General features: G+C 44.1%; 1 protein-coding gene across 1 annotated transcript; it reads right to left on the reverse strand.

The window, feature by feature from the left end:
* Positions 1-652: 652 nt before the first annotated feature.
* On the reverse strand, positions 653-55,315 carry LOC129708591 (protein Wnt-2b-A). Its single transcript, XM_055654419.1, has 5 exons — positions 54,662-55,315; positions 47,173-47,393; positions 31,766-32,043; positions 19,800-20,064; positions 653-4,818 (listed from the first exon to the last, which is right to left on the reverse strand). Exons 1-5 carry the CDS (start codon positions 54,847-54,849, stop codon positions 4,589-4,591), a joined length of 1,182 nt encoding a protein of 393 aa, XP_055510394.1. The 5' UTR covers positions 54,850-55,315; the 3' UTR covers positions 653-4,588.
* Between the last annotated feature and the right edge of the window lie 16,774 nt (positions 55,316-72,089).

Genomic DNA, 72,089 nt, shown 5'->3' on the forward strand with positions numbered 1-72,089 from the left:
GTGTGACAATGCATCAATGCTGAAGGCAGTGGAGAGTAAACTATGTGTGGGGAAGAACTGTGTGGAGGAATCATGTCTAATATCATATAGGAATAATATAGACATGGGTGAGAGCCATCAGCAGTTGAGTTGAAGCAAGAATTGAGTTGGGTTTTGGTATTGAGATGAAATCTCCCACCCCTCAGTGACGTTGATGGGGTGGGAGATTGCAACCTTCGTGTGGTCCACCTTGTTTCAACTAATGTAATCAACCTGGCGTGCAGAATCAAATAAGATCAAATAGAACAAGTTGTCCTACAACTTTAGGCTGTGCACACCATACGCAAGAAGAAGTAGAAGTGACGTTGATATGTGGCCAGAAGGACACCTTGGGGTCAAAGTACTTCACTAATATGCTGAAAGGTTTGCTCAGCCTCCAATAAAAGTGAGAGAGATGGATGGAGCAAGAGGAAAGCTAATGGAGGTGCAAGCAGCAGCCAAAACAATGGCTTTGGTCTTCCCAATGCATTTTGTTAGAGGAAGTTTCTGCTCATCTAGATCTTTATATTAGACAACTAGACTGACAATTTCACACTGTTATTTCCTTTGCCTGCCCTGTGATCAGCTGAGAGAAGGTCCCAATTGTCCTAAATATCAGTGAAACCATGAAACATTGGAAAAAAACATAGCTTTTTAACAGATATAATTACAAATTGGAAAACGAGTAAGTAAGCACAAAAACATTTTTGTCTACTTTCTTTACTATAATTCTGTACTTAATTGGGACTTTTGTTTTCCCCCTACAGAAATATTCAAAATGAATTAGGTATGTCAAAGAATTAAGTCATTGGCAGAACTCTACATGCCTGTGTTGTTATGATGTAGCATCATCAATCAAATGTGGACTAATCCAGATAACATGAATTCAAATCCTTAAATTTTTTGTGCCAGAGACATTATCTGCTTCTCTTTCCACAGATCACTGAACGACCTCCTGAGTGGTTCCAGAATTTTTTGGTTCTAATTCAAATCCTCAGATGTTACAGAAATGTGTTTGAAATCTTAAATGCCTTGCTGATTTCTTAACCTGTAGCTCCACACACTATATGTGGCTCCAGTTCCTCAATAGTGCCCCTGACCCCTAACTGCCCTCTGTGATGGCATTGCCTACCACCACCTCTCAAGGCGGCACCTTTGACGGGCAACATATGTTCGTGCCTCACCAGTGGTGTCCGCATCACCACAATACCCCAATAAACCTATAACCTGGCAAAGACGAACGTGTGTACTGTGGCCAGTGGAAATAGCAATTCAAAGCTTAGGAAATTATGATGAAACAAATAAGGAAATTAAAAAGATTCAAATCTCGTAATTAACCTTTAGAGACCTAAACCTGTAGATCATTATAGTTGGTAAATTATCCTCTCTCATGGTTCCTTCAGTGACTATGGGGAATTTAGTCACATTAGGTTTTCAAGGCCAAAGCTTAGAAAGCCCAATATCTGCTAGCGATACTTTTACTAAGAACACAGTGTCAACAGCCAAACTCAATAAAGATATCATTGATCAGCTGTGATCATATTCGATGGCGGTGCTGGCTCGCAGGGCTGAATGGCCTACTCCTGCACCTACTTTCTATGTTTCTATGTTTCTATAAGTGAAGGACAATCCTGTAGCTAAGCCAGGGATTGTGGATTTGGGTTTGGGGCAGTGGAGGTGGGGTGATTAGTAGTGGTGTTAGGAGGATATGAGGGGAGACAGGAGAGCTGTTTGAGGTTGGGAACTACTGACTGTGAGGAAGACAACCTTTCATCCACCACAATCCCCTTCATCTCTCAGAGGCTAGTGGACGTTGGAATTTTCCCCTGGGGCAGCACAGAATGGAAGGTGTAATATACACTGGGTGGTCTGAAACAATGCACCGTGACCCCATCACCAACAGGCAATCAATCCCACCGTCGTGCATGAGAAGGCTCACGGGCGTCTTCATCTCTAACTGGCTCCAGCAACACAACCAGCTATTGCTGCGTCTGCAGTCCAGGCCACACTTTAAACCTGTGTGGGATACAGTCACAAATAAACCATTATCTATTTATCACTTGATCAGTCATGCCCTGCACTTTATCACAGATCTCTCCTTTTGTTCTTCCCTTTTTTCTCATCCTGACATCCCGGGCTCTGCGTTTAATTAAAACTATTAAATCTCGAGCTTTCCAATCTAATGAATGATCATTGACCTAAAATGTTGACTTTCTCATGTCTTCACAGATTCTACTTGATATGCAGATTGTTTCCAGAATTTTGTTTATATTATGGACAGAACAGGACATTTTGTCCAAGTGTTCTCGACCAGTGTTTATACTCCATGAGTTGCTTCCCATTCTAGTTCCGACTTCACATCCTGTCTTTCCCTTCATTATTCCCTCATGCCTACATCAAGTTTCCCCGCCACAGTGTCGTTCATCTCCACTTCAATCATCTCTACATTAATTGCCTTCATTTGTCAATGATCACTGAAATAATTTCTGCTGGACCAGTTTTCCCCTTATCCATTGAAACAAAGCCTGTTATTTTAATGATCCCTGTCAGTGCCTCTCTAAGTTCTCTCTCTTCCAGAGACAAGCTTCATCCACTTACCCAACCCTTCCTGACAAATGTACCCAGTCATTTACTTGTCACCTTATGGTCACACTGCCTCCAGTAACCCACTATCATTTTCATGTAGCATATTGACAGTGTTTAGTCTAGTTATTATCGGACGGGATGACTAAAGTGTGTCTCGTGTCAGCAAACACCATTGCCATTCTGTAGATAGACACATTCAGTGGCGATGTCCTCTGAATGTGTTAATGGCACATACACTGGGATTACATTCTGTTAAAACTAAGGAGCATGGAGAGCCGTAACTGGGGCACTCACCCAACACCACTAAAGATGAGTGTCACCCTGTGTAGGAAGGACTGAGAGATGCGGGTTTATGTTGAAGAGAGACACAAGATGCTGGAGTAACTCAGCGGGACAGGCAGCATCTCTGGATGGAAGGAATGGGTGACGTTTCGGGTCGAGACCCTTCTAATTTGTAATCCTTCAGATAAATCATTTCCCCTTGAACAGTGGTACCCAAATACAGAATTCAGTATATGAGCAGTTCCCTCTTTATACAGTATCTATGCCAATGTATAACAAAGCAACGAAGAAAAGCACCAAACTCCAAGTTTACACAGAAATGCAAGAAACAAACAAACAACAGCAAATAGATCTTGATGCAAGTTAATGGTACTTGCTGGGTGGGCTCTTTACGATAACTTAGATTTGCCACTATATCTTTAGATTGAAATGTTATGCATTGGATCATAAATAGCATCATGGGTCTGTTACAGTTTTAGGATGCTTCGTGCTCAGGTCAAGGTCGTGTGTCTGTACATATCCTTCACTCCAGCCAAACCGCACCATTGGGGCTAGATGTTCCCGATTCTCAATAGCCCTTCTGTGAAAATGTGCTTCGTAATGTCACTCAGGCGCTGGGCTCTCAGTCTAAGATTACTTTCTTGAGTGATCTCTATCAGGAGGCAGAACTTTAAATATTCAGGGCATGGAGTCCATCCCGTTTTTTTTTCTCTCACTTTAATTAGAAAAAAAAGTTTCTCTGTGAAATTACAAACAAGATACTTATGTGGGATGTCTTAAAACTACAGTACAGTGTATAATGCAACTGTTTGCATCAACCTAGACTGCAGGAATAGCACTTGGAGTCTGGCAAATATTAACGTACTGGTAGCAGTGTAAGAATTATTACAATATTTAAAAAAAATTAGACCATAAAAAAGTACAGGCGAGTTGCACTATTGAAATCAGCAGCAGCAAACCAGAGCTTAACCTTACTCCCAATGTCGTTACAGACATCCCTTTACAGTTTGAAGGCTGTAGCTCCTGATATGTTCAAATCAACAGATAGTCATATCCCAATAGGTTTCTTTCCTTCACACTCTCGCTCTCTCTCGCTCCCTCTCACACACACACACACACACACACTCTGCTATCCTTTCATAGCTAATGTCCATAGTGCAGGTTGTCTAGTTAATGCAGTTACACAATTGCCTTTAGAAAGTGCAAGCCCTTGTTTTCTGGTACAGTATGCAGCTTCACATCCCTCCGAATGATCGCAAGGAGCAGTCAGCAGCTTTTCCACTTATTAATAAGGCATTGACATACCAATAAAAAAAATAAGAATTACCAGGCTGGAGATACTAGTTGCATGTGGCTGATGCTACGGGGAGATCCTCATTACTTGACAGCTATAGGAGCCACGTCCTTCATTTTATAATGTCTCTTTTCAATGGGCAATTGCACAGTTCCATTTAAAATAAAACATTGCAAATTGTAATGTTCAGGATTTATGCTTAGATTGCTATTCCCCCATTGAAAAGGAATATGCGGTAATTTACTGAACATGTCCAATGGTTCAAAATGGTCCCCTGGGAGGTGTAGTCCACCTTAGTGCTTTGCAGAGTGTTAACTAAAATGAAAAGCCATGCAGCTAAACTACAGCTCCCAAAATGCCACGCGCTTCCACGCATATCCCATATTAAGACAGCGCTGCTCATTGTAATCAAGTCTGATCCAGCCACTCTGCACGTTTCGGTGCTTTGCAGGTGTGGAAGTCGACTGTCTCCTGGCATTCCTTGCACTTGACGGCACAGCACCAGTGGAACTTGCACTCGCACTTGGTGACGCGTGCAACCCGCGTTGTGTCATAGCCCCGGCCGCAGCACATCACTTCACACCCATCCATGCCCCTGGAGAACTTGTTGCAAACTCTCCCGGCTGTGCCCAAGGACCCTGCAAAAAGACAGTGAAGAGGAGATCGTTAACGATGGGTGGGTCTGGTTTGACATACAAAGCATTCCGCTGGTAACAGAGTCACAGAGAGTCACAGACCACTCTTATCCCAGGAAAAAAATTTACACATTTTCTGTATAAACAGAAGAATTGGGGAAATTTGGGGGGGGGGGGGGGGGGGGGGGGAATTGATTCCTATACTTCTTTCATGACCTTCGGAGAAAGACAAACACTTAAGACCCAGTGAACTTCCCTTGAATTGAGTCATCGTCTTTAAGTAAGAAATGCGATGACTAATTTGGCTTTGTAAGATCCCAGAAGCAGCTATTTGATACTGACCAGATAATTCTTTGTAACTATACTCTGAGACAATTTACTTTCTATTTACTAGAAAAAAAAATCCTCTGGCACTGCTATTGGTTTAGATCTACCTTCAGATTTCTGGAGTGGAAACAGGAATCTCCATAATTCCAAGCAAGAGTCCTATTTACTGATCCACAGCCAACCAGAGAACATTAAGGTTAATATACTGTGGTGTAGATGCATGCTTCATAAACCATTCAGTATTGGTATAACCTAGCATTGATATGGACGGCAAACTTTCTGTTAAACATCAATCCATAGGAACATCAGTGGCAATTAGTCAAGGCTGAGTCGTGCTCAGTAAAGCAATTCCCTTGTATTTAAATGGAATCATAACATGAAATCTTAAGACATTGGAGGATTTGAAAAAGCTATTTGTTCCAGGCCAATCCCCCTCATTCTCCCATAGTCTGATTATAGCATGGTCAGCCTCGATTGAAAATATCCTTCTGCCTTACCGAATCTGTTTATTATCGTCAACATTTTGAAAATAAAGTTCCTCCTAGTCATCTCTTCCAAATGTATTAATTACTATTATATGCATGTCTCCAGTCGTCGCAGTTTTAACTAATGGAGCTTAAGGGTGATTAGAAATTAGGCAAGAAACAAAAAATGATCATTGAAACATAGAAACATAGAAATTAGGTGCAGGAGTAGGCCATTCGGCCCTTCGAGCCTGCACCGCCATTCAATATGATCATGGCTGATCATCCAACTCAGTATCCCGTACCTGCCTTCTCTCCATACCCCCTGATCCCCTTAGCCACAAGGGCCACATCTAACTCCCTCTTAAATATAGCCAATGAACTGGCCTCAACTACCCTCTGTGGCAGAGAGTTCCAGAGATTCACCACTCTCTGCGTGAAAAAAGTTCTTCTCATCTCGGTTTTAAAGGATTTCCCCTTTATCCTTAAGCTGTGACCCCTTGTCCTGGACTTCCCTAACATCGGGAACAATCTTCCTGCATCTAGCCTGTCCAACCCCTTAAGAATTTTGTAAGTTTCTATAAGATCCCCTCTCAATCTTCTAAATTCTAGAGAGTATAAACCAAGTCTATCCAGTCTTTCTTCATAAGACAGTCCTGACATCCCAGGAATCAGTCTGGTGAACCGTCTCTGCACTCCCTCTATGGCAATAATGTCCTTCCTCAGATTTGGAGACCAAAACTGTACGCAATACTCCAGGTGTGGTCTCACCAAGATCCTGTACAACTGCAGTAGAACCTCTCTGCTCCTATACTCAAATCCTTTTGCAATGAAAGCTAACATACCATTCGCTTTCTTTACTGCCTGCTGCACCTGCATGCCTACCTTCAATGACTGGTGTACCATGACACCCAGGTCTCGCTGCATCTCCCCCTTTCCCAATCGGCCACCAGTTGAAGTTAGTGTTGGAATATTTTCCATAGGAAATTGAATTGGTAGAAATATATCCTTTGGACAACTGTGTAAACCTTGCGGGGATTTCAACAGAATGATACAAAGTGTAAATTGAGGATCAATTATTGAGTTCAGAAGATTGAAAGGTGATGTAATCGGGATATTTCAAACTGGATGTGATATAGATGATAGGAAGAAATTATTTCTCTTAGTAGGCAGTTGAAGAAAAAGGTGAATGGCATAATCCGAACCGAAAACCAGTTATTCAGGAATGAAATCAGAAATCACATCTTCACATAAAGGCTGAAATACTTTTCCTCAAAAGTGCGTGGGCTCTGGTGGGATTTTTCATGAATCAGACCAAAATGTTAATTTCAGTTAATGCCATTGGTCAAAGATGCATAAATGATCCATGACCTGATTCAAGAGCAAGATTGGGTGCTCTATCGATTCCATGTGATATATTGCAAATTTACACCCAGCAATATTGTACCATAAATGGTGAGGAAGAAGGGGGAACATAGAGAAAACAGACTGAGTAGCTAAACATCCATTGTTGGGAAAATACCAACGTCTATTGTAAAGGCTGTCTGAACAGGATTCCTGGAAAATATCAACAGGATTTGACAACGTGGACATGGATTTATGAACGACGACCTGCTGATGTTTGTTGAGAATATAGCTAGACGTATAGATATGGAATAGATAGCCGTGAGTCAACTGCCAGCCCACCAGCCATGAGTGAGTGAGCTGCCAGCACAACAGGCTTGAGTGACTGAGCCGCCAGCCCAAGAATCCATTTGGCCCGCAATGTCCATTCTAGCCCTCTGGAAACTAGTCCCTTCAGCCCACAACACCCATACTAGTGCTTCAGAAAGCCCCCCCCCCCCCCCCCCCCCCCCACCTCACTGACCACCAATATTGGAATTGGTGGAGAGGTGGAATATTGCTTTGGGAGACCAGCCCTCCCGTGTGATGCTGAGACCCAACGGGTCCCACTTAGTAAGATCATAAAATCATACATCATAAGAGATAGGTAGAATTAGGCCATTCAGCCCATCTACTCTGCCATTCTCTCCCTCCTAACCCCATTTTCCTGCCTTTTCCCATAACCCCTGACACCAGTACTAATCAAGAATCTATCTATCTCTGCCTTAAAAATATCTATTGACTTGGCCACCAAAGCCTTCTGTGGCAAATAATCCACAGATTCACCACCCTCTGACTAAAGAAATTCCTCCTCATCTCCTTCTTAAAGGACCGTCCTTTAATTCTGAGGCTATGACCTCTAGTCCTAGACTCTCCCACTGGTGGAAATGTGCTCTCCCCATCCACTCTGTCCAAGCCTTTCACTATTCTGTATGTTTCAATGAGGTCCCCCCTCATTCTTCTAAACTGCTGCAAATAAAGGCCCAGTGCCGTCAAACGGCCCAGTGCCTGACAAGTGGACAAAGAACCAATACGTGCACAAGATAAGAACTATTCCACTGCTAGTCACTTCTGGATTCATGAATAGATTCCAAAGCAGAGCCTCATTCAGTTTGATCAACCTCATGTTCTCCCTTTCATCTTTATCTGGTTGTCACTTGAATGCAGAATTGGAGAACTCAAGATCGGAACTACTGTAAGAAACCTGAAAGGAAAGTAAAAGTAGAATTTGTTCAACTCTACACAGATGATGATAGTCAATGCTGTGTTGAGCTGAATAAATTACTGGAATGGGATAGAGACTGCAGTGTTCTGAGTAGACACAAAGGATCTTCCATATTGTGGAAGTTATCGAGAATGTTGTTCATGTAAACGAATTGAGATGGCGAGATTGGATAAATATTCGACAAGAGCAACTTGTCATTGTGTTTAATAGTGTGGAAAGAAAATCAAGGTAGGATACAAATTACACTGCTTGCTGGCTATCGGCCACTGGAGCCTCCCGACCACAACCAGAGTCATTAACGTGCCTGAGTTGAGTCGTGGATGGAGGGGCTGGTCAGAAGAGCAGGTATGCTGGGAATTGAGGCTGTTGTTCCAAATGTGCTTTGTTCTTCCTAATGTTCTCATTAGGCATTTCTGGATTATCGCACACAGTTCCCACTTTACCAAGCTCGTTTTCCAAATTGAAGCAATATGTGTGTGTTAAATTTAAACATTAGAAAGTCAACATCTGGAGCTGAGTGCATTTTTTTGTCAGATGTGAAATCTTTGATCTAACACTTGAATTGATCAGTTGCCACTATGTAGGCTTCTCTTTAGAAGGTGCATTACATTCAAAGCCTGCAAGGCCCGATGGAATTGTTTGATATGCCAAACCTTCCCCAAGGTGGTCCTGTGAACGTAATGACTCCAATTCTTGCACTTGTGCCAATTTATCATAAGAACCAGCAAATTACAAAGGTTACAATACACGCCAGATGCATTGCACTGAAATGATCAACTAGATAGAAGTGTAGGTCTCAGTCCAGCAGAAATTCTTCTGTACCCCAGTAATGGCCCTGTCCCACTTTCCCAAGTTACTCACGAACTCTCCCGAGTTTTCCCCTTGATTCGAACTCGGGGAATGTCGGGTAATATCGGTAGTGAGCTCGTAGGAGCCCGTAGGAGTCCGTAGATGTTTCGTAGGGGCTCGTAATGCCAGCCGTAGGAAGTCGGGGCATCAGGTAAAGGGCCTGTCCCACGAGCATGCGACCTGCATGCGACCTGCATGAGGAAAGCGTGACCAAACCGGAAGCGGGGGCCGCACGGATGTCGAGTGATCCCCGTACAGGGCCGGTCCCACCAGCATGCGCCTGCTTGCGGCGAGCGCGACCAAACCGAAAGCGGGGGCCGCGCGGAGGTCGAGTGAGTGACGTGAAGTTCGAGCGAAGTCCGCGGGAAGTTTGCGCGTGATGTACGGCGTAGAGACGCCCTTACGCCGGTTGCAAGCGCGACCTAACGTGGTCGCTTGGGCCGTACAGCTTCGTGGGGCCAGTCCCACTTTGATCGCCGGAGCCGTATGAAGTTGTGCGGAGCTGGTCCCGACATCGCGCGGGGCGCCGAAAAACTGACCGTGTTCAAAAATTCCGCGCGGCAACGGCGTAAGGGCGTCTCTACGCCGTACATCACGCGCAAACTTCCCGCGGACTTCGCTCGAACTTCACGTCACTCACTCGACCTCCGCGCGGCCCCTGCTTCCGGTTTGGTCACGCTTGCCGCATGCAGGTCGCATGCAGGTCGCATGCTCGTGGGACAGGCCCTTAAGTCGGGACGTTTTTTCAACATGTTGAAAAATGTCCACGAGTTAAAAAAATAGCCCCGAGTACCTACGAACGGCTATTACCGAGTTCTCCGAGTTCGAATCAAGGGGAAAAGTCGGGGGAGTTCGTGAGTAACTCGGGAAAGTGGGACAGGGGCTTAATTCATAGCTGGTGCTCTGGTCTAGGCATACAGATAAGAACATAAGAAACTAGCAGGAGTAGGCCAATTAGCCCTTTTAGTTTGCTCGGCCATTCAACAAGATGGAGGGTAATCCCTCGCTCCTCCCTTGTAACTTAATTGTCTGCCAGCTTTAACTCTAAATATATTCAACAACTCCCCCTCTTCTGTTCTGTGAGGTGCAGACCTCCAAAGGTTGGATCCATTATTGGAGGTGTGTCGGACTAGGAGACACAATTTCAGAATTAGGGGATGTCCATCCTGGTGAAAGTAAAACATGTAACTTACCGCAATCTTAACTGGGCAACCACTTATTCTAAAATGAAGCCTAGTTATCCTGTCCTAGATATCCTGTTAAAGGGAATCTGTTCAGAATTAATTCTGTCAATTTGGGCGGCACGGTGGCGCAGCGGTAAAACTGCTGCCTTACAGTGCCAGAGACCCGGATTCGATCTTGACCAGGGGTTGCTGTCTGTGTGGAGTTTGTATGTTCTCATTGTGACTGCTTGGGATTTCCCCGGGTTTTCCTATTTCTTCCCACATTCCAAAGACATGCAGGTTTCTAGGTTAATTGGCTTCGATAAAAAATATTAAAAATTGTCCCTAGTGTGTAAGATATGTGTAAGTATGTGTGTATGGGGTGATCGCTGGTCGGCACAGACTTGATGAGCCGAAGGGCCTGGTTCTGTGTTGTATCTCAAAAGTTTAAAAAATTCCCCTTAGAATTTCATATGCTTATAAATTGTAATGCTTTAATTTATAGGACAGACGTGCTACTTAAGAGGGACGGGTGCTCTGATTTTGAGGAATGAATGCTATGAACTTGGGGTGCAGATGCTCCATGCAGAAGCAAATGTTCTCATCCGGGGGGGGGGGGGGGGGGGGCGGCTCTGTTTGTTCTTGGTGTACAGAAGCACAGAGCAAGCATGAACTAATGTTAAGGAGCACTGACTGTGGTGTAGGTCACTGATGTTCTGATCTAAGGTGCAGGAGCTTGGTTTATGGAGCAAATGCTCTAACTTGTGCAGGTGATGTGATATTGGATGCCAGTTGCTCCAATGTAAAAATGCAGATCCTCAGATGTCTGGGTGAAGGTGTTGCATTTTTAGCGACAAACCAGGGCATGACCTTTATAGGCCTGTCCCACTTAGGCGATTTTTTCGGCATTTGCCGGCGACTGTCATAGTCGTAGAAGGTCGCATAAAAACCGGCGACTTGCGACAATGTCTACGACAATCTATGACAACCTACCACCTGGTCAACGTCAAGTTACGGGAAGCTACCGACAACTGGCGACCCATTAGTACGTCCACCTACGACAACCTACGTCCATCTGCGACAAGCTACGACAAGGTACGAAACATGTCCGCGCAACTGAAGACAACTTAAGACGATTCAGTTGCCGGTACCTGTCACTGGTTGACGTAGGTAGTCACCAATGGAATTCACCAAAATCAGCCTACGCCATCCTGGCGACAAACTACGACAGCACCTATGCCGGGAGGAGTCAAGTTACACTCATTGGCGTCAAGCCCACTATTGCTGACTGTCGGCGAAAGGTTTTGAACTTGTCAAAATCCTGCAATGGCCTGAAAAACACTACAATCAAATTCCACCGAACTAGGGAAATACATGTTGTGATCTGGGGCTACAGATGTTAGAATCAGAGTCATAGAGAAATGCAGCAGGAGCTTAGTGGCCTTACCAACCAACTGTGGGCTGTGGGAGGAAACTGGAACACCTGGAAGAAACCTACACAGTCACAGGGAGAATGTACAAGATCCACACAGACAGCACCTGAGGTCAGAATTGAACCAGGATCTCTGGCACTGCAATGGTTTTCTGATTCACTGGTGGAAATGCTCTGACTTGGGAGGAGGGAGTGGCTCTCTGTTGGGGTGATGAAGAGGCACAAATCCCCTTATCTATCTGGGGGTAGGCAAAGATGGTCTCCTCTCAGGAAACAGATGATGTGATCTCGGAGAGAAAATTCTCTGAACTAGAGTTTGGTCTTCTCTGAATTACAGATGCAGGTGGACTAATATAGATGCAGAGGTAGATGCGCTGGCATTCTGAGGAAATGCTGAGAACCTGGGGTATGGTTGTGGTGACATAGTGCTCTTGTCTAGAGAATGAGAAGCTCTAAGCTTGAGGTTCAGATAGTCTGATGTAAGGGCTCAGGTGCCCTGATGTAGAGGTGCTGGTGGTCTGGGAATCCCGGATGCTCTTATCTACTGGTGTAGATGCACTGAACAAGGTGCAGTTACTCTGATCCTCTTACATGGATCTTTAGATGCTCTGTGGAGTGAATGCAGTTATCTTCAGGCAGAGTGTCACAAATGTTTGAAAGCAAAGTTGATGTCTATAAAATATAATAAAAAATGTTAGTTGACATTCACTATTTAATACCAAGAGCTGCTAATCAGTTTGTTTCTTTGGGTCCACAATGACTATTCCTGGTATCAGACTTTCAGACTAATGTGTGATGGTATGCCTGTGTTTCCCAGAACCTAACCATCTGATCTCCACGTGCAGATTATAAAAACACTGCACAATTATGATCTTAGTTCTAAGATATGCACAAAATGCTGGAGTAATTGTGTGGGACAGGCAGCATCTCTGGAGGGAAAGAACGGGTGACGTTTCGGGTCGAGACCCAAGGGTCCTGGCCCGAAACATCACCCATTCCTTCTCTCCAGTGATGCTGCCTGTCCCGCTGAGTTAATCCAGCATTTGGTGTCTATCTTTGGTTTAAACCAGCATCTGCAGATCCTTCCAGCACATAATATTATTTCCATCTTTTGTGTCACACTTTTACAAGAGGACTAGGAAAGACAATATCAGTGATGAGTTGATGATGTAGTTGTAACAACTGGAAAATTAAACTATATAGAAACAAATTGTACCAAATTTACTGATGCAATATAACTTGCTTTTGCATGACGATTAAAAGTATTAAATGACCTCTTCACTTGTTTTATAAAATCTCATGCTAAAAATGGCCATAGTTTTCCATAGTAAGTTTTCATTTTAAAATGATGCTGACTCTAACTTTATGACTTTGCTTATGATTATATTTCTTTATGTCTCTCAATAGACAATAGACAATAGGCGCACGAGTAGGCCATTCGGCCCTTCGAGCCAACACCGCCATTCAATGTGATCATGGCTGATCATCCCCTATCAGCCATAATCACTGATCCTGCCTTTTCCCCATATCCCCTGACTCCGCTATCTTTAAGAGCCCTATCTAGCTCTCTCTATCTCCATATTCATAACCAGAAATACCAGGATCTTACAGCACAGTGGGAGCGAGAAGTTTAACAAATGCTCAGACAAGGTTCACAAATAGCTTGTTATTATTTAGTCAATAACATAAAAAGCACCAAAGCTTTATCCTGAGCCATCTAACTTTGTATTGTCTTTATTTATCATATGTACGCACTATCGTGTCAAAACCCCAACAAAGATGACTTTTCCTCCACATTATTCCTGTGTACAAAGTTAGACTGGAAATGCAAAGGGCAAATTTTAAGATTTATTAAAGTGCTTGAGAGAATACATTTATTTTGTCATACAGCATAAAAGAAGACTGTTTGATTCATCATGCCTGTGGTGACTCACTGAAAGAACGACCTTATAGTCCCACTTTCAAAGTCCTGGAAAAGTCCCCCTTTTACAAACGCACCTTTTAAAGTTACGCCTGCCTCCATTATCTTTAAGGCAGAGCAGGCCAGATCATTGCACAATGCATTAACATTACACTGAAATAATTCTCCTCAATTCCCCTTGGTTTCTTTTGGAGATGATCTTTAATTTGTGTCGTCTAGTTACAGACCGTGGGCCACTAGGAACAGTTTCTTTAGTAAGCCCCACTTAAAAATCCATTCCATTCGATGTATAAACTATGTTAGCATGATAATGATATGATGATTTACTCTGGTTCACAAAAGTAACAAAGGGACACCAATGCAGGATTAGTGGGGAAAACACAAAGGACGAGTTTCTGCAGTATTGAACTTTCTATCACTAAGAAGCTTGAAAACCAATCATGGCTTTAGTACACATGACCTATAACCATATAACACCATATAACAATTTCAGCACGGAAACAGGCCATCTCGACCCTTCTAGTCCGTGCCGAACACATAATCTCCCCTAGTCTCATATACCTGCGCTCAGACCATAACCCTCCATTCCCTTCCCATCCATATAACTATCCAATTTTTTTTTTAAATGATAAAAATGAACCTGCCTCCACCACCTTCACTGGAAGCTCATTCCACACAGCTACCACTCTCTGAGTAAAGAAGTTCCCCCTCATGTTACCCCTAAACTTCAGTCCCTTAATTCTCAAGTCATGTCCCCTTGTTTGAATCTTCCCTACTCTCAGTGGGAAAAGCTTTTCCACGTCAACTCTGTCTATCCCTCTCATCGTTTTAAAAACCTCTATCAAGTCCCCCCTTAACCTTCTGCGCTCCAAAGAATAAAGCCCTAACTTGTTCAACCTTTCTCTGTAACTTAGTTGCTGAAACCCAGGCAACATTCTAGTAAATGTCCTCTGTACTCCCTCTATTTTGTTGACCTGTTCAAATAAGGGCTGAATCTGGCTGAGATCCATGGACTATGCAATTACCTGTCATTCTACTACATCTCCATGGCACAATGCCCACTAACATTCATAACAATTCCTTCTTCCCCAGCACTGTTCTCCAAACACTGTGTAAAGAAATACAGCCTGGATCGCTCACAACTTTGATTCCCTTCAGTTACTTTGCATCTCCCTCACCATATCACAACATTGCAGCCGGAAATTTTACTGACACCACCAAATTAGGAGGCTGGGGAAAAGGAATAGGTGACATTTCGGGTCGAGATCCTTCTTCAGACTGAGAGCCATGGGAAATGGAAAACATGTAGATTGGCTCCGTCCGGAGTGGAGTAGTCGTGTCAGTTCCATTTGTCTACTCTTTCCTTCTTGCCCTAAATATTAGGTTTAAAGAAAGATCCCTGACTCGAAACGACATCTGTCCATTACCCTCCACAGATGCTGCCCGACCAGTAGGACATTTATTAGCCCTGAAGATCTGTGCCAATTCAATCCCCCTTTTTAATTTAGTTTATTGTCTCATGTACTGAGACTCAGTGAAAAGCTTTTTTGAAAAAGTTCTGAATTGAGGTAGTGAGAGAGCGCTTTATATTCAACATATGTTGTTTAACCTTCCCTTTAAACATATGTGCCTGCTGCATCAACATTGGCAAATAGGAACAACTTTACTATATTTTCATAATCTTAACCCAGCTTATTCAGTGAGGTCTGGAAGCATGAAGATCGACACAAAATGCTGGAGTAACTCAGCAGGACAGGCAGGCAGCATCTCCGAATAGAAGGAATGGGTGACTTTTCGGGTCGAGACCTTTCTGTGATGAAGCATTTCAAAAAACACATCTCAATGAAATTGAAAATGTCAGGAGAAATATTTTCCAATTGGAGACGCAAAGGTTAAAATAACTTGGTTTCTCTCGTTTTGATGTTTCCTGTTCATGTAGATGCTAAGTTCTCTAATACTTCAAATAATTTCACTGTTCCAGGTTGAAACTGTCTCCTTCGCTGAGTTTTACCAGCATTTTTGTCTTCCTTCTCTAGATTATCCCTTTGTAGAATCACAAAACTATCGACCACATTCATTGTACATCCTCCAGGCTGCAGAGCTAGAAAAAATGAACTTGCATTTGTAGAGCAGCTTTCTTAAAACTCGATAAAAACCATGCATCTTCAGACTCAATGAAGCATCATTACTATTGAAGGAATTGTAGAAGGCAGAAAGATTTTGATTGTTTGAAAATCTATTTTTGATTGCAAGAATTGGGGGATTAAAGTTCAGGGAGCTGAGAGAATTTCAATGTACATCTTTCAAATAATGTAGTGGATTGCCTTTCCATTCACCTGTTAATCGCTGAAACAGTACTAGCGCGTTTAAACTTGGCACGAACCAGTTGATAATTCTGAGCTCCCTCAACTTTTAGTCTTGCCAACTGTGCAGTTTAAGCCTTGGCACTTTGAAGTATTATTTAATTTAATTTAATTCTATTAATCCACTGGTTTAGAAGGAAAACGCAAAGTGATACGCAAGATTATTTTGTTACAAGTTCTGTTTGTCCCTTGGAGATGTTGAGTTGAAGTTGACAGAGTCCAGCAATGGGATCTGACATTCGCTGTTGCTATGGCATGTTGCTAGGATTTTTTTAAGGTCCTGGAGATGTATCACAGCAGCTGCAAGGTCATTGTCATTGTGTAACAAGTCCAATCTTGCCGCAGAAACATAATCATGCTTCATGCGTTGGGAAATTCAGCGAATCTTGCTTTTCGAAAGAGAGGGAAAAGAATTTCAGGCAGTATTTCCAAATCATATTTAATGTTTCTCTCTATTTTTAACTTTCAAGGATATCCAAAATTTGAAAGCTGTAGAATTTCATTCAGCATTTTGCATTTATACTGAATCAAAGGCTGCTAAAGCAGATGTCCTAATTAGATGTCACTGTTCAGTTTCACCCCTGATCCAGCCTGCCCCTGATCTGATTGCACTCTGTCCATTTAGAATACTTTCTATCAAAGAAACCGTCAGTAAGAACAGTTTTTAGCTGCTATATTCTGTGGGGGATTTTACACATGAGATCATGGGCTCCGATCATAAACCACACTCCTCCTCTATATATCTGTGATTCTGTATTCTGTGATTCAGATATTCTGCACCATTTACTTATTTGTTTTATCACCATCCACTTTTGTTTTGGATCATCATCCCATTCTTTAAATGTAGACATCTCCATCTTCCCACGGGCTTTTTGCTACCCCGCCTACCCTCTTCCCTGATTTTATCCTTGCTTAAAGTTAATTAAGTCTCTGAATGATGGAGGATCATTGATATGAAGCATTAACTTTATTTCTCTCTCCACAGATGCTGCCTGACCTGTCAAGCGTTTCTCAGCATTTTCAATTTTTATTCTGGATTCGTCCAGTTGTTATAGAGACAGACCCATTGTTCAACATGTCTCTCAGCTCTCAACAGAAGTAGTAGCCTCTGTACTGAAAACTAAAGCCCCTGTCCCACTTACGTGTCCTTGGCACGCTAATTATTTGACCTCGTGGTCGCGTTGAGGCGAGACCGTCCCGCGAGAGTCGGGCGCGACTTCATGCGTCCGCACAGCCGTCTGGAGCACGTGACGTTATTTGAAGATAGACACAAAATGCAGGAGTAACTCAGCGGGAGCGGCAGCATCTCTGCAGAGAAGCAATGGATGATGTTTCGGGTCGAGACTCTTCTTCAGTCCATTGCATCTCTCCAGAGATGCTGCCGGTCCCGCTGATTTACTCCTGCATTTTGTGTCTATCTTCAATTGTCTTGGCCCCACTCAGGGAGTAGGAGTGGGGGTGGATCCAGACCGCAACAGCCGTGAGCCCCAGGCCGAGTTCGGCGATCGTTTGCCTGCTTCTGCTGCTGTTGAAGGTGAGACGTTGCCTCGCACCACGGTCTTGGGCCTGTCCCACTTTGGCCGTAAGTTACGTGACAGGCCGGTGGCGCGCAAAGATTTCGTTTGCTACAAAATTTTGGAGCACCGCACAACTCCATCCCCCTCCACGCTACTCAGTGGGACCAACCCCACGCGGCTACACGATGCCCTTGCGCCTCAACGCGACTAACGAGGTTGCGTAATTTGCGTAATTGGCCTTAATGTTTGCTATTCTGAGCCCTCCAACAATATATAAGAGCCAAGATCGTCCAGTCAACGGAAGGAACGAGGCCCTCGACCCCGTGAGGACAAAGAAGGGAAAAGATTGAACTTTTTTTTCGCCTTCCAATACAGAGGAATGTGGAGGAGTCACTGTGGTGGATGTTTAGGCGAACATTTATTTTGTGCGTTTTGTTGCTTTTTATTGGTATGGCAAATCAAATTCCTTGTATGTTGCAAAACATGCTTGGCTAATAAAGTATGATTTTGATTATGATTATGATCATGTTACTAATGTCCCCAATAATACTATATTAATTTGAATGGTGTTTTTGACTTGCTCATTTTGTTGGGTTTAATATAGAGATGAAAACTATAAGAGAAGAAAAAGATACAAGTGTGGAAAATACTTTCCTTTTATCCCAAATGGTAAAGGAAATGTGGGCAAAATTAAAAATAAATTTACAGACAAAAATGTTCTTCCTATGTTGCAAATTTCAATGGTGACAGAATGTGCGACTAATTATGACAATTGATCTCTAACAGTCAGCTTATGATGAAAATAGAGTGGGCAATTCACACAATATTGAGAAATAACCATGCTTGAAATTGGGTGCCCACTTGTAGCAGGCAATTTCTGTGATTTTCTGGTTTTGGGCAGCATTTATCACTAGGTGAATTAAACATTGCATGTGCGATCTTGCTAGGCCCAATTAGGCAGCAGCATATATTACAGTATATTACAACAGTCGCTGTGCTTCAAGTGTAATTCTGTGCCTGTGAAAGTCTCAGGACATCCATGAATTCATGAGTATTGTCACCTGAACTCAAGTTCCATAGAAACATAGAAACATAGATAATAGGTGCAGGAGGAGGCCATTCGGTCCTTCGAGCCAGCACCACCATTCATTGTGATCATGGCTGATCGTCCAAAATCAATAACCCATGCTTGCCTTCTACCACTATCCCTTGATTCCACTAGCCCCTAGAGCTCTATCTAACTCTCTCTTAAATCCATCCAGTGATTTGGCCTCCAGTGCCCTCTGTGGCAGGGAATTCCACAAATTCACAACTCTCTGGGTGAAAATGTTTTTTCTCATCTCGGTCTTAAATGGCCTCCCCTTTATTCTAAGACTGTGGCCCCTGGTTCTGGAATGTTCCCAATGTTATTAGCATGTGGTGGCTTTGCACTTCAGTCCCCTTTACCCTGGGTTAGTGTCGTTACTGGGGAGATATGGACATATGATCTCCCATATGTTCTCACCCCTCCTGTGCCACTCCCCACTCTGCTGATGAGAGAGTGGGATTCAGTACGAGCCCAGTCTCAACAGTGCCTGGTGCCACTGTATCCCAAGCACAACGGCAGGGGTAACATGGCAGCTTGATAGTCACACATGCCTCCTACTGATTGTCAGGTAGATGAGGTGATTGTTTAAATGTGTATACCGCAATTGACATTTTGGATGATGAAGTTGGCTGTAAGGTCCATAACAGAAAACCACAGGGGAATGATTGAAAAGTGTCTGAAACCTCCTGAATACATAACTGCTGCCATTCCCTCTTGTAAATGTACAGCCTGAATTGTCATTTCTCTATATCTTGCCACTCACTGTCCCAACCAGTCAAGGTCTTTGAATGCACTGTTCTTCCCAACTCCACGACCTGCACATCCCAGCATTGCAATGGTCAAGTTGTCAAAGGCAGCGCTTCCACCGTGATCCCGCATTGTCCCCTTCAGTGTCACTCTTCATTTTTCTCCAGCTTCTCCCCCCAATTGTTCATCTCCATGGTTTCTCGCTCACCCAAATGTCAGTATTTATTATTTATCGACTGAATCAACCCCTTCCTTTCAGTTACCGGCAATCAGGTCTGCCCCCTGCTTTGCAGTGCTCCCTCGTTAGTTGCCTGTTACCAAGCACCATGTGTCCCCTGGCCCAATTCTCCATGCTTTCTCCTCCAGTAGGCTTGTCTCCATCTGTTCCTTTGCATTCCTGTGTTTTTATTACTTTAGACCCTGCCTTGTTATCGCTTATGCAACAACATCTGTGTATCTTCTGTAACAGCTGCTGCTGCCTCAGGTGACAAAAGTCCACATCTTACCTGCTGCCTTATCCATGATGCAGTAATCAGGCGAGTTTTCGAAGTACACCAGCTCGTTTTTGATCAGCCTGCCCGAGTGCCTGTTGGCGACTGTGAAACCAGTTCCATCCTGGTTCATCGTCACCTGGATCGCCAGGTTATATTTTTTCCTCAGGTAATCTCCGGTTTTTCTAAAGTCCGACATTGCTAACCAACAAGTCCTCAGTGTACACGAACCACTCACTCCGTGGCATTTGCACTCTAGCTTCATGAAGCGCTTTACAGCCTACATGGGAGAAGGAAGGCAGAGTTATCACAGTCACAATAAAAACTATCATTGCTTAACTCAAATGATTTTCAAAATATACATGCCCCCAATCCTGGAGATTTATCTGCCCAAGAAGTGTAAGATAGGACAATGTTCTGGCATGCACTGTATAGAATGCTGGTAAGTGTCATTAGAAGGGATGTGTTCTTGATGGTGGCAAGGATGGGGTGTGCCAAAGGGCCTGTACCTGTATGTGTGATGAATTACTCTGCTGTTAACCTTCTGACACTTCTTACCCATTTACCAACCAATTGAAGCCAGCATTCAAATAAGCATCGACCCTGCAATAGAGAATAGGCCATGCAACATTGGGAGTAGCTCTCAGCTTGAAGAAGGGTCTTGACCTGAAACGTCACCCATTCCTTCAATCCCGAGATGCTGCCTGCCCCGGTGAGTTACGTCGGCTTTCTGTGTCTATCTTCAGTCTAAACCAGCATCTGCGGTTCCTTCCTACACATTGGGAGCAGCTTGCAGTTGGTCTTCGAACAGATTACATTCCCGGTGTCGATCCCATCTCATTCTTATCCAATTTAAATCATATGGATGAAATCTGAACCAACACATTCATGATGAAAGCATAAAATACCGGAAACATTCGGCAGGTCGCCTGCAATTGTGAAAAGAGAGTTGAAGTTTCAGGTGGAACATTGTTCATCAGATCTCGGAAAGAGAGGAAGCAGGTTAGTTTCGGGTTAACGAGAAGACGCGTCAGTGGTAGATAGGACAAAGGGAATGTCCCTGACAGGGTAAGATCAGAGGGGGAAGTAAAGGGTAGATAGACACAAAAACCTGGAGTAACTCAGCTGGTTAGACAGTATCTTTGGAGAAAAGGAATAGATGACATTTCGGGTTGAGACCCTTTTCAGGGGGATGTCAGGGAGAGAGAAAAATGATCAAAAGCTGTGAAAAAGAGCAGCAAGTGAGTGGGGGACACACATAGGCAGGTATAAGCTGTGAAATGCAGAGATGTGGGACATGTCCAGTAGGTTACGCTGGGCCTGACCTGCTGAGTGATTCCATTTTCTGCCTTTAATACAGATTTACAACACCTGCAGGTTTTTGATTTTAATTTCCAGTGACTTTAATATCTGGGTTGTGAAGTTAACAAGTACCATTTGTGATGAAGTAGGTTTTGATCTGAATTTTTTTGCTCTAATCTCATTTTGTATAAACCCAGATCAGTTAATCATTAGCTGAAAGTGGCCCGAGGACAATCTAAATGACAAGGAAGTCACACCAACTCCAAAAATCCAGGAAACCAGCGACTAAAGACAGCGAGTCGTGACCTCTCCCTCCTCTATCTTGCAGAGACTGAGCCACACCCACACTTCCGGGTTTTATAGTCCCTCCCCCTCCCACCAGAAGGGGCGTGGCCTTCACGGCATGATTGACAGGAGAGAGAATCTCAACATTTTTTAAACACTAATAACTCTTTTATTTTTCATCGATGGGAAAAATCCTCGGTACCTGATGAGCGGAGAGGGACTGAGTAAGATGGCCAAAAATCACAGCCGTAAGTGGTAGCGTTTTTTCTAAAATCAATATAAAGCGCAAACAGGAAGTGGTCAAGATTATACTTTTAATTATATATAGAAGGCAAGGCAGCTTTAATTATAGGCAAGGCAATTAGGCTTTAATTAGGCAAGGCAACTTTAATTTGGCAAGGCAACTTTAATTTGGCAAGGCAACTTTAATTTGGCAAGGCAACTTTAATTAGGCAAGGCAGCTTTAATTAGGCAATGCAGCTTTAATTAGGCAAGGCGGCTTTAGCAGTTTCAAACCAAAGGCTACACAGCTTCAGCACTTTCAAACCGAAGGCAACACAGCTTTTGCACTTTTAAACCAAAGGCTACACAGCTTTAGCACTTTCAAAGTACATTTTCACACCACATTAAGGGCACTGACAGGTCAGTAAAACCACTCACAGTTTAGTAGACATGTGTTCAGTGTTATTCACAGCTCAGACCAAGAATTGCACCATCTTGCAGAGAACTGAGGCACCTCAACACTTCCGGGTTTTATAGTCCCTCCGGAAGGGGCGTGGCCTTCAGGAGAGAGAATCTCAACATTTTTAAAACACTAATAACTCTTTTATATTTCATCGATGGGAAAAATCCTCTTGTCCTGCGCAGCGGAGGGGGACTGAGTAAGATGGCCAAAAATCACAGCCATAAGTGATATTATTATACCATTGTTTCTGGGAACTTGCTGTGCACTAATCAATTATCACAATTTCTGCATTACATTCTAAATTGGGCTTAGTTCTTTGGGATATTGTGCAAGGCGTTATATAAATGCAGACATTTACTGTACTTGCCCACATTCCATGTGTGAAAGAGTACATGCAGCTGTCAACGAAACACAAAGGATTCACATGTAATTAGCCCCTGCCCCAGTTATATAATCTACTGATCTCTCTACATTCCTCCTAATCAAGCCTCTTCCACTCTTGTGAATGTCATTCCTTCTGCTGGCCAAACCCTCAGCTCTGGAGAATTAAACCATGCATTAATATAATAAATACAAATGGGTTCATTGAATCTTTACTGAGAATTTCTAGGATATTCCCATCAGTGATAATCTTTGTGAACATTACTAACTCTGGCCTTTTCTCTCTGAACTCTACTCTTTGGCCACTGGTCCTAAGATTCCATCAGACTAAGTGCCAAAGTTAGCTTGATAACACTTTCCTCAGAGCGGCAAGGTGGCGAAGCAATAGAGATGGCGCCAAGACCCGTGTTCGATTCTGACTACGGGTTCGGAGTTCGTACATTCCCCCCGTGACCTGCGTGAGTTTTCTCCGGGTGCTCCGGTTTCCTCTCACACTACAAAGGCATACAGGTTTGTAGGTTAAATGGCTTGGTATAATTGTAAATTGTCCCTAGTGTGTGTGGGATGGTGTTAGTGTGTGGGGATCATTGGTCAGCGCAGAGTTGGTGGGCTGAAGGGCCTGTTTCCGCGCTGTATCTCTAAACTTAGGTACCTTGGGAAGTTATACAATGACAAAGATGCCAAATAAATGCAATTTATATATGTAAGAACACACGGTAGTAGGCGGCCTCTCAAGCCTTTAATCACATCGCAATAGATCTGATGCCAACGTCCACTCTGCATTCCTATCTATCTGGGATGGATACCCTCTTATTTATCAAGTATTTATCTTGACACTGTGGGAAGCTGGAGCAGAAATCACAGGTGCCCTGTCTGAGATTTATGAGTCATCATTAAATACAAATTAGGTGCCGGAAGATGGGAGGGTGGCAAATGGCGTGCCTCTGTTTAGGAAGAGCTCCAAGGAAAAGCCTAGAAAATATAGGTGAGTGAGTGTAACATCCGTGGTTGGAAAGTTACAAATAGGTATTCTGAGGGATGATATACATGCATTTAAATAGACACGGTCTGATTAGGGATAGTCAACGTGTTTTGTACGTGGGAGATTGTGTCTCATGAATCTGATTGTTTTTTGAAGACGTAACTAAAAATGTTTATGAGGGCAGTGCTGTAGACATTGTCTTTATGGATTGCAGTAAGGCATTTGACAAGGTTCCACATGGTAGGCTGCTCTGGAAGGTTAGATCGCATGAAATCCAGGGAGAGCTAGCGGACTGGATTGAAAATTGGCTTCATGGACGGAAGCAGAGGGTGAGGTTGGAAGGTGGTTTTTCAGACTGGAGGCCTGTGACTAGTGGTGTGCCTCAAGAATCATTGCTGGGCCCACTGATGTTTTTGATTTATATCAATGGTTTGGATTGGAATATACAAGGCAGGATTAGCAAGTTTGTAGATGAGACTAAAGTGGATGGTATTATAGATAGCAGATGGTTATCAAAGGTTATAGCAGGATCTTGCTCAGTTGGGCAAGTGGTGCAGAGGAATGCTTAATGGAGTTTAATACAGATAAGTGTAAGGTGTTGTATTTTGGGAAGTCTAACCAGGGTAGGACCTTCACAGTAAAGGGCAGGGCTCTGGGGAATGTTTCAGAGCAGAGGCATCTAGACACAAAATGCTGGAGTATCTCAGCGGGACAGGCAACCTCTCTGGAGAGAAGGAATGGGTGAGCTTTTGGGTCGAGACCCTTCTTCAGACGTACCTTTGACATACAGGTACATAGTTCCTTGAATGTGGAGTCATAGGTAGAATGTGGTCAAGAAGGCTATTGGCCTTCACCAGTCAGTGCAATGAGTATAGAAGTTGGGATGTTATGTTACAGCTGCACAATGCGTTGATGAGGCCACAGTTGAATGATTGTGTTCAGTTTTGGTCACCCTGCTATAGGGTGCTGTTGAGCTGGAAAGAGTGCAGAGAAGATTTACGAGGATGTTGCCAGGGACATGAAGGCCTGAACTATCAGGAGACTTTGGACAGGCTAGGACTGGACTGTATTACTTGGAGAACAGGGAAATAGTGACTAAAGAATCTGTACGAGACAGAATGAGGAGCACCCTGGAATGGACATGTAAAACACAGTAAATATGGGGCAGATGTAGGATGAACATGGAGCATCTAAAAATACTGCTCCCTTTGATCCCTTTGTTAAAACGCAAGGTTAGGGTATAACTCTGGAGATTACTCACGATATATCTAGTGAGATTTGGAATTTACACAGTAAATAAGTTGTTACTGTCATATATTGGTGGAAAACTGCAGACAGCACAGTTGAGAGCTTTGACTGACAATGATGTGAAAGCTGCACCTATACCAGCTTGACAACATATTTCCTATAACATGATAACTAAAACTGAACATAATACTCCAACTGTGGGCTCACCATCAACTTGTACAGTTATAACATAGCATCCCAACTTCTATACTCAAAACCCTGACTGATGAAGGCCAATGTACTGAAAGCCTTCCTGACCACCTTATTAGAATTAGAATTAGATTCCTTTATTGTCATTCAGACCTTTCGGTCTGAACGAAATTATGTTGCCTGCAGTCATACACAGAACCAATAAAAACAAAACATACAATAAACACAAATTAAACATCCACCACAGTGAGTTCACCAAGCACATCCTCACTGTGATGGAGGCAAAGTCTTAGTATCCGTCTCTTCCCTCCTTGTTCTCCCTCTGCGCTGAGGCGATTGATCCAGGCCGGAGATCCCGCTATCCAGTCCAGCGGACATCCGTGGTGATGTCGCCGCTGCCGAAAGCCGGAACGCCGTCTCCGCTCCGAGACGGCCCGTCACAGCATCCTGGCAGCCGCCCCAGCTCCGGGTCCCGCAGTCTCCGCTGCGGGCCACCGCCCCAGTTCCGGGTCCCGCAGTCTCCGCTCTGGGCCGCCGCCCCAGCTCCGGGTCCCACAGTCTCTGCTGCAGGCCACCGCCCCAGCTCCGGGCAGCCGCCCCAGCTCCAGGTCCCGCAGTCTCCGCTCAGGGCCGCTGCCCCAGCTCCGGGTCAAGCAGTCTCAGCACCGAGCCCCGCTGCATCAGCTCCAGGCCACCGCCGAAAGCCAGAACGCCGCACCAGCAAGTCGGGCCACCGCTGCATCAGCCCCGAAGACGGCCAGCCTCTCGTTGGTGAGTCCTGGCTGGCTCTGCCTCCGGAGCCTCGGGGTCAGTCGCAGGCTGGAGGCCGCCAGCTCCGCCATTAGGCCTCAGCGCAGATGGAGGCAGAGAAGGAGGATACGACACGAAAAAGTCGCATTCCCCCGAAGGAAGAGACAGAGAACATGTTTCACCACCCCCCCCCCCCCCCTCTAACACAACCCAACAAACTAAAACTTAACCAAAACAAGACAAAAAAACCAACAGAAAAAAGTAAAGACAGACGGACTGCAGGCGAGCCGCAGCTGTTAACAGCGTCGCCACTTCCGGCCACTTATCTACCTGTGACGCCACTTTCAAGGAACTATGTACCTGCACTCCTAGATCCCTCTGCTCTACGATACTCCCCAGAGCACTGCCATTTACTGTGAAGGTTCTGCCCTGGTTAGACTTCGCAAAATGCAACGTCTTACATTAAGCTGCATTAAACTCCATTACCCATTGCTCCTCCCCACTTGCCCAACTGATAAGATCCTGCTGTAACCTCTTATAACCATCTTCTCAATCTACAATACCACCCACTTTTGTGTCATCTGCAAACTTACTTACTGTACTTACTGTACCTCATCCAAATCATTGATGATAAATGGAGTGGTCGAGAGGGGTTTACTTGCAGATTTGCCAAATGTCACCAGTACCACAAAGGCATGCATTTATATAGCACATTTGTGAAATGTTCCAAGATTCTTCATAATAATATTGTCAAACAAAGTTAACATTGGCCATACTCCAGTAAAGGTGACTAAAAGCTTCCCCAATATAAATAGATTTTATGGAACATCCTAAAGGATGAATAAGAGATAAAGCAAGGAAAGCTTTATGGAGGGAGTTCCGGGTCTTGGGACCCTGAATAATGAACAGCCAGTTGCAAAGGCTGAGCATTCAAAATTGGGAATGATCAGTAATAAGGTATAATTGGAGGTGTCCAGGAATTTTGTACGGCTTGAAGGCAGTACAAAGATGAAATGAGTTGAGGCTGGTGAATTGGTCAGTTTTATGGTGGTGAAAAGAGGCGATCTTAGTGATGGTGCAGATATGTGGTTCAAATTTGATCTTGTCATCAAGTATGTCAACAAGTGTATGAGCAGTCTGGTTGAGCTTCAGATAGTTGCCAGAAATGGCAAGGGAATTGATAGCAAGTGTACGGAGTTGATGCTGGGAATGGAACCAATGGCTTTAATCTTCCAAATATTTGAAAATAAAAGAAAGACCCGTATTAATATGCTTAATTCAGAGTAATTTAGATCATTATTATTGTCATGTGTACTGAGATACTATGAAAACCTTTGTTTTCTGTGCAATCTGGGAAATCTCATACCATAAATCAGTACAATCAGTACAATCAGTACAATCAAATCATACTTGATTTCAACAGGTTGTGCAAAGAGAAATGAAGTAGAGTGTGGAATATTATGGTATAGCTACATGAAAGTGCAGATATAAGAAGTGCAAGGGCTGCAACGAGGTAGATTGGGAGATGGCTACACTCTATATAGCATTTGGCACCTTTGAAGGCTCCAGGAAATCCTAAAGTAGTTTTTGCAATGAAATATTTTGGAGTGTGGTTACTGTTGTAAAGTGACATCCCAGCAGCCCATTGCATGTGGGTATTCCTAACAAATAGCAACATGATAATGACCCATGATGACAAGAATTATTGTTGAAGTATAGACCAGAACAAAATAGTCAAACAAACATTCGCTCATTGAGTACCGAAAGCTGAACGAGATGTCAGACTATTTAGAAACTGTAGAGGGTTGGGTTAGATGGTTTTGTGGAAGGCTATTGATGGCTATTTTGTACACCAATGCTATTTGTGTTCATCTCAGAACAGATGCTGTGCTTTTGGATAGCATTGTTAAGGAAACTCCTAGATGTGAAATGGGAAGAGTCAAGAATGTGCCTTTGGGGGATATGAGAGTTGACAGTGTTGGAATGGGAAGATAATTCATTCCCAGTGTTTCCTTGCAACAGAGATAAGAGTGGAACTTGGTGAATGTGAACCATCCAACTGGATAACGATGGATGGACACTGGAGGATCTAACTCTTCTTCATCTTTTATTCAAGTTCAACAAACTGTGTGGTTGTTGCTTCACGGTTGTTTTTCAAAAAATATGGTTAGACTCAATTCCTCCATGAGCAAGCTCAGAGAATAATGATGACATGTTAATTGTTACTCTTTCCACAGATGCTGTCTGACCTGCTGGGTTTTTCCTAGCATTTTCTGTTTTTTTTCTTCTCAGAATTCCAGAATCTGCAGTTTTGTTTTATCATTAGACGTCTAAAAATCCAACCTTCAATTCTATCCCCCTCCACCACTTGAGGGGGATTGGGAACACTTTTACGAATGAAAATGGCAGTAAAGTCTGTTGATCGCCAGTCACCATGGGGGAACAGAATTAGGACACTTCCATATTCATTAGAGTCATATTTCACCACCAAAAAACAATTACCTGAATATAGTGCGCTAAACAATCTAACAGGACAGCAGAATGAGTGAAATATTTCTTTATATTTCCTTTGGGATTTTGTTGAGTTTTGTGTAAATGGTTCACACTATTAAATTGCTGATGAAATACTGTTCACTGTGATAACTGATGCAAATTGATTTATAAATCATTAACCGCTTGAGGCTTGTGTTTCCTTTGCATGTTTTGACCATGTGTCTGTTGTCTGCTCCACATCTGATACCAATCTCCCTGCACTGGCACCTTGCCTGATGCAGAATTCAACAGATGTTTAAATGTTAAAATTATGTTAAATGCTATTTTTGTTTCTTGTTAAATGACCGAATGTTAAAGCCATTGACTCTCGGCAAAGTAATGCAGATGACATGAGCATAGAAAAAGGAGAGGACAATTTAGACCTTTTATTTGTTGAGATCATAACATGGTTCTACATATCTTTGCCCCATCACTTAAAAAATGTGGGCAATCAACAATTAGAAACATAGAAACATAGAAAATAGGTGCAGGAGGAGGCCATTCAGCCCTTCGAGCCAGCACCGCCATTCATTGTGATCATGGCTGATCGTCCCCTATCAATAACCCGTGCCTTGCTTCTCCCCATATCCCTTGATTCCACTAGCCCCTAGAGCTCTATCTAACTCTGTCTTAAATCCATCCAGTGACTTGGCCTCCACTGCCCTCTGTGGCAGGGAATTCCATAAATTCACAACTCTCTGGGTGAAAAAGTTTTTTCTCACCTCAGTCTTAAATGACCTCCCCTTTATTCTAAGACTGTGGCCCCTGGTTCTGGACTCGCTCAACATTGGGAACATTTTTCCTACATCTAGCTGATGGGATTCCTGATGGGGTAAATATCACGACTACTGTTGAAGGTGTATTCATGCTGGCATGTGGGAAGTGTTCCATTAAGCTCCTGACTTGTGCCTTGTAGATGGATGCCTGTTCTGTTTGTATGGCTGGTTAAGGTTCAGAAAGTAATAGGTTCCCATAATAGCAGAAACGCTCTCTCACTCTCTCTCTCTCTCTCTCTACCCCATCATGTTTTATTGGACCACTTCTCAGCTATTTATTTCCTCGGGAAACAAACTGACCTTTTACCATCTGTTTTGCAATTTAAGGTGTTGAGCCTCTTTATCAATAAGTGGTCAGCTGGAGATTGGGGAATTTCACTCTGGGAATGTTAAGGAAGTATGAGTGTGTAATGATCGCGCCGATGTCAAAGGTAAGACTGGCCAAATACAAGCCATCCGATTTCATGCTGGATTTTGTAACACTTAAGGAAGGGAACCTCATGGTTGAGGAAAATTCGTCAGAGGGCAGGTAAATTGGGACAAGGATACAAACAAGATTCAATATGTAATCAATATCTAAATTTGAAAGTTATTTGCAGTAGTACTCACACCAATAATGATTTTAACTCAATTAGCGATAACTCTATATTAGAACCAAATAAACATGAAGTTTTTTCCCCTATATATCAATGTTATTTTTTCTAACACAAAAAATCAGTCTGAAGAAGTGTCTGGGACTAAAACGTCACCCATTCCTTCTATCGAGAGATGCTGCCTGTCCCGCTGAGTTATTCCAGCATTTTGTGTATCTTCAAGAATTTCTTTCAGATCAGTAAGCAATAAATGACTCCTATTAATTAATATTAGTAATTGGTTCAATGACATGATACCATCTGTAATTATGGATTCAGCAAACAATATTATTTTGCATTCATTATTAATGAACTTGGAAACAAATAAAACAGAACTTAAAATTAAGAAATCTATCTCTGCTAATGCCAATAGCCAATAACCCTTCGTTTAAACCCTCAACTATAGATAAATCATTTACACAATGGGAAAGAACGGGAATCAAAACGCTCGGAGACCTGTATGAATCAGGGAAATTATTACCATTTCAACAATTACAACTGAAATATAACTTGAAAAATAATCAATATTTTAAATATCTTCAAACCCGTGATTATCTGAAAAAATATACAAAAGACTATTATAATATGCCCCCAGACTTATTAGATGAAGCCATGAAGATAGGCTGAATCAGCAAATTAATATCATACTTATATAATATTATATTGAATATAGAAATACCTACAACGGATAATATTAGAAGAGATTGGGAACAAGAATTAGCTATAAAAATTTCAAAAGAGAGCTGGGATAAACACTTACTATATGTGCATAAATGCTCGATCAACATACGACATACTCTAATCCAATATAAAACATTACACAGACTATATTATTCAAAAACTAAAATAAATAAACTCTTCCCCAATGTCTCACACACTTGTGATAAATGTCAGGTACAAGAAGCTAACATAGCGCACTCTTTTGTTTTCTGTATAAAAATTCAAAAATTCTGGAACGAAATATTTGAAATCTTTACAAAATTATTTAAAACAAAACTACTACCCAGAGTAGAATGGATCATTTTTGGAATATCGGAAGGTAACCCTGAATTAAATATGTTTCAAAAGAACTTACTTAATTATGGGCTAATAATCGGAAAAAAGCTTATACTTAAATTTTGGAAAAATGCTCCAATACCAACAACAAAAATGTGGATTTCAAACATGTTCGAAACATTACACTTGGAAGAGATGAGACTCCTCCTAGCAGGTAAAGCAGATCAATTCCAAAAGACGTGGTCTGCATTTATGGAATTATTACAAGCTAAGGTGCAATAATAAGTTAAAATATAAAGGCTATCAGGACCGGGTAATGGGGGGTATAACATATATTTTTAATAAAAATATGGTTGGTATATCCTTTTTTGCAGAGTTTTGTGTTACAATAGAGCGACTGATTTTCCTTTTTTCCTTTTTTTTCTTTTCTTTCTAGGGTCTTAATTATTTTCTTTGCTTCCTTCTGTAATTCCTTCCCTAAGGGGTTCTTTTCTCCCCACACTTTCCTGCACCTTCACGATTCTTGCTTACTTTTCTTACTTCTTTTATTTCTTTCTCTTTTAAAGCTCAAAAAATGAAGTGGTACAACATAATGTAATAAGATATATGCGATGTATTAATGTGATTTACTGTACTGCTAATAAAAATAAAATTAAAAAAAAATAAAAATTATTAATGCAGTTGCTCATTGATAGTTTTTTTCTATTGATAACTATTCCTTAAATCAATTCATGCCCTGTACCAATAATATAAGGATCTTCAATCATTAATAACATGTTATATCAATAGATGGATGTTACAATGAATAATTATAACATTCACATCAATAACTAATATCTGCCCATCAATAATTAAAGCCTTGAGATCAATGCAAGGAAATTAATGAATTTCGCCAATAATTAATAGGTATTCTTCAAAAATTAATCCATTTGCTTAATAATTAATTATTTTCCATCAATTATTAATCTTATTACTTCATGAATTGCTCTTACATTAATAACTAACTTTCCTACACTACGACACACAGCGATAAATGTGAAAAAGATTGAAAGGATGAAAAAGAAAACAACCTTTTGCTGAATGGTTGACAAATTATAAATTCCTGGCTGCCCCGTCAAACATTGGCCGCAGGGCTATTTATCTGTGAATTTATGCATAACAATAGGACTCATTCTTAAACTGTATCTGCTTCTCTGGGAAAGGTTTGCCTATCATCTACTCACCATCCTGCCGCATCGGTTATTGTGGAGATTCATCAGTGCCCTGGCATCTTTCTCCTTCTTCTCCTTAGCATCTACGAAGGCCTTGGAGAACTTGATTCCGTAGTTGATGTTGTCACTGCAGCCTCCCCAGTCAAATTCCCCTCTCAGGTCCCGGGCCTTGCCCCTCTTGCGTGGGTCACAGCCACAGGTATTCAGGTCCCCTTGGCTACAGGCCCGTGTGAGAGCATACACAACCCCAGCAGACGATATGGCATAGACAAAAGCAGCCTCTCTGCTACCTGGAGGAGAAAGGAAGGAACGATGTGAGGATAGCTAGAATCGGACCGCAACAATCCCGCGCAGCAAGGTGGAGGAACAATTAGTCCTGGTTTGGTTCTCTTTTTATTATTCACATAGGAGCAGCATTAGCAATGTCAGTATATCCCTAGCTGTCCTTGAGTAGATTGGGGTGGTCTTCTTGAACTGTTGCCATCAGTTGGGTGATCTGGTCCAGCTGGTTACAATGTTAATATGGTTTGACGGACCAGAGATGGTAAAGTTACCTCTAACAGGGGAGGAATAAAAAACTAAGAAGATATAAGGTTACAGATCACATATAAACCCTGGTCTGATGTCAGATCAGAAGCTGTCATTGTTTAGTCAGTGAAGCTATTAAGATTGAGTTTTTTTAATTTGGTACCAGTGGACACTTGTTGTAAGATTATTGACCCAAATATTATGTTGGTCAATAATTACACATGACGTTTGGCCTGTTGTGTACTTCTACCTGGTTTTGCTTTGTGAATTGGAACTACAGTATGCGTGGAGCATATTGCAGCATTGATATAACTGAGCAAAGCTCAAAGTGCAGGAAGAACTCAGTGGGTCAGGCAGCATTTTTGGAGGGAAGGGAGAGGTGGCGTTTCGGGTCAGGATCCTTCTTCAGACTTGAAATGTCACCAGTCCATTCCCTTCACAGATGTTGCCTGACCTGCTGAGTTTCTCCCACATTTTCTGTTTTGCTCAAGATTCCAGCATCTACTTTTCCTTATGTCTCCAGTGATCTCAATGGATTGGATCAAGGTGCTGAATGGTTTTTATCTTGTTCCTAGATTGCAATATTGGCAGGTTTCTTTTGTTTTGTTGCATCTACAAGCAGAGAGACAAAAGTAGACTATACATACAGCTTCTTTATTGAAGACTGTAACTTTCAAATAATGTAATTTTTCTGCAGTCATACTGTGGTTATAGAAATCAAATCTTAAAGGTAACTCCAACACATACACTATAATACTTTGATAAGATTCTACAATACTGTTAGGTTGTGAATTCTAGGATTTTTTTACACAACAAGATGTTGAATGGCTTGGAGGAAAACACAGGTGAGGTAATTGAGAGGCCAATGACCTGTAATATTAACTCTGCTCTCCTTCCACAGATGCTGCCTGACCTGCCGGGTATTTCCAGCATTTTCTGTTTTTATTTTAGACGCGATGATGTTTCCTTGCACCTGCTGCCCTTGGCGACAGAGGTCGGAGATTTGAGAGGTGCGGCCAATAAGGCCCTGAGAGAGGGAGGTGAAACATTCACAGTGATAGCTGGATTACACTGCAAGGTTGTGGCCAATGTGAACCAGTTCTCCATTCTCATTCTCCACATTGTGCCGTGCATTTTTAGCAGGCTGGAGGACAATTTATTGGGGCTGAAGTAGGAGACAGAGACCCGCGGAAGGGATACCGTTTCTTCTCTCTGTTTAAACTTGACCAGCAGCGAGTTCAACATTGTTCTTAAAGTCAAAAATAAAAGAATTGACTGCCATCAGCAGCCAGTGAACAGAACATCACGCACACAGGCCAACTATCCCTGGGAAGTGTGATAAAGGCGCCTGCAATGTAACTCATTATTATTTATTCATATCTTTGAGGATCTGGGCCATCGTTGACAAGGCCAGCATTCACTCCCTGTCCCTCATTGCCTTTGACCTTGCTAGTCAATGCAGATTTAACCACATTGGTGCAATATGAAGTCATAGAACAGCATTCATGAACCTTATGGATTTTTACATTGTTATGTGATTATTTTTCAAAATAAAATTTCCGTATTATTAATTGGAATGAAGTAGCACAGCTGCCAAGGTTGGATTTTTGAACACTGACATTTAGCGTGTTAAAATTGGATTTCTCGTCCTATAACCATAGAACTAACACTATATCCACTCTTTGCATTAAATTCAGGGATAGATTCAAGATCTTTCAGCAGGGAAGCAGAGGACAGCCGCTAATGGTTAAAACTGGAACCACAAGCACATCTATAACCGGAAATGTTTAATAGAATTTCTTTTAAACGGCGCTTATCCTGGGGCATTAGAGAAATTTATTTTCATTCCATTCATCCCACACGCAGACTTTTACCATTTATTTTCTCATGAAGGGTGTCAAGTTGCACTTACATAATTTATGGAAGGCATCTAACTGTTAACATAGACGCGTAAACAGCAGTAAATCTGTGGCAGTCCCTCATTCACCAAGAGACACGTTATGTCACGGACTGATTTCACATCACATTCTGGGCTTTGCTGTACTGTGCTAACGCTATTATTTCACCCAGTTCCTCTCTCACGGTATTTCAGCCTCATTCTCTCTCTTTATTCATTAGCAGGATTGCTGGGAAGGCTGACGTTTATTGTCCATCCTTCATTGCCTTTGGGAAAGTGGCAGTGAGCCACCATCCATCCATCCATTGTATTTCATCTGGTGAGGATATGCCCACAGTGAAAAGGGAGTTCCAGGATTTAGACTGCAGGATAATGACAGAAGAATGATATATTTCCAAGTCAGCGTGGTGTGCAGCATGTCATGGTAATCCCATGTTCTGCTTTGTTAGGTCTGGAGGTTACAGGGTTGGTGAGTTCTGCAAGAAGCCATGGGGAGTTGCTGCAGTGCATTGTGTAGATGGTGCACAGTGTAGTCATGGTGCATCAGTGGTGAAAAGAGTTCATGTTGAGGGTGTGAATCATTCCTGCCTGCTTCTCAGTTCCTGGAGCCTCTATCCTGGTCGATAGCTCTTTGAAAACAAGGCTCAGCCACTGAAGCAGTTCGCAAAAGCTTCCTGTTTCACATCTTCCCATCTCCCTGACTCGCATTATCCTGCATTCCTGATCTAATTCACGTGCCTTTCACGGAAACAATAACTGATCTTGCAGCTTCCAGAAAGCCTTCTACAAAATTAATGGTACAGTCCGTTTTGCAGTTTACTTTTAGGGAACATTTGGTGTTTTCCCTTTTCTCACTGAACGTGCCTCGCATAACCTGGCATCTATCTGTAGATACCTCACTCTGCCATTCTAAACTTGTTTGTGAAGACAATGGATGACTGGCTGTAAGCTTTTTGATCGCAAGGAACATTGATTTCAAAGCCACAGGTTGTCCTCACCTGACCCAGCATCTGCCATACGTTCTCGTCATCTGTGGTCATTGGCTAATCATGGGGTATATTCGAAACCACAGTGAGAGTAATCAAGGGGGGAGGGGGATTGGGGGGGGGGGGGGGGGAGGTTCTGTGGAACTAAATATTGATTCATTCAAATGTAAGTCGTCAGATTTCTCTCAGATAATAACATGTTGGAATACAGAAGAGGAGTAAGTTGAGATGTCATCATAATTATAATCCATGTATGTGCTTTGTGCCTGTGGTTGATTAGTCTGGGTGTCAAGGGTTATGGGGAGAAGGCAGGAAAATGGGGTTAGGAGGGAGAGACAGATCAGCCATGATTGAATGGCGGAGTAGACTTGATGGGCTGATTGGCCTGATTCTGCTCCTACCATTCATGACCTTATGACCTATTAATAGTGTGGGTTTGTTGAAGACATTGGTCGCAATGATTAATAAGGTGTTTACAAAGGCAACCTCTTCATTGTCTGGAGATCTGCCCCGAATGAACACAGAAGGGATGGGTGTGGTGTTCAAGGGAGGAAGCATGAATGGTGTTGATGCATTACAAGGGAATGTGTTGAACGGATGGTGCATTGAATGTGGAGAATGACATATATATTCCTGGTTGTGTTCACTCTATGTATTATGAATAAAATATTTTTCTGGTAAAAAGAACGAAGGTGTTTTGTAAGGGAAAGAAGCGGAAGGATTGGTGAAGGAATTTCAGATATTAGATCCTTGGCAACTGAAGGCAAGTGGTGGATGTACAGGGAGAGAGATAGTTGAGGCTTTGGAAATACGCATGGCTTGAGAAAGCTGCAGGGAGAGGGGACGATAGGGCCATGGAAGATTTGAAAACAAAAATTTGAATTCTGAAACTTTCCATACCTTAAAATATCCTCCGAGACAAAAGACTATCAATATCAGGACTAAACATTCCAACTGACTCCCAATATCCACAGCATCTTGGAGCTGGAATCTCCAGATGCACATCCTCCATTCTGTGAAAAAATGCTTTAAATCCTGAAAGATTTAATTCCAATACCCCCCCAATTCACTTTCACCCTCTAAGGAAATAATCAACACCGCTGAATCTCTTTATCAATTTGATTAACTGGAACTCGCATTATACTATGTGTAGGAAGGAACTGCAGATGCTGGTTTACACCAAAGATAGACACACAATGCTGGGGTAACTCAGCAGGACAGGCAGCATCTCTGGAGAGAAGGAATGGGTGCAGTTTCGGGTCTGAAGAAGGGTCTCAAACCGAGACGTCACCCATTCCTTCTCTCTGGATATGTTGCATGTCCTGCTGAGTTACCCCAGCATTTGTGTCTATTTTCATTATACTATGTTAGTTGTGGCCATGATTGGAAATAGCAACCGTAAGATATAGAGTGATGAGAAGGGGGTGGGGGGATGGGGGGGGGGGGGGGGGGGGGGGGGGGGGGGGGGGGGGGGGGGGGAGGGGTCTGGATTAGCGCTGGGGTAGAAATAAAGCCTTTTCCTTCACAGTTTCTGACAGGGACCTATGCAAATAATTTCAACTAGTCACAGCTTGAATTATCTCTGTTTGACTTTTCACCAGTTTGCCTCTGGAAATATTTATATCTTCTTATTACTGTTTACACATCTCGACACAGAGGCATGCTCCAACCAGTGACTTGAGGAGATGAGCCCGCTGCCTGAACTCTTGTAAAACTCTTGCCCTGTTCACATATGTTTACGTAGCGATGAAAACACAGTTGTTGATCAAAACAGCTCTGATGGAACATTCATATTTTCCCTGGACTTATCCATACATGGAACCAAATCCTTGTGCCTCTGCAGTTTCCACTTGAAAACAACATCATGCTGCTGGGGTCCAGATGTAAATGAAACAATATTTTAATTTATATAATCCCCTTATGACACTGAATGTCATTTAAAGCAATAAAGGACTTTTTGAGTGAAGTCGCTTCTGTTAAGTAGGAAATATTGAGGTCACTTTGTACGGAGCAAGATTTCTTAGACAGCAACCCTCATAATGGCCTGATAATGGCCTCACATGAGACAGCAAACTGATGGTGCATGGGTGGTATTGGGCATGGCTGGTTAGTGCTTGGCCTTCCTGCTGCTATGTTCCATCATAAACAGTCCACACACCCAGTCCACACACACGCACAAACATCATTTCTGTAGGCAGGCACAAAATGCTGGAGTGACTCAGTGGGGCAGGCAGCATCTCTGGAGAGAGACGTTTCAGTCGAGACCCTTCAGTCCAAAGAGACCCTTCTTCCGTCTGAAGGGTCCCGCTGAGTTGCTCCAGCATTTTGTGTCACCCTTAGATGTAAACCAGCATCTGCAGTTCCTTCCTACACATCATTTCTGTAGAATTAGTTAATGGAAATCAAGGCCTAGATCATAAGGGTCGTTAGGTCATAAGGGATAGGAGTATGCTGCACGACCCACTGATTTTCTCCAGCACCTCTCATTATTTTATTTATGATGAAAATCAAATAGATCATGGGTAACGTGCCATGGGTTGCTCAGGTGGCAGAATTGAGAGACACTTGTTGAGTGATGAGGAGATGTGGACTAGGAGCTTGGGGAATAGAGTCTTGTCAAAAGATTGTGTCAGGACATTGGATTAATTGGACATTGCTCATGTCGAGAGAGGAGATATATGAGCACAAGGAGTGGAAGGGAGACTGGGAGTGTGATCTAACTGGGGTCTGAAGATTGGGGCATTGGGTACATATCACACTGTCCGTGAATGATATCAGCAAAGAGGTTTAGAAATGAGAGCAAGTTACAACGTTAAAGAGGACTATCCTTTGAAAAGACCTAATGGCCATCATTGTATGTGTCTGAAGCCGGCCTCTACTGCCCTGGACCTGATCAGTGTCTGTGGCATTTCCTATGCTGCTTACAGACTAGTTATGTGAAAATGAATTTTTTGCAAGTAACATCAAAATGTGTGTTGCACATTGATTGAGATGACTAGGAGTGCCAGTGGCCTCCGTGCATTGTGCCAAATAAATAAAGGACACACAAGTAGTTTTGGGGGCTGCATGTTAAGGACACATTAAGGATGCAATTAAGCATTTTGACCAGGACACCTGCAGAAGCATAAGAACATTAAAAACCAAAGCCAGAGTAGGAAAATTCACCCTAATTTGAGGAAGGACATTCTGGCTATTGAGGGAGTGCAGCGTAGGTTTACAAGGTTAATTCCCGGGATGGCGGGACTGTCATATGCTGAGAGAATGGAGCAGCTGGGCTTGTACACTCTGGAGTTTAGAAGGATGAGAGGATATCTCATTGAAACATACAAGAAACATACGCTAGAGGCAAGAAACATGTTCCCGATGTTGGGGGAGTTAAGAACCAGGGGCCACAGTTTAAGAATAAGGAGTAAGCCATTTAGAATGGAGAAGAGGAAACACTTTTTCCTCACAGAGAGTGGTGAGTCTGTGGAATTCTCTGCCTCAGAGGGTGGAGGAGGCGGGTTCTCTGGATGCTTTCAAGAGAGAGCTAGATGGGGTTCTTAAAAATAGCAGAGTCAGGGGGTATGGGGAGAAGGCAGGAACGGGGTACTGATTGGGGATGATCAGCCATGATCACATTGAATGGCGGTGCTGGCTCAAAGGGCCAAATGGCCTACTCCTGCACCTATTGTCTATTGTCTATTATTATTATCTAAAATTGACCCCTTGAGCTTGCTACGCCATTCTATAAGGTCCAATCTTGGTTTCACCACCATTTCCCCACTCTCTCCCCATAATCCTTGACTCTCTTGAAGTTCAAGCATTTCCACCTCAAAAATATTCAATGACTGTCTTCACACTCTCAGGGGCAAGAATTCCAATGATTCACAAAACACTGAAAGAACAAATCTGCATCATTTCCATCTTAAACGGAACATCACCTATTCTAAAACTGTCTGTTATTTCTAGATAGTCTCATTAGGGATATATCCTCTAACATTCACCCCCTCAGAATCTTACGCTTTTCTATAAAATCATGTTGTGTTATTTGCCTAACTTTCAGTGAGTATAGTCCCAACCTCTCTAATACTTCAATCTCTTCATCACAGGAATCATCCCTATGAACCTTCCTGCACTGCTCTAATGCATGTTGTACAGGGCTCTGGTGAGACCACATCTGGAGTATTGCATGCAGTGTTGGTCTCCTAACTTGAGAACGGACATACTGTTCACGAGGTTAATCCCCGGGATGGCGGGACTGTCATGTGAGGAAAGATTGGAAAGACTGGGCTTGTATTCACTGGAATTTAGAAGGATGAGAGGGAATCTGAGAGAAACATAAAATTATCAAAGGACTGGACAAGCTAGATGCAGGAAACATGTTCCCAATGTTTTGGAAGTCCAGAACTAGGGGGCCACAGTCTAAGAATAAAGGGAAGGCCATTTAAAACTGAGATGAGAAAAAAGTTTTCACCCAAAGAGTTGTGAATTTGTGGAATTCTCGGCCGCAGAAGGCAGTGGAGGCCAATTCACTGGATGAATTTAAAAGAGAGTTAGATAGAGCTCTTGGGGCTAGCGGAATCAAGGGTTATGAGGAGAAGGCAGGCACGAGTTACTGATTGTGGATGATCAGCCATGATCACAATGAATGATGGTGCTGGCTCGAAGGGCTGAATGGCCTACTCCTACTTCTATGTTTCTATGTATCCTTCCGTGAACATGGACATCAAAACAATGCACAGCACTTCAGATTTGGTATCTATACTTTTAAACTCTATAGCTATTGTAATAAAAGCCAGTATTACATAAGCCTTCCTGATTATTTGCTGTCCCTGTACAATATATAAGTACATACATACATCAATAAAGAAAAAAAAAGAGACACAATGTAGTATATAGACTATGCAGGAAGGAACTACAGATGCTGGTTAAACCGAAGATAGCCACAAAAAGCTGGAGTAACTCAGCGGTTCAGACAGCATCCCTGGAGAAAATCTATTCCTTTTCTCCAGAGATGCTGTCTGACCCCCTGAGTTACTCCAGCTTTTTGTGTCTACCTGTAATATATAGTCTTACAGCTAGAATAAAGTACAGATAAAATAGTGCAAGGACTGTAATGGGATAGATTGAGAGATCAAGAATTTATCTTGAATTATACTGCAACATTTTGTGGTCTCTTTGTTCTTAATATTTCCTTCCAAAGTGGATAACCACATATTTTCTTCCATTCATATTATGTTCCATCTACGCACTCCCTTGTATCAGTTTGCAGTCTCTTTGTGTCTTACTTACAACTTGTTAACCCAACTATCTTCATACCATGAACAGATCAGGTTACATTACACTTGCTCCCTCACTCACATCATTAAAATGGACTGTACGCAGTTAAAGCTCCAGCATTGATTCCTGTGGGACCCCATTAGCTGTTCATGTTTAATCCAACAATGACCAATTTATCTTGATTTTCTGTATTTTGTTCATTACTCAATCTTGTACCCATGCCAATATTTTACTCGTAACCCTGCACGCTCTTAACTATTTATGTAAACATTTATGTGACACCATGCCAAATAGCTTATATACCCTACATCTACTAGCTTACCTTTATCTATCCTGTTTGTTACATAGTGTCCATGCTGATCACCTATCAATAGTGTGTTCCAGATGGCAAACAATTACTGGGTGAAAAATATTATTTATTCAGACTAACTCGTTTACTCCTGAGTGTAAGGTTTTGCTCGTGGGTGTTAGATGCGTCTGTCAAGGGCCTGTCCCACTAACATGACTTTTCAGCAACTGTATTCGACCTTCAAGATCGCCTGAAAGGACTCGAGCTGGATCGACCGTCAGCACACACACACACACACACACACACACACACACCACACACACACACACACACACACACACACACACACACACACACACACACACACACACACACACACACACACACACACACACACACACACACACACACACACACACACACACACACACACACACACACACACACACACACACACACACACACACACACACACACACACACACACACACACACACACACACATATACACACACACACACACACACACACACATACACACACACACACACACACACACACACACACACACACACACACACATATACACACACACACACACACACACACACACACACACACACACACACACACATATACACACACACACACACACACACACACACACACACATATATACACATACACACACACATATATACACACACACACACATATACATACACACACACACATATACACACAAACACATATTCACACACCCGCACGCACACACACACACACACACACACACACACACACGCACACACACACACACACACACACACGCACGCACGCACGCACGCACGCACGCACACACACACACACACACATTGCAAAGGCCGGGGCCAGGGAAAGCGGGGGAGCGCTGTCTGAAATTCACACCCGCGATGAACAGGAAGGTAAAAGACGGCTGGCACAGTGTACGGTAAGTCCTTTAGTGAGCGCGGAGGGGAGGGGGAGGAGGAAAGGAGGGGAAGGGAAGAGAAGGGGAGAGAGAAAGGGAGAGCGAAGGGGAGGGAAGGGGAGGCGAAGGAGAGGAGACACTTTTAAGAAGCCAGCCAACTTTTAATAAGGTTTAGCAGGCATTTAACCTACCGGTTGGTTTTTCTTGGTTCCGAAAACTCCAATGAGCCAATTAAAATGCACAGTCAGTGAAGGAGATTGCCTACGGCTGCCCTCGACTGCCTGTAACTACATAGCGACCCCACTCCACTGCACTACGAGTTCAAAAGAACCATGCCGACCAATATTTACTCGCGGAAAAGTTTTCAGTATGCGGGAAATTCCCTCGAGCATGAAGGAGAGTTCCAGTGACCTCCTAGGACCACGTGTCGACCATTCTGCCAGTTTGAGTCCAGCTCAATCTCTTCTAAACTCGCAAATTAGGTCCCCGCAGTGGGACAGCCCCTTTATCATGAAAGGTTGCTCACTCTCCAGCTTATCAGTGCCCCTCATATTTTCTGCACCTACATCAGATCCTCCTCTGCCAAACCCAATCACTCCATGGTCTCTTGGGAACTGGAAGGTCCATCCTTGGTCTGCATCCTGGTAAATCTCCTCCGCACCCTGCACAGTGGAGTTATGTAGTTCATGCAATGTGCTATTCAGAACACATGCAATATTCCAGTTACAGCCTTTGCCGTGATGTCTATGCTGTTATATTATATGCTGCAGGGCAATGAAGGCCAGCACCCCAGATCTTTCACATCCATCTGAAAGAGCGGATACGGCCAACAGGGAACTCAAACAGTGCAGCACTTGCATTGAAAGGTGACTGTCTGGGGTTTCACACCAATCTTTACAGAGCCGAGTCTGAACGAAGAACCTACTGACTAAAAAGCATCTGTGTTACCAGCTGAATCAAAGCTAATAGATGATGCTAGTTTATTACCTGTGAAGGAACTGATTGAGGATCAGTTCTCTTAGTGTGAAGATTCATGCTGTGGACAAGTCTCACAGCTGATAGATTGTCCTGCCCTCAGTATTCCTGGCATCATGTGAAGATTTCCTGCAATTTAAGGAGCCCTATCTGCATATGAAATGTCTTTCTATTCTGGATATTGCCTCTGTTAATTATAATAAAACTAACGTCCATGGGCAAGTGATTGTTGGCTTGATGGGTCGAATAAAGCAGGACATTTTGTTTCCTTTGAGGCACTGAGTAACTACTGTTAGTAACAGGAATCTACAGCCCAGTGATTGACCATTGACTTTAACAATGCTGCACGCTGCATCAGTTTCCTCCCTCGCCTTGTTGTGTAACATAGTGAAATAACCTTTGGTCCACTCTCTTCCCCCTGTTTATCTAGCTTGCTACTAAAGGCGTCTACATCTGTTTCACAAATACTCATTGCAGCAGTATGTTCTCCATTCCCCCTGCTCCACCATTCTCCACGTGAAGAAGTTGCTTTTGAAAGTAACGCACAAACTTTTCCGCACTGACTATTCAACAGAAGACATTCTGGATAGATACTGGGGGGTATCGCCCTGCTCACTAGTTCCTGTGAGGGGAACTTCCACTTCATTCTCCATAGCAGTGTGTATGTCTGTGTCTGTGTGTGGCATCACTTTAATTCACAATTTTTGGCTTTCCAGAAGTAATTTCCAGGAATTGGCGTGATGGCAAGTACTCAGCGCCTCACAGCTCATGAGCAAAGCTGACATTCTGCAGGCTGTTGGCTTGCTGTTGCACCACTTAAAATGCACAGACAGCAATTCCAGCCAAGGATCTGTGCATTTTGCGTTTAACTGCAGGAGATCTGCGGCAGTGTGCGGAATGAACAGCGCTCAGTGGGGTTACAGTCTCTGGAGCTGAGCCCCTGAATTACAGGAGGAATGCGTATTGTAAGGGAGAAGCTGCTGGAAGAGGAAGGAATGCAGAGCGGGAATAAAGGAAAGGAAGGAAAAGACTTGCATTTATGAACTTTCATCTCACTTGCTCATGCAATTGTGCTCAAGAATAATTCATTATTTTTCTAATTTTACTAATGAGAACACTCTCACATGGAGGTCGTCTTTGACCTTGGTGATGTGAGATACAATCACTAATTCTGGTTCTTCCTCTTCTTGATAGGTAGCACCATGAACAATGATGAGACGGAGTACAGAAAGGAGATAGCGGACTTAGTGATACGGTGTCAGGGAAACGACGTCTCCCTCAATGTCAGCAAGACAAAAGAGTTAGTTGTTGACTTCGGGAAGCATGGTGGTACATTCCCCATCACCATCGATGTGGATGTGGAATGATCTGCCATGGACCAATGATCTGCCATGGACCACCCACATCGATGCAACAGCCAAGAAGACACACCAATGCCTCTACTTCCCGAGGAGACTGAGGAAATTCGGCATGTCCCCAGTGACTCTGTCTCATTAACGTCTGCAGATGCTCCATGTCGGGTTGCATCACAGCTTGGTTTGAGAACGGCTCTGCCCAAGACTGGAAGAAATTGCAGAGAGTTGTTGATGTAGCCCCGTCAGTCCATCACACAGACCAGATTTCTCACCACTGCCTCCATCTACACTTCACGCTGCCTCGGGAAAAGCAGCCAAAATAATCAAAGACTAGTCCCACTCTGGTCAAGCCTTCCTTTCCCTGCTCCCATCTGGCAGACGTTACAGAAGGTTGAAAGCACGCACCACCACACCGAGGAACAGCTTCTTCCCTTTGTTATAAAGCTTCTGAACGGTCATTCCATAATATAGGATACCGTTTGCTTCACCTCCTCCACATTGAGGGCATTGTACTTTGTCTAAGGAACTGATGCGCTACAAAGCTGAGAACTCTATTCTACACTCTGTATCTTCCCCATTGCTCTATCTATTGTACTGGAGTTTGAACCTTATTATATCTATGTATGTTATATCTGATCTTTGGATAGCATGCAAAACAAAGCTTTCAGATGTGCCTTGGTACACATAACATTAATAAACCTAAACATAAATCTGCTTTTCTCCTCCTTCACCTCCACCGTCATCTCATCACTCACCTTTTGGGTCCCTATCTTGCCCCAATCCTGTCCGCATCTATACACCGTCCCTCCCTCTGGCCCTACATTTCCCACCTTTCTTTCCTATCACATTCAAAGATCTGCAGCTCTTTGCATTCTTCACATATCATCCCCATTTCAGTAGGGATGGCACAGCGGTAGAGTTGCTGCCTTACAGCGCCAGAGACCCGCGTTTGATTCTGACTACGGGCGCTGTCTGTTAGGAGTTTGCACGTTCTCCCTGTGTCGGCGCGGGTTAACTCTGGTGCTCCGGTTTCGTCCCACATCCGAAAGGCGTGCAGGTTGGTAGTTAATTGGCTTCTGTAAATTGTCCTTAGTGTGTAGGATAGTAACTGGAGTCTGGGATGATCACTGGTCGGCGTGGATTCAATGGGCCGAAGGACCTATTTCTGTACTGTATCTCTAAAGTAGAGTCTAAAGAGTATCTTCACCTTTCTCACACCACCGTTTACATCTACCAATCAAACCCTCTTCATCTGGTCCCACCGATCACTTGCCAGTTCCTGCTCTTTCTACCAGCAATTATCCCTCGACTCCAGAAGCAAGGTCCTCATTTAAATGGTCATCTGTCCATTTCCCTCCACGGATGCCGCCTGGCCCACTGAGTGACTCCAGCAGATTGTTTTTGCAAGATTCCAGCACCTGCAGTCTCTTCTCTCTGCATTGGGGTCCTTATCTGTACTAATACTACTATTTAAATATAATTTATCATAACATCTGAGGAAGGACATTATTGCCATAGAGGGAGTGCAGAGACGGTTCACCAGACTGATTCCTGGGATGTCAGGACTGTCTTATGAAGAAAGACTGGATAGACTTGGTTTATACTCTCTAGAATTTAGAAGATTGAGAGGGGATCTTATAGAAACTTACAAAATTCTTTAAGGGGTTGGACAGGCTAGATGCAGGAAGATTGTTCCCGATGTTGGGGAAGTCCAGGACAAGGGGTCACAGCTTAAGGATAAAGGGGAAATCCTTTAAAACCGAGATGAGAAGAACTTTTTTCACACAGAGAGTGGTGAATCTCTGGAACTCTCTGCCACAGAGGGTAGTTGAGGCCAGTTCATTGGCTATATTTAAGAGGGAGTTAGATGTGGCCCTTGTGGCTAAGGGGATCAGGGGGTATGGAGAGAAGGCAGGTACAGGATACTGAGTTGGATGATCAGCCATGATAATATTGAATGGCGGTGCAGGCTCGAAGGACCGAATGGCCTACTCCTGCACCTAATTTCTATGTTTCTATGTTTCTATAACATAGGCAAACATGACAGTGAACATGAGCTAATTGTATTTATTTAATTCTTAATGTATTCATTTGACAATGCCACAGGACAATGAGCTAAATGACCAAAGAGTTTTGGTAGGAACTGCAGATGCTGGTTTAAACGGAAGATAGACACAAAAGGCTGGAGTAACTTGGCGGGACAGGCAGCATCTCTGGAGAGAAGGAATGGGTGCGTTTCAAGTCGAGACCTTCTTCAGTCCTTTTCCTTTTCTTCAGAGAAGCTGTCCGACTCCTCCGAGCTATTCCAGCTTTTTGTGTCTAAATAACCAAAGAGCCTGTCTTGGTGATGTCTTAATACTAGTCCGTTTTAACTCATGCTTTGGACACTTTTACATCCACCTCCACACTCAGAGCAAGGTTGAACTTCTCATTCATAAGAAACCATCTTTGACGGAACTGTTTTTATTCATTAATGCTCCAAATCATCACGGATGCAAGTTAAATATTTTTTCTACAGATTTCCTCAGAAGAATTATTCTCTTCATGTCAAGAAAATGAACAGATTTTTATTATCTCGACAGACGGTTAAATGGCCTTTAATCCACCACATGCAGTTCAGATAATAATTGAACAAAACGAGCAACAAAAGTATGCAGTCATTGTCAATTTATAAAGGCACGGTATAATCGAGCCATAGGCTCATACAACATGGACCCAGGCCCTTTGGCCCAACTTTCCCATGCTGACCAAGATGCTTCCACCTGCGCACGTTTGGCCTATATCCCTCTAACCACTTTCTTATCCGTATACCTGTCCAAATGTCACGTAAATGTTATTATAGTACCATATGCCCACCACCCTTTGTGTGAAAAGGTTGCCCCGCAGGTTACTATTAAATCTTGGTGGATTCCCCTTTGCAGATATTCATCTTCTTTACTTGGAGACTCCAGAAAAATTCAGAAGGTTAGGAGACTACCCTAATTACCATTAAAAATTCGATTGAAATTTGCAATGGAATATGCTGAAAGTTATCATCTCCCACTGACATCATGAGGAAAATATGTGTCTACCATCAACTAGGCCAAAGGAACATTAAAATTGGCACGCTCCCCCTCTCACTTCTGCTGCTTTTCTTCCGTACCATTTGAAACCAGAAAAGTTTTCTTTGAAAAAAACTTACTACGTAACATTACTTTGCCAAATACAGTGTGGTCCCTGGCCAGGGTGCTACAGTTCCACCTGTGATGCCGGAATTGCTGCTGGCATTCCCGAATCCACTCCAAGGCTCCTTCCCCTATTGATTGCATGATGTCAGGATGCTTCTGACACAACTGCCGCTGCTTGTTCACCAGTCCTGGGATGTTGTCACAGATCACACGAGCTCCCAGAGCCCCAATATACCTGCGGGCGAGATCAGTTCAGTCAGATCACATAACTGCTTTAAAACAGCACCAATACAGTTTCAAATAAATTGCTGAAAATCAGACAATCGTGGAAAACAAAAATGCATATTCATTGCCATAGGAATGTTATGAATTAGCCCTGCTTCTGAACCCACACCTTATGCAAATGTTTTTTTGTAAATATCTATTGTATCTGATGTATTCAAGGGACAGTTGGATATAGCTCTTGGGGCTAGCGGAATCAAGGGATATGGGGAGAAAGCAGGAACGGGGTACTGATTGTGGATGATCAGCCATGATCATATCGAATGGCGGTGCTGGCTCGAAGGGCCGAATGGCCAGCACCTGCACCTATTTTCTACGTTTCTATGTTTTTATTCAGTTTTCCTTTGAAACATTCTATGCAATCTAATTTCCTTTCAGGCTGTGTGTTCCAGATCAATAGGTAACACAACTAGATAGAGTGGAAGTGAAGGCATATAATTAGCTTGCCTTCATTCATTGAGACATTGTGCTGAAGAGTGTAGGAAGGAAGGTGCTGGTTTAAACCGAAGATAGACACAAAATGCTGGAGTAACTCAGCGGGATAGGCAACATTTCTGGAGAGAAGGAATGGGTGACGTTTTGGGTCTGAAGAAGTGTCTCGATCCGAAACGTCACTCATTCCTTCTCCCCAGAGATGCTGCCTGGCCCACTGAGTTACTCCAGCATTTGATGTTTATCATTGAATTGAAGAATCATGAGCCATGATATGATTGTCTAATCTGAGAAGCCTCTGATGTCCCTGACAGTGGAATGGGCTCCAATTATTCGCTGCATGTATGTCCTTCATCATTTTTAATTTGACTTCTCCAGCCATTTAACCCTGTCCTGAGTGTTTAGGTTCAATTTTGACCATCAGTGGTGAAGGATGACGGTAGTGGATTAACTGGCCAACTGGACAGTGGATCCAGGACACGAGGGTGGCCAGTTTATCTTCACTCACTGATCTCCACTGGTACCAGGGAAAAGGTATTATCTTAAAGTTCTTAAGTCCTACCAACTACCATCTAGTCTTGCCTCCCATGCCACCTTATCAAGTAAGACCATTGGGCATGGGCTAACAAGCCTTGCATTCACCTTCCCCTTCACTCAGCAAAGATGATGTGACATGAGAGAATAATTATAGAACATAAAACATAAAACAGTACAGCACAGCAACAGACTCTTTGGCCCTTTATGTTTGTGTCGACCATGATGCCTATCTAAACTAATTCCATCTGCCAGCATATCCCCTCTATTCTCTGCCTGTTCATGTACCTGTATAAATGCCTCTTAAACATCGCTATGACATTTGCTTCCCCTCCATTGGCAGTGAGTCCCAGTCACCTCTGTGTAAAAACTTGGAAATGTCCTTTAAACTTGCCTTATCTCACCTTATGCCCTCTGCCCTCTCCAGTTGACAGCTGCCCTTGATGGTTCCACTGGGGAAAGCGCCTGTCCATTTATCTACACCCTATCCATGCCTGTCATAAATGTTACACCAATCTTGTCAACCCTCAGATAAGACAGGCCCTTTCCCCTCACCACACAACATTCAGTATCCTGGTGAAAGCCAGTGATGGGTTTAGAAACCAAGACCATTCTTCCAAGAGCCGTACGTGGGTTCATCATGTAGACATCATGAGGAAGGATCAGTTTTCCACATGTGTCCTTTCCTGGTGAGTGGAGGGCAAGGCAAGGGTCTACTTGCCCCATTAGAACCAATTTTCCCCATCTACCTTTGAAGCCAACAGCACAGAGATGTCATTCCACCCGTCTTCTATGCGTTGGGCCTCAGTCAGATGAATACCTGGATATGTGGGAGATTTTGTCACACCAAGTGTGGCTGTGTATAAAGTGTGCAATCAATGGGTGTGCACTCAATGGTGAAATACTGTCAGATCTTGGGGTGGGGGCTAGTTGGTTGGATGAGATTACTTGTGTGGGAAGGAACTGCAGATGTTGGTTTCAACCGGAGATAGGTACAAAAAGTTGAAGTAACTCAGCGGTACAGGCAGCATCTCTGGAGAAGGGGAATAGGTGACGTTTCGGGTCGAGGCCCTTCTTCCGACTGAGAGTCAGGGGAGAGTGAAATGGAAAAGATTACTTGTTGAAAGCTAGGGGCTGACAGAAAATAAAGTGATTTAAAACGAACCCTGACCCTTGGCTGGCAACCTCTCTGCAAGCTGCTCTCTCCAAAACCCCCACTCCAATTATTTAGAAGAGGGTGTGTGAAGCCGCCTCCTCTGGAAAGGGAAGAGACTCATGGAGCACAATGAAGCACGAGGCGTGTGCAGTGGCTGGCTGTCCGCTGCATGAATAAGAGCAATCCTTTGAGCAAGTTGTAGGAGTAGAATGAGGCCATTCGGCCCATCGAGTGTCCTCCGCCATTCAATCATGGCTGATCTTGTGGAGCTGTAGCTGAGGGGCAATTACAATGCCCGTGTTGTCAGCTGCTGCATGAGCGAGGCAGATGCCCCACCCCCCATCAGTCTGAAGAAGAGTTTCGGCCCGAAACGTCGCCTATTTTCTTCGCTCCATAGATGCTGCTGCACCCGCTGAGTTTCTCCAGCAATTTTGCGTACCTTCGATCTTCCAGCATCTGCAGTTCCTTCTTGGACACTTGTTCTCTCTCCTTGTTTGTTTCCTATTTATGAATCTCTGCTTCATGATGGACAACTGCGCCTCGTTCGCTGTAATCAGCGACAAAGCCGAATGATACGGTTCACATGATGCCAGTCACTTGCTTTTGTGAAATGTTGTTGTGAAATGCACCAGCTCTCATGAGGAGAAATTGGCCCCCTTAGTGGCTGCTGTCCCCTTCATTGATGTAATAATACAAACATTTTGTCTATAGTCGCTATGCCTTATAGTTTCAAGTGCTCATCTAAATCCTTCTTAAAAGTTTTTAGTTTTCCTGCCTTTTCCACACTCTCTAGAGTGTGATCCAGATTCTAACTGCCCCCTCATCCTTCTAAACTTCAACAAGTATAGACCTCCACTGGACCCTCTGCAGAGCCAGCACATCCTTCCAAATATAGTGCCCAAAATTGCCCACAATACTCCAAATGACAATAGACAACAGACAATAGCTGCAGGAGGAGGCCATTCGGCACTTCGAGTCAGCACCGCCATTCACTGTGATCATGGCTGATCATCCACAATCAGTACCCCTTCTCCCCATATCCCTTGACTCCACTATCTTTAAGAGCTCTATCTAACTCTCTCTTGAAAGCATCCAGAAAATCGGCCACCACTGCCTTCTGAGGCCAGAGAATTCCACAGCTTCACATCTCTCTGGATGAAAAAAGTTTTTCCTCATCTATGTTCTAAATGGCCTACCCCTTATTCTTAAACTGTGGCCCCTGGTTCTGGACTCCCCCAACATGTGGCCTGACCAGCGAAGCCTCTGCTTCTGCCTGATTCCCATGTCTTTGAGAATGTCTGTGTTTGAGAATCCATCACTCTTCGATCTGAATATGTTTGAAGCAACTGATTATCTAAGCAGTGTATTCCAAAGAGTGAGAACATTCTGAGTGCAGTCTTGTGTGCCTAGAAATTCTCTCCTGGTCTGGAGAGGGAGACACAATGGCAAGTGCTACTCTGCCTCTGAAATTCACTCTGTTGATACAAAGCATTGTGCTGTGAGGAAGGGTTCTTTCTGCTGTGGCCAACTAGCTGGTGTTTTATGCATGGGCCCAAATATTAAGCCTCGGTGTAAATACACAGTGTTATAAAACCTACCAATTAAATGTAACTTGTAAAACGCGTAAATTGTTTCCTAGTACAACTGATGACTACAAATCCAACACGGTGACTAAAGCAAGGACAGGATGTAAAATAACCCCAAATATGGAATGCATTATATGTTCCCAATGCAACAATATCTCAGTAAGGACAAGTATATGTCGAGATCCATTCGGTCGATGATCTGTGATAACTCCCTTTCCTTAAAAAAAATTCTGAACACATAGTGAATCTGAAAGAATTTATAATAAAGCCTAAATGTAGATATTAGAATGATTTTGCAACAAAGGAAATGGAAAAGCAGACGGATATGGGCATCTACAGAATCTGGCACATGTATAAATACCCCTATGTATAAAGTCAAAGGCGGACTCGCACAAATAAAGTTTTACATAAGTCCAGAGTATATTCTCCTAGTAAAAGTTATTATAACTGATGTTGGAATATGTTTTATATTCTGTATTCATGGTTTCATGGTTTGAAACACACTTACAGACACTCACACCTGGACACACATATACACGCAGACAGACAGACACACACACACACATATACAGACAGTCGCACACACATATACAGACACTCACATAAGGATGCACATATACACACAGACACACACACACGCATACAGACACTTAAATATGGACACACATATGTATACATGCAGAGAGACACACATGCACACACATACATGCAGACAGACAGACTGACAGTCACACACACACATACAGACACTTATATATGGACACACATACGTATACATGCAGAGACACACATGCACACACATACATGCAGACAGACAGACTGACAGTCACACACACACACATACAGACACTCACATATGGACACACATATACATACAGACAGACAGACACACACACACACACATACAGACAGGCACACACACAGGCAGACACCTACATATGGACACACATACGTATATATGCAGAGAGACACACACGCACACACTCACACATACACACACACGCAGAGACAGACTGACAGACACACACACACACATATACACACAGACATACAGACAGACATAAACACACACACACACACACACACACACACACACACACACACACACACACACACACACACACACACACACACACACACACACACACACACACACACACACACACACACACACACACACACACATTTCTTCAGATAAAGTGAAACAAAATGTTCTCTCCTGTAGAAGCAGCATGAACAATGAAAAATGTTGACATTTCTCAATCAATTGCATGTGAAGGAAGGATTTCCAACATCACTGAAGGATTTTGCTCATGGGGTCTCCGTGCGTTTCCTGGTGAGAAACTGTCAACAATATCGGAGACTGGGTTATCTCCGAAATGACCTGAAATTCAATCACCTCGACATGGGTGTAGGTTATATGGATTCTGTGTTTTACTCAAACAGAAGCACATCAAGGGCATTTACAGGCTGTGCTGTAGATAATGCGGAACTGGCATGTAAGGCAAGATCTGAAGTGTTGAATGTGTTTTTTAATTCGAGGGATTTTCTGTCATTGTAACTCTGAGGAATCTTTGACTATAGTAATATTAAAAATCACGTCACAATTTGGAATAGAAAATAAGATAAAAGCAACAGAGAGAAAGTCAAAAGGGGGGGAATGGCAAACTCTGGTGATCAAATGTAATTTAAGAAACTTCTCTTAAGGGTTGGGGGAAATGCAATATCGATTGATGGGATATGGTGAGCATATTTGTGGAGGGAATTTGACATATTTGGAATCAGTGACGAGTCTTAGTTAGAAAAATCATAGAGTCATGGAGCATGGAAACAGGTCCTTCAGCCAAACGCTCCATGCAGACCAAGATACCTAACCAGACTAACCCAACTTGATTGCATCTAACCAATATCCCTCCAAACCTGTCCCATCCGATAGGAGAGCAAAGGATATGGAGATAGACACAAAAATCTGGAGTAACTCAGCAGGACAGGCAGCATCTCTGGAGAGAAGGAATGGGTGACGTTTCGGGTCGAGACCCTTCTTCAGATTGGTTAGGGATAAGGGAAACAAGATATATGGAGTGCAGGTAAACAACGTCAGGAATACGAATAAAGGAGTAATGTTGAGGGAGACACAAGAGGCTGCAAACTGCTGGAGGAACTCAGGAGGTCAGGCAGCATTTGTGGAAGGAAATGGACAGATGACGTTTCAGGTGGGGACCATTCTTTGGACCCTCTGAGAGTTAGTGGACAGGAGCATTATGTGTGATCTGTGGCATTACGGACAGACGAGGAGGGTGGAGATAGGGTACGTGGGAAGAGCAATGGAGAAAGCAAATCACAGTGAAGAACATAAACAGAAGCGTTTGAATCACGAGTCACTAAGATTAAGATTAAGGCAAATTAATTTTAAAAGGTTGGAAATGAACAATCCTCGAATTGGAAGATCACTTGTGGGGAGACCAGGGCACAATCAGGTTCAACGTGTGAGTGCTTGGTTGTGATGGAGTTGCTGGGGGGGGCATAAACTGTGAGTTATATCCCAATTATCCCACAGCAGGGAGATGCTCCCACAAACTGCAATGTGATAATCATGCAGTCTACTTCTGGGAATGCTGCTGAGGATATACATTGGGCAGGATTCTGGAGAAAACGACCTGTTTTTCTTCAAAACAGAGCCACTGAGTTCTTGATGGACACACCAGGGGCAACTGGGGCTTCCACCTAACGCCACCTCTAACATAGCACCACCTCCTCAATCCTCCTTAAGTCTCTGGAGTGTCACTTTAACCCATGACCTTCTGATTCAGAGGCAAGTGTGGTACTGACTGAGCCTTGAGAGAAAGGGTGGGGGGAATTAGGCTCGAGGACCCCAGTTATAGTGCAGCTATTTATAATTTTGCCCTGAGATGTCATGGGGCTGGCGATCAAAATATGCTCAAACAAGGAGTATGAAACATTACAACGACAATTACATCATTTCCCCAAATGGTCTCTATGTGAACGACCTTGCGCATCTTAACATATCAATGTAACCTGGCCCTTTCTCCTTACATACCCAACTCCCCACCATCTGTGATATGCATCGCAATTATCTAGCAGCAAATTTCACATTATTACATTGGGTAAAAATATTATTTCTGATTTCTGTATGGGAATTTATAACCATTGTCTATCGTATAAAGGAGATCCCCAGAAGTCACCTTCCCCACATACTCACTCATCTCTATGTCTGCTCTATCGAGCCCTTTCACTAATACAAAGATACTTGTCGAGTCACCTGTCAGCCTTCGCATTTTAAGAAGACAATTTCAGGGCCATTCAGTCTTTACAGGTAAAAGTTCTCCGTTTCAGAATCACCCACTCAGATTTATTTTGCATCTTTACCCACGCCTCGAAATCTTTCTCATAATGTAGTTATTATTTTTAAATAATGGAAATGTCTACCTGTAAACCTTCCAGCTAAAAAAAAACAATGGACTCTGGTCCTGAATGTAAATGATTTGGACTTACCACCAGGATGAGTCCACTCGCGGTGTCAGTGTGAGCAGTATTAATATGAAGGCAAGATAAAGTCTGGAGCAGGTTTTAGTCCCATCGCTGCTGGTTGTCCTATTAATCTGTCTCACACCTTCTGTGCCTGAAGTATGGGACACTTTCCAATAGACTGTGCACTCTTCAGCTCTGGACAGCCCCGACATTGTGTTTTAAAAGAAGAAAAGCAATTCTTGCAGAATTTAACAAGGTTTACACACAAACAATACTTCCCCGTATCTTCTAGTTGTCAACGGTCATTTATTTTTGTCTAACACATTAAATCCATCTTCTGATTTGGCTGGATTTTCATTCTGAACAGTGACACCTCAAATTAATCTGTAAATTCCCTTTGTAAAGTCAAAGCTGAGACGGGCAACTGCGGCTTTTAACTGAATGCTCTCTCTTTTCCTCTCTCCCGCTCTCTCTCTTTCTCTCTTTGCGTTCTTCGTGCCAGGGGACTGGGAACACCTCGCTCAGGTCTGCCGTGCAGTACTGGCAATCTGCAAGTGTCTCCGTTGTTCTCCTATTGGGTCGAGCCAATAACAGTGCTGCTGTGAGACAGAAGAGTCCTGGCACTCTTGCTTGTCGACTGGTTATCCACTCACTGACACCAGGGCTGAGCTGCAGCTTCCAGAAGGCACCACATCCCCACCTGCTGGAGCAGAATCACACACACACATACACACACACACACACACGCACACACACACACACACACACACACACACACACACACACACACACACACACGCACACACACACACACACACACACACACACTCACACACGCACACACACACACACACACACACACACACACACACACACACACACACACACACACACACACACACACACACACACACACACACACACACTCACACACACACACACACACACACACACACACACACACACACACGCACGCACGCACGCACGCACGCACGCGCACGCACGCGCGCACGCGCGCACGCACACCACACACACACACACACACACACACACACACACACACACACACACACGCACGCACACACACACACGCACGCACGCACACACGCACACACACACACACGCACACACATACACACACATGCACACACACACATACACACACACACACACCCACACAAACATACACACACATGTATACACACTCACTCACACACACGCACACACACACACTCACATACACACACATGCACGCACACACACACACACATACACACAAACACACACACATACACACACACACACACATATACTCACATATATATACACACACGCACGCACACACACACATGCATAGGCACACAAACATACACACATGTATACACACTCACATGCACACACACACACACACGCATACTCACACAAACACACACACACATGCACACATACACACATACTCACATACAATACAATACAACACCATTTATTTGTCATTTGAACCTCACATGAAGTTCAAACGAAATTTGGTTTCTGCAGCCATACAAGAAAAGAACCAAGACACACACCAACACAATTGACACAAACATCCATCACAGTGAATCTCCTCCTCACTGTGATGGAAGGCAAAGTCTTGTCTCTCCCCTGCTCTCCATTCCTTTCCCGAAGTCAAAGCCCCCGGCGGGCGCTAGCAATGCACACATGCTCGCACACACGCACGCACACACACGCGCACATGCACACAAGCATACTGGAAGTCACGCACACATGCATGCACGCACACATGCACGCCAGCTTTTTTGTGTAACCTGCATGCACGCATGCACATGCACTCAAACACACGCATGCACACGCACACATACACATACTGAAACACACGTACAAACACACCATGTACACACACACACACTCATGCACACACACGCGCACATGCACACAAGCATACTCGAATACATGCACACATGCATGCACGCACAGTGTTTAAGAGGGAACTGCAGATGGTGGAGAATCGAAGGTTACACAAAAAAGCTTGAGTAACTCAGCGGGTGCAGCAGCATCTATGGAGCGAAGGAAATAGGCAACGTTTCGGGCCGAAACCCTTCTTCGTCTGAAACACAGTACGTGTGTTTTGTGTAACCTGCATGCACGCACACATGCACACGCATACTCAAACACACGCATGCACACGCACACACACACGCACATACACATACTCAAACACACGTACAAACACACCATGTACACACACACACACACACACACTCACACACACACACACACACACACACACACACACACACACACACACACACACACACACACACACACACACACACACACACACACACACACACACACACAGCCTGAAAGTGTTTAAATACCTAGCAATAGAATACTGACGCTGGGCCCTGCATCCCCGGGGCCCTGGAAATGTATCTGCTTTTTTAACACTTACTTTTAATAAACGTACATATTATATCGGCTGACCTCCAGCTGTCTCATAGTGACTAATAAATTACAGACTAATAAAGTACTCTTAAAGTAAACTATAATGAACATGATACTCAAGCCCACGGGGTCCTGTAACAAACAACAACCACCAATGCAGCTCCATAGGACTTTGGTTACACCGCATTTGGAGAATTGGATGCAGTTCTGGTTGCCCCATTACCAGAAAGATGTGGAATCTTTGGAGAGGGTGCAGAGGAGGTTCACCAGAATGCTGCCTAGATTAGAGGGTTTCAGCTCCGGGGTGAGGTTGCATAGACTTGGATTGTTTTCTCTGGAACATCGGAGATTGAGGGGAGATTTGATGGAAGTGTATACAATTATGAGAGCATAGACAGGCTAGACAGTCAGAACATTTATCCAGGGTGGAGATGGTCCAACACCAGAGGGCGCTGCTGTAAGGTGAGAGGGCGAAAGTTTAATGGAGTTGTGCGGGGCAAGTGTTTTACACAGAGGGCGCGGGTGAGGGGTGAGGGGTGAGGGGTGAGGGGTGTGGGTGGTGGGGGGGGGGGGGGGGGGGACACATGCCAGGGGTGGTGAAGGCAGATACAATAATGGTATGTAAGAGGCATTTGGATAGGCATGGAAGTGCAGGGAATATGGATCATTTATAGACAGATGAGATCAGTTAAGCTAGGCACGATGTTCAGCACAAACATTGTGGACCGAAGGGCCCACCCCTGTGATGTACTGTTCTATGTTCTATGTTCTATCAGCTGATCTGTTTTGCTTCATGATATTGGCTGAGGGACAACCATCAGCCAGGATACAGGAGAATTCCTCTGTTCTTCTTCCAAATAGTGACATGGTATCCTTGCCATCCAACGGTGAAGGCAGACACCTTCGATCATATAGCACAGTTTTATCAATCTTGTGCATTTGAAAGTGATATCTTGCAGATTGAGACAAAATAACAACCATATCTGAGATGCTTACTATCACTCGAACTACTTCAACATAGAAACATGGAAAATAGGTGCAGGAGGAGGCCATTTGGCCCTTCGATCCAGCACCGCCATTCATTGTGATCATGGCTGATCGTCCCCAATCAATAACCTGTGCATGCCTTCTCCCCATATCCCTTGATGCCACCAGCACCTAGAGCTCTATCTAACTCTCTCTTAAATCCATCCAGTGATTTGGCCTCCACTGCCCTCTGTGGCAGGGAATTTCACAAATTCACAACTCTCGGCGTGAAAAGGTTTTTTCTCACCTCAATCTTAAATGGCCTCCGCTTTATTCTAAGACTGTGTACAGACTGTGGTCTGTACTTGCAACAATTCTTTGCCCAAGTTTGCCATCAGTCCATAGCAAACTTTCCACATTAGGTGCTGTTGTGCTGCAGCAAGTGAGAAATTGAAAACTTGCGAACTCCACACAGACTGTGCCGAAGCTCAAGGTTGTAACAAGGTCTCTATGCTGTGGCTGCCCTGTGCATTGATGGACTGGAAGCTGAAGGTTCTCAGATGGGATGTTGTATGGGGCCACACAGTTCAAATCTACAGCTGTCAAAACTGTACCATGAACATGTATTACTTGCTCCCATCATATGGGCTTCCAGCTGCTCCTCACCTCTGGCCTCTAATCTCACTCCCAATCCTCTGACCCAATTTCCACCCGTATCTCAGGCCTTGAAATGTCATCCTTTAACCCCTTATTTACCACCAGCAACTTTCCAGTCTCATCCCAACTATACCAGCCAAACTTCTCGACTGGCCCCCATATAGAATACAGAATGCTGGTCTGGTTCTTCCACCGACTTGCATTACTCAAGCTACCTTAGGCAAGTGGACGCCCCATCACAATCGGAAAAAGGTAAGTACTAGCTTTATGCATTGAATAATAATAATAATAATAAATTTTATTTAATGGGCGCCTTTCAGACATCTCAAGGACACCTTACATAGTAATCGGAATAAAAACATATAATCGGAAGAAAACAAGTAATAAAGACATCACAGAGACACAAATTAAAAACAGAATTCAATCCAAAAACAGAAAATCAAAAACACAGTGTGAAGAATGCCGAAGTGAAGTCCAACAATTATTGTTAGCGAAGATAGACACATAAAACTGGCGGGTCAGGCACAATCTCTGGAGAAAAGGAATATGTCTGGGAGGGGGGGCTTACTCCAGCTTTTTGTGTCGATCATAATATCATAGGTGATCAAGGTTGTAGAATTAGGCCATTCGGCCCATCAAGTCAATCGTGGCTGATCTATCTCTTCCTCCTAACCACATTCTCCTGCCCTCTACCCGGACATCTAGAGGAATGAATATAGAGATATAATCATCTTCTGCCAATTCAACGCTGATAACAGTGCTGAAGTTATACCAAATCTCAAGGCGGTTGGTTATGGTCTGTTTTACCAAGTGAAGGAGTCTAGAACTAAATGGTCTGAAGAAGGGTTTTGACCCTTAACGTTGCCTATTTCCTTCGCTCCATAGATGCTGCCTCACCCGCTGAGTTTCTCCAGCATTTGTGTCTACCTAGAACTAAATGGCATTGATTTAAGATGAGAGGATACAAATTTAAAGGGGACCTGAAGGACATCTTCACACAATGTGTGTTGGGTATGACACTTGTATATGGTGGGGAAATGAGCCAAATGCAGGTAAGTGGGATAAGCTCAGATAGGCTGCCTGGTTGGTGTTGATGGTTTGGGTCTGGTCCCATGATGTATAATTCCCGTGATGAGTCTGTGTCTTTGGAAGGACACAACACCTCAGCCTCTCAGAAACATTGCACAACACATTTTATCCAGTTTGTGTGGCATGGCGGTGTAGTGGCAGAGCTACTGCGCCGGAGCCTGTGTTCGATCCTGGCTTGTCTTGACAGAGTTTGTACCTTCTCCCCGTTACCTGAGTGGGTTTTCCCTGAGATCTTCAGTTTCCTCCCACACTCCAAAGACGTACAGATTTGTAGGTTAATTGGCATGGTGTAATTGTAAATTGTCCCTAGTGTGTGTAGGATAGTGTAAGTGTGCGGGGATCGCTGGTTGGCGTGGACTCGTTGGTCCGAAGGGTCTGTTTCCGTTCTGTATCTCCAAACTAAACTAAACAAAACAATGTGCTGCCCAGGAATGTACAGACCACCAGACATTGTCACTGGTGCAAGCTTCGTGCAAACTGGGCAACATTGTTCAGAATATATCGCATCTCTCATTGAAAAATAGAAGTTGTACTTTCTTTTCCCTATCACCATAATAATAAAGAAAACTTGCATGTTTTAAAATATGCCTTGACATACGGATGTCCCAGAGTGTTTTTTAGCCAGAGAAGCACTCTGGTTTGTAAACACTGTTGCAATATACAACAGGAAATTTCAATGATATGATGGATCTGAACTTGTAACTTTTTTTAAAATCATAATCCGATGGATAAGATCTTGCCATTAAGTCATGACAGTCCAAGGCAGTATAATCAGGCAAAGATTTGACATCAATCTGGATAAGAAGATAATAGAGACACAATTAACTGTAGATGCAGGAAACTTGAGTAAGCCACAAAGGGCTGGTGTAACTTTACAGGTCAGGCAGCGTATCTGGAGGACACGGATAGGAGAAATTTTGGGTCAAGGGCCTTCTTCAAATTGATTATGGTGGTGGGAGAAAGCTGGAATAGAGGTGGAGGCGGGAGAAAGCCCGGCAAGTGATAGGTGGATACAAGTGAGAGTGGTTTGAACGGCCAAATGCTGGAGATGAAAAGGAGGATGTCAGATAGAGAGAGAGAGAGAAGGTAAACGCAAATCCAGAGGAAGGGATGAGGGGAGGGGAAACGGGGTGCAGGATAGGGGGAGAAATGTGTGCACACAGGGGTGGGGGGGCACAAGGAAAAGAATGGAGAAAAAAAAGAGGGGGGGATGTTACATAAAATTGAAGAAACCAATTCATACCATTGGGTTGTAAACTACTCGAGTGGAATCTGAGGTGCTGTTCCTCCAGTTTGTGTTTGATCTCACTCTGGCAATGGAGGAGTCCCAGAACACAGAGATCGGTCGGTATGGGAATGGGTAGGAAAGTTAAAAGGGAAAAGAAAATTATAAGATGGGAGGCTTGATGCTGTGTAGAGGGGAGGGTTTAATGGAGGGGCTTTAAAGGTGGAGAGCTGTAGGCTTAGCGTGATAATCCCAGAGCAGTTGAGTGGTTAATGATGGGCGAGGGGAATGCAAAGCTACATGATACCAGTGACGGAGGTGATTCAAGGCCTTTCAAAGTGTACATTTCTTTGCGAAGAACAAACGATGACGTCCATATTCGTGACGTTTTATGAAACTGATCCCACATAAAGAGGAAATGTATCTTCTGGCCGTTTGAGAAAGAAAGCCAAAGAGGGTTATGATGCACAGAACTGCTGAGCTATGTAATGCTACGGGACATACTTAGCTGCTTGACGTATACGGACAATCTGGGCACTGAAGACAATGTGAAGGTCTCATCAAATGACCGATAGACTATGTATGGGAGTGGGTGCAGTCATAGCAGACAGCTGCTGCTGAGTTCGCCATATGAAGTCCCAAGCTTAGAATACAAATAATGAGACGTAGTTATTCCCCAGATGATCAAGTCTGCTGGGAATAGAACTGAAACAAAACCTGTTAGTGGATTGTTCGAACCAACCGCAATGTGTTCTTCCAGACACCAGGGGGTGGAACGCTCGGAATATTCCTGTATAATTAGCAACCTACCATGAAGATAAATAATCTCTGCTTATGACTATTATGATCCATCAGCCTTGGCTACAGCTAATGGTTTTCTCAAACTGGCAGCTGTCACTCAATGGGTAACATTCACACCTCTGAGATCAGCACGTAAAATCTAGACCGACACTCCCTGCCCCAGAGTGTAGACAGGGTGATGAACTGGTGGAGTGATCTCTTATATATGAAACGCTGAACTGATATGGTGCCTAATATCTCAGGCGGGACCCCTCAATGTCCCATTGCACTCATTTAAAGAACAGCTGAGGTGTCCCTCCAGGCAAACATTCATCAAATCAATATTATTAAGGATCAGATTACCAGATCAATGCTTTCTGTGGAGTTTGTTCACTGACCATATTGGCTAATGAGTTTTCAGTATTATGACAATGATAATGCTACAAATATACTTCAGTGGTTCTCCCTCCAAGGACAGTGGTTCTCCCTCCTCTCTGACTGCCCCCCTTCTGTGTTTTGTCTACTTCAGCGTTTCTTGCTCGCTTTGTAATGAACTTAGCTCATGAAAGATTCCATAAAGACAGAAGTTTTCAAAAATGGTTCAAGAATAACGTCAGGGTTTCAAGAATGAATTAAAAAGTCTATCTATGGTTTTAACCAGCATATGCAATTCCTTCCTACCCGTTTTACAGTTGTGTGTGCAGGTTTAGGAAGAAACAGTAACCATTGATTCAGTGTATCGGTATCTGAATACATTTCTTCTGGTCGTATGGTTCAAATATTGTCTATAAATTCCCAGTAATCTGGTAACGTGACACTGACCTAGTTCTTCCAGATGTGAAAAGTGGAGTAAATGGATCAACTTAATGAGGTAGAGTTTTATAATCAGAAATATCATATAAGGAGAAAACTTTATAGATTCCCTGTGATGAGCAGGGTGGTGCAGCGGTAGAGTTGCTACCTCACAGAGCCAGAGACCTGGGTTCAATGCAGACTACGGGTCTTGTCTGTACGGAGTTTGTGCATTCTCCCCGTGAACTGCGTGGGTTTTCTACGGGTGCTCCGGTTTCCTCTCACACGCCAATGACATTCAGGCTTGGAGGTTAATTGGCTTTGTAAAATTATAAATTGTCCCTATTGTGTAGGATAGTGTTAGTGTGCGGGGATCACTTGTAAACGTGGACTCGGTGGACCAAAGGGCTTGTTTCCACGCCATATCTCTAAACCAAAATAAACAAAACTAAACTAAATGTGTAGGAAGGAACTGCTTGGTTTAAACCAAAGATGGACACAAAATGCTGGAGTAACTCAGCGGGACGGGCAGCATCTCCGGAGAGGAGCAATGGGTGAGGTTTTGGGTCGAGACCCTTCTTCAGACTGTATCAGAGGAAAGGGAAAAGAGAGATATAGAAGGTGAAGTAGAGTAGAGAGATAGAAAACAAATGAATGAAAGATATGCAAAAAAGTAACGATAATGAAGGAAACAGGCCATTGTTAGCTGGTTGCTAGGTGAGACCAAGAAGCTGGTGCAACGGGTGCTTGGGTGGGGGAGGGATGGAGAGCGGGAATGCAGGGGTTAATTGAATTTAGAGAAATTAATATTCATACCACTGGGTTGTAAGTTGCTCAAACGAAATATGATATTCTCGTTTGGCCTCACTCTGACAATGGAGGAGGCCTAGGTCAGAAAGGTCAGTGTGGGAATGGGAAAGGAAATTAAAGTGTTTAGCAACTGGGAGATCAGGTAGGTCCAGGCGGACTGAGCGAAGGTGTCCAGTGAAATGATCGCCCAGTCTATGTTTGGTCTTGCTGATGTATAAGAGTCCACATCTTGAACAATGGATACAGTAGATGAAATTGGAGGAGGTGCAAGTGAACCTTTGCCTAACCTGAAAGGACTGTCGGGTAAGTCCCTGGACAGAGTGGAGGGAGGAGGTATGGGGACAGGTTTTCCATCTCCTGTGGTTGCAGGGGAAAGTAACTGGGGAGTGGGTGGTTTGGGTGGGAAGGGATGAGTTAACCAGGAATTTGCGGAGGGAACGATCTCTGCGGAAAGCGGGAAGGAGTGGAGATGGGAAGATGTAACTAGTGGTGGGATACCATTGGAGGTAGTGAAAATGTCAGGATTATGTGTTGTGTGCGACGGCTGATGGGGTGAAAGGGAAGGAATAGTGGACTCTGTCTCTGTTGGCGACTGCAATGGCTGATGTTATTTGTCTAAACTAAACTAAACCTGGACCAGCTACAGCAGCATCTCGAGGTGTGAAGAATACCACTAATATTGCCTCTGCAAATATCCTCCTTTACTAGAAGAAGAAACAAGTCAATAGCAACATCCTCTTCCAGGCCATTATCACCAGGACTGAGGCTCTACTTATAGTCATAGAGTCATAGCATCATACAGCATGGAAATCGGCCCTTTATTCCAACTCTTCTATACTGACCAAGATGCCCCATGTCAGCTACTCCCATTTTCCTGTGTTTGGCCAATATCTTTCGAAGCCTTTGCTATCCGTACTTGGCCAGCTATGTTGGGTGGGCGACATTGGTTGCATGACTGACATTCTATCCCGAGCTTTGTTGTACAGGGAGATGGCCAGGTGGACTCAGAGAATGATTAGAAAATATGCCGCTGGTTTACTTGAAGAGGCGTAACATGCCCATGACTCCTGAGAACCCATGGCCCATGGCAGCTCAAAGTGGACAAGCAGCATTAGGGCTGAGATTGAGAACTTGAGTCCACGCATCAGGACAGCACAGCGGCACAGCGGTAGAGCTGCTGCCTCACAGTGCCAGAGACCCGAGTTTGATCCTGACCTTGCAGAGTTTGAATAATAATAATAATAATATATCTTTTATTGTCATTGCACGTCAGTGCAACGAGATTTAGTATGCAGCTTCCAACCGATGTAAAAGAAAAGTAAAATAAATAAATAAGCTGTGTGACGTGACCATCCGAGGGAGACAGTCCAGGGGGGGTGGGGGGCACTCAGCAGGGCCGGTTCAGAGCCGCTATAGCTCTTGGAATAAAGCTGTTTCTGAGTCTGGAGGTTCGGGCGTAGAAGGCCTTGTAACGTCTGCCGGAGGGAAGTAGTTCGAACAGTCCGTTACAAGGGTGTGAGGAGTCTTTATGGATGCTGACGGCCTTCCTGAGGCACCGTGTGTGGTAGATGCCCTCCAAGGCTGGTAGCTGTGTCCCAATGATCCTCTGCGCTCTGTGGACGACGCGCTGAAGAGCTCTCCTCTCCGCCTCCGTGCAGCTGAGATACCACACAGAGATGCCATACGTTAATATGCTCTCTGTGGTGCAGCGGTAGAATGTTGTCAGCAGCTGTTGGGGCAGACCAATCTTTTTTAATGTCCTCAGGAAGAACAGTCATTGCTGTGCCTTCTTGACCAGCGCAGTGGTGTTGGTAGACCATGTGAGGTCCTCAGAAATGTGAGTGCCCAGAAACTTAAAGCTGGACACTCTCTCCACACTTTCCCCGTAAATGGAGATTGGGGCGTATTCTCCATAATGGGACCTCCTGAAGTCAACAATCATCTCCTTGGTCTTGGAGGTGTTTAGTGACAAGTTGTTACGTGTGCACCAGTCCACCAGGTTCTGCACCTCCGCTCTGTATTTTGTTTCATCACCGTTGGTGATCAGCCCAATCACTGTTGTGTCGTCTGCAAACTTCACGATGATGTTGGTGTCGAATGTAGGAACAGTCGTGAGTGAAGAGGGAGTAGAGCATGGGGCTTAGTACACAGCCCTGTGGTGTGCCGGTGCTCTGGGTGATAGTGGAGGACAGGTACGGGCCCAGTCTCACTGCCTGCGGTCGCTCCGTCAGAAAGTTCAGGATCCAATCGCATATCGGCGAGCTGAGGCCTAGCTGGTGGAGTTTGGTGGTGAGCTTGGTGGGGATGACCGTATTGAATGCAGAGCTATAGTCAACGAAGAGCATCCTCACGTACGCGCCCTGTCTGTCCAGGTGAGTCAGGACAGTGTGAAGAGCCAGAGAGATGGCATCCTCTGTTGATCTATTTGCCCTGTATGCAAATTGATGAGAGTCCAGTGAGGCAGGGATGCTGGATTTGATGTGGGAGAGGACCAGCCTTTTAAAGCACTTCATTGGAATTGGAGTTAGGGCAACCGGGCGGTAGTCGTTCAGGTTGGTGACTTTAGACTTTTTCGGCACCGGCACTATGGTAGCTGTTTTCAGGCACTTGGGGACCGTTGCCAGAGATAGAGATAGATTGAAGATTCTCATGAATACCTCCGCCAGCTGTACAACACAGTCCTTTAGTACCCTTCCCTGGACTCCATCCCACACAGAGCGCACTGTACCTCCTGAGTGCTCAGTGTTAAGGCCTGTCCCTCCGCCATGGCCGGGGTTATTCCACTCCTGGTGGTGTTGGCAGTTTTGAAGCGGGCAAATAAGTTGTTTAGTTCGTTGGCCAGTGTGATACCACTGTGGGGGCAGGTGGGGCTGCTCTTGTAGTCAGTGATGTCCCTGACACCCTGCCACATGCTTCTGGTGTCCGCGGTATTGAAGTGTTCTTCCACCCTTTGCCTGTGGATGTCTTTGGCCTTTTTTATGTCTTTGTTCAGGTTCGACCTGGCCGCACTGTAGGCAGAAGTGTCCCTGGATTTAAAGGCATTGTTACGTGCCCTTAGCAGATCCTGAACCTCCTTGTTCATCCAGGGTTTCCGGTTTGGGGACATCTTTATTTGCTTGTCCACTGTGACAGTCTCCACACAGCAGTTGATGTAGGAGAGCACAGTGGATGTGTACTCCTCCAAGTCTACCTCTGTACCACTGGTTGCCTGTTGTGCAAACAGGTCCCAGTCGGTGCGATCAAAGCAGTCCTGGAGTTGTAGGGTGGCGTCCTCGGGCCATATTTTGACCGTCCTTATTGCAGGTTTGGTCTTGCGGATGAGGGGTTTGTATGCAGGCAGTAGAAACAGTGAGAGGTGATCGGATTGTCCCAGGGATGGGCAGGGGAGAGCTCTGTAAGCGCCCTTGATGTTGGTGTACACTTTATCCAGTGTGTTTGAGCCCCTTGGTAGGGCACTGCACATGCTGGTGGAATTTGCGGAGTGCGGCTCGTAGGTCGACCTGATTAAAGTCCCCTGCAACAATGAAGGCACCGTCGGGGTGAGCATCCTGCTGCTTACTGATGGCCGAGTGCAGCTGTGCTAGTGCTAGATTAGCGATGGTCTTTGTGGAGCCCTCCGTAGCCTGTCCTGCACCCCCGCTCGCCTTCCACGTTTCTGCTTTCGCTCCCGGCGCTTGCTCTGTCTCCTACCCTCCGGAGGAGTGCTGTGGGATCCAGGGGGCTGTTCTGCCCAGCTCCATCGGGATTTTGGTGAGGGTGCTGTAGTACTCACAAGCCAGTTTCTCGCAGCCACGTCCGATGTTGAGCAGTTCCGTGCGACCCTTGTGCGACCTGTCGGGATTACGATGCGGGTCCTGGATTTCCTCGTCCTGGAGGTGAGTTGCTTCCTACGGTTTCTGGGGGTACTGGGGTTTCTAGGGGTTCTCGGGGTTCTGAGGTTTTTAAATACCTTCTTTTCACAGCCGCGTTCGGTACCGGGCTGCTCCGAATTGACTCGGACTTGGGAGCGCAAAGCCGCTGCGTCTGAACGCGCCGCCATCTTCATCTTACACAGGTTGAACATTCTACCTGTGACTGTGTGGGTTTTCTCTGGGTGCTCTGGTTTCCTCCCGCATTCCAAAGATGTGCAGGTTTGTGAGTTAATTGGCTTCTGTAAATTAATTGCTCTTAGTGTGTAGAACATAGAACCAGTGTTTGGGGTGATTGATGGGCAGCATGGACCCGGTGACTGAAGGGCCTGTTTCAACACTGTATCTCTAAACCAATGTCTTCTTAGGCCCCCATCGGTCGTGGCTGACCATGGGTGTCTCCAGGGTGCTATTCCCTATATGGAGGATGCCTGTGCGTGGCTTTGTTTACCGTGGGGAGACTAGTGCACAGGCAGCCACCCCACGGTCCTTGACAGATCTGGGTCAGGATCCAGTGGCATGGAGTCCAAGACGACCGGAGACCCTTTTCTGCCGCAGCCTTCATCCGCCTTCCCAGCCGTTGTGACGCCCCACTAAGGTCAGCCATCATCCTCCGCCTGTTCCACCATTGAGGTCTTGGTTGGATTGTTTTTTGTCAGAGACCTCCCCCTCGACCTTACCGCCATGGGTGGCCCTACCAGGAGCGTAGCTCCAGACATCATCGCTCTCAGGATCTCAGGTCCACACAAGCTTCCCCACCACGACAACGTGACAATCCACGGAGAACTAAAAAACTAAAGCAATCAGGAGTGTACAGAGGCTGTGCAAAAGTAGTAGGAGCGCACCCCCTCACAAACCGCAAACTATCTGCCACCTTTGCCACCTCCTGTCCATGTGTGATGGAGTTGGCAGTTCCAGGCGACACATCAGAATCCACAAGACTGGAATAGAAATAAATCATCCTCAATAGCATGAGATTTGTCTAAGAAGACAATCTGAAAATGTATCCTGATCCCCAACAGTATCTATCCATTGCCATCTACCGATGCTGCCTGAACCACTTAGTTCCTCCAACAGAAAGAAAGCAACCCATGCCACTACTTGGAGAAAAGCTGAGAACTGCTCCCTGATGTCCAGTCTACAAATTAGCACAACCAACACCTCAAAAGAGATCATTTGGTCATTCACAATTGGCTTTTTGTAGATGTTTGCTGCGTTTGCATTGGAAGCTTTCTACCTTACTTTACAGCCATCAAAAATACTTCACTGACTGTAAAATACCATGTAAATGGCATTTTGTCTTTCTTTCTGCGATGCAGGCTCGAAGGGTCGAATGGCCTACTCCTGCACCTTTTCTATGTTTTCCTATTCATAGATCACCAATTGTCACTTTTTATCTCATTACAGTAAGTTACAAGCTCTAGGGGCAGGATGTCCATTCGATCTACTCCTGGGTGAATGTAAATTGTAATTGATCACAAAGTAATGGTGATTTCGAATGAAATTTTGGTTGTACGCAAAAACAACTCTGAAATTGTGCAGCCTGCAAAATCATATCAAAGATTTTAAAATTATATAAAGAATATTTTAATTTTAAATTCCTTTATTATTTATCTTTGAGATCTTATTTGCGTTATTTCAGCTTTTACTTTAAATTTTACAATCTGACTTTGTATCTTACCAAATGTTTGAAATGTTAATTAAAAATTGTAATGTTAGCTCCCGGATAAGTGGGCTGAATATTATTCAGTGTGACTGATTCCCTCAACCAGTTTGATGACAGCGTTCTTGCTGGAATGCTGACAGCTTGAGACTCATTGATGTAAAAACATCTCGGCCACTGACAACCAAACCATCCGTGGCAACTTCATTTAACATAACAATGAAGCTAGGGCGCACGGTGGTGCAGCGGTAGAGATGCTGCCTTACAGCGTCTTCAGTGCGAGAGCCTCGGGTTCGATCCAGACAACGGGTGCTGTCTGTGTGGAGTTTGTACGTTCTCCCCATGACCACGTGGGTTTTCTCCAAGATTTTTGATTTCCTCCCACACTCCAAAGACGTGCAGGTTTATAGGTTAATTGGCTTGGTATAAGTTTAAATTGTTCCTAGTGTGTATAGGATAGTGTTAACGTGCGGGGATCGCTGGTTGGTGCGGACTCAGTGGGCTGGAGGGCCTGTTTCTGTGCTGTATCTCTAAACTAAACTAAACTTCATTTTGTCGTTGTCCGAAAAATCCATGCCATCGCTTTCACTTTCCTGATTGGACTATTTTGGAGATAAGTTTACGCCGTCCAATGAATGATTCTCTGCCTTATTAAGTTTTTCTCTATTTACATGTTCAAAACTTCTTGGACTTTTAAAATGTGTATTAGAACTTCTGCCTCAGCCCCAAAGAAAAACTCCTCTGTCATCTCCCTAATGGTATTAGAAACATAGAATTGTTCCCAATTGGGCCCCGCACCTCCTAATCACATCGCTCTCTCCTGGTGCCACATCACCCCCCCCAGTGTTACATCATGGTCTCATCGCTGAGTTTCAATGCCAGCCGCAATCAGCTGGTATATTTTCAATCTGGTGCATGCGACCTATCCAAGCATTCCTTGTTTAGTTTCACCCCGCACACTCAGAAGCAGGTTAGCTAACGTATTGTAAATACAGAGGGTTAAAATGACAGTGAAGGGCAGTGTGGGTGGTGGCGTGGTGGGTTGGTGTGAATGTAGCGAGAACAGATACAGATTAAGTTCGTGGGCATTGGGATTAATTTCCCTGTGAGGTCTGGGGCTAGCATGGAATCAACGGACCTCTTTCCTTGTCAGATGGAGATGTGGAATATGGAAAACTGAATGGAGGGGGGAGTTATTTGGGCTGAGAATTTGAACTTTAAGCCCCAGCTGCTCCAAGTCGACCTGCACTACATAAAGGGCACGGACACACTTGGCCCATTGTTGGATTGGAGTCAGTTTCTCCCTCTCATGCAGGACTGCAATCAGCTGTCAGACAGCACAGACTGTCGCAAATAGCCTGAAGTCCAAACACCTCCCACCGCTGGTAATGTAATCCCATTCACGGCCTGCCCTGGCTCAGAAGAAGGGAGATGGAAATAGTCTGCACATCATAGGTAGACACAAAATGCTGGAGTGACAGTGGGTGAGGAGAGAAGGAATGGGCGATGTTTTGAGTCGGGTGCCTTTCGCACATCAGATCTGAACTAATCTAAATCCAATCCCTGTTGACTATGGCGTATCACTGATGTAAGGTCATCAACTTGACAAATTAGAGTTTAAATAATCAAATTAATTCTAATGCAAAGTACTTTCCCAACCCTGGGATTGCACTGAAAACATATAATAATGGAACGTGGTGCAAAGGATACACATATAGGTGTTTATGAAGAAGTCCCCATTTTCTGGTAGGATAGGAAACTTAAAAATAACTTGTGCATCTTCAGTGGAAGTCGTGTCCAATTTTAGACCCAATTCTGCAATTGGCTTCTTAGCATTTTCTCCTTCTTAGCTCCTTCCCTGCTGGGCCAAGCATCACCATAATACAAACAGCAGCTTGCCCACAGATGTCAACAGCTAAAGTTAGTCAACAAGAATTTCTTGCTCAACGTCTTGGCTTGCAAATGGGACATTCCTGACAAAACAGTGTTTATAGTTTATACATTAGAACCGCTCGAGTTGCTGGAGGCTGACGGTGACCTAGTGTCCACAGTTTTATTCATGATTGGGCAGATGTTACAAGATGTTTATGTTAATCTAAGCTCTGCAGACTCTCTGTGTATTTAGTCAAAGAATCTTTAATGATATAACCATTTTCTGGTTTTCAGGAGGATGCAGTTTAACCCTACAAATCCTAGAAGGACCCAAAGTGCTGGAGTAACTCAGCGGGTTCGGCAGCATCTCTGGGGAACATGGATGGGCGATGTTTCTGGGCGAGACCCTTCTGCAGACTGATTGTAGGAGGTGGGGAGAAGAAAGCTGGTAGAGGGGAGCATCAGGACAAAGCATGGCAGGTAATAGGACGACACGGGCAAGGGTTTTTTTTTTTCGACAGGCAGATGGTTGGAGCAAAGGGCAGAGACAAGAACAGTAGGTGTGAGACAGGTTGAGAGTTGCAGATTGTGGAGCTGGGGGGGGAGAAAGTAGCAGAGGACACTCCCCCAGTTATCTGGATCCTACCAACCACCATTTTCTGGAACCTGCTGACTCTCGCAGTCATCTGGACATCAATTAGAAAAACGTACTCTTCCACAGTTATCTGGACTACACCACTTCCTCCCACCCTGCCTCTTGCAGAGATACTACTCTCAATTCCTCCAACACTGCCACATCTGTACCCAAGAAAAATCGTTCCATTCTAGGATATCCGAAATGTCCTCTTTCTCTAGTAAACGTGGTTTTCTCCCTTTTCTCATAGATGGATCCCTCACCTGTGTCTCCTCTGTGTCCTGTAGTCTTGCTCTGCTCTGCTGCCCTGCCCCCCCCCCCCCCCCCCCCCCCCCCCCCCCCCCCCCCCCCCCCCCACCCCCTCAGACGGAAAAATGATAGATTTCCCCTGGTTCTCACATTTCACTCCACCAGCATCCGCATCCAACACATCTTGCTCCGACATTCCCATCACCTCCAACGCGATCCCATCACCAGTCACATCTTCCTCTCACCACACTTTCCTGCGTTCCGCAGAGAATGCTCTCTCTACAACTCCTTGGTTCACTCATCACCTTCCCAACCAAACCACCCCTTCTCCAGGTACTTTACCTGTCCCTATAACTCCTCCC

Source organism: Leucoraja erinacea, chromosome 24, assembly GCF_028641065.1.
Source record: "Leucoraja erinacea ecotype New England chromosome 24, Leri_hhj_1, whole genome shotgun sequence".
Taxonomy (NCBI): Eukaryota; Metazoa; Chordata; class Chondrichthyes; order Rajiformes; family Rajidae; genus Leucoraja; species Leucoraja erinaceus.

Bases quoted from the DNA above. Each gene is read 5' to 3' on its own strand.
- LOC129708591 (XM_055654419.1), bottom strand. From the start codon at position 54,849: ATGTCGGGGCTGTCCAGAGCTGAAGAGTGCACAGTCTATTGGAAAGTG. The intron at 32,044-47,172 runs GTAAGTTTTTTT...TTTCTCCTCCAG, and splicing joins TGGCAAAGTAATGTTACGTA to GTAGCAGAGAGGCTGCTTTT. The intron at 4,819-19,799 runs GTAAGATGTGGA...GTCTTTTTGCAG, and splicing joins CATCATGGATAAGGCAGCAG to GGTCCTTGGGCACAGCCGGG.